Source organism: Lampris incognitus, chromosome 2 (assembly GCF_029633865.1).
Source record: "Lampris incognitus isolate fLamInc1 chromosome 2, fLamInc1.hap2, whole genome shotgun sequence".
Taxonomy (NCBI): Eukaryota; Metazoa; Chordata; class Actinopteri; order Lampriformes; family Lampridae; genus Lampris; species Lampris incognitus.
Window position 1 is genome coordinate 15,381,215 of NC_079212.1, and position 65,070 is coordinate 15,446,284.

General features: G+C 43.5%; 3 protein-coding genes and 1 long non-coding RNA gene across 4 annotated transcripts; 2 read left to right on the plus strand and 2 right to left on the minus strand.

Annotated features, from left to right (window-relative positions):
• Positions 1-5,453: 5,453 nt before the first annotated feature.
• Positions 5,454-17,946, plus strand: LOC130107114 (uncharacterized). Its single transcript, XR_008809797.1, has 3 exons — positions 5,454-5,476; positions 17,634-17,700; positions 17,793-17,946. It is a non-coding gene; the product is annotated as an uncharacterized LOC130107114 (long non-coding RNA).
• Positions 17,009-19,064, minus strand: LOC130107113 (cytosolic sulfotransferase 2-like). The gene is made up of 7 exons (XM_056273530.1): positions 18,923-19,064; positions 18,615-18,743; positions 18,249-18,349; positions 17,768-17,894; positions 17,570-17,667; positions 17,287-17,461; positions 17,009-17,121 (listed from the first exon to the last, which is right to left on the minus strand). The coding sequence occupies exons 1-7, from the start codon at positions 19,059-19,061 to the stop codon at positions 17,009-17,011; spliced, it is 882 nt and encodes a 293-aa protein (XP_056129505.1). The 5' UTR covers positions 19,062-19,064.
• An 8,647-nt stretch (positions 19,065-27,711) lies between these two features.
• On the plus strand, positions 27,712-45,870 carry wdr46 (WD repeat domain 46). The gene is made up of 14 exons (XM_056274603.1): positions 27,712-27,779; positions 28,071-28,244; positions 28,448-28,528; positions 28,684-28,799; positions 28,924-29,011; positions 29,124-29,185; positions 29,433-29,537; positions 29,668-29,818; positions 30,280-30,515; positions 32,702-32,855; positions 33,655-33,802; positions 44,789-44,979; positions 45,126-45,239; positions 45,333-45,870. The coding sequence occupies exons 1-14, from the start codon at positions 27,726-27,728 to the stop codon at positions 45,450-45,452; spliced, it is 1,794 nt and encodes a 597-aa protein (XP_056130578.1). The 5' UTR covers positions 27,712-27,725; the 3' UTR covers positions 45,453-45,870.
• A 9,127-nt stretch (positions 45,871-54,997) lies between these two features.
• Positions 54,998-56,986, minus strand: b3galt4 (UDP-Gal:betaGlcNAc beta 1,3-galactosyltransferase, polypeptide 4). The gene has a single exon (XM_056275156.1). The coding sequence runs from the start codon at positions 56,885-56,887 to the stop codon at positions 55,772-55,774; it is 1,116 nt and encodes a 371-aa protein (XP_056131131.1). The 5' UTR covers positions 56,888-56,986; the 3' UTR covers positions 54,998-55,771.
• Positions 56,987-65,070: the final 8,084 nt, after the last annotated feature.

The following is a 65,070-nucleotide window of genomic DNA, read 5'->3' on the forward strand; positions in this document are numbered from 1 at the left end:
CTCCTCTGGTCGGTCGGGGCGCCTGTTCGAGGGGAAACTGGGGGGAATAGGGTGATCCTCCCACGTGCTACATCCCCCTGGTGAAACTCCTCACTGTCAGGTGAAAAGAAGCCGCTGGCGACTCCACATGTATCGGAGGAGGCATGTGGTAGTCTGTGGCCCTCCCTGGCATGGCAGAGAGAGCGGAGCAGTGACCGGGACAGCTCGGAAGATTGGGGCCGTTGGCCGGATACAATTGGGGGGGGGGGTAAAGAGTATGAAAATGGAGAAAATAGAAATATATCCAGCTTAGGAAAAGCAATTCCACTCTTCCCTACACCGTCCTTTATTATAGGTGTGGGTGATAAGTGAATTTGTGTACAAATGTCTGCTTTTGTTTTGTGGGTCCTCGATAATGTTTGCTGTGCTTGGTCCTTGTCTCCTCACCTTCAGGGCGCCAGAAGTTATCTTGGGCCTCCCAATTTCAGAGGCAATAGACATGTGGTCCCTTGGCTGTGTAATGGCAAAAATGTTCCTGGGAGGACCCCTCTACCCCTGGTGGGATGAATATGCTATGGTAAGTCACATAATATCCCTCACCGGCTGCTTCATTACGCGGACAGACATCTCAGAAACCCATTTTTGAAGTTGAATGTCGGTAAATGTGATGTTTTGTTGTCTCTCCAGGTGAGAGCCATTGTGTCCACACAAGGCATGCCAGCAGATCACCTGTTGGAGGCTGGTTTGAGGACCAAGTGTCATTTCACCAAGAACTCAAAGCAGCAAACCTGGAGGCTCAAGGTACTGTTATCATAAAAACTTCCGGCTTTGGCCGGTCAGAAAACACATTAAATTAGTAACGAGTATTATTGAAAAGGTTTCAAAGACTTGTCGCATGTTTATTATTTCTTTTAGCGCCCATGGGAATATTTCTTGAAGACAGGACAAATGCCCAGCCGCAACAGAATATATGAGTTTGGCTCTCTAGATGTCCTGCTGAGGGTAAGTGGTACCTGTTTATTCTGCAAGTGATGACTCAGCTGCAAAACAGTCACTCTGCTCCTTTAACATGAGCCATGCATGCAGCTGACTTGTGGTTTATGTTGTCACTAAATCCAGCGTCGTCCGGTGGCTGATGAAGATGAGAAAGACTTCCTGGCATTCGCTGATTTGCTCAAAAGAATGCTCGAGCTGGATGCCGAGCAGAGAATCACACCCAGCGAAGCTCTGAGACACCGATTCCTCAGCCCGAGCCACCTTCAAGAGAGCGATAACAACAGCTCCTAGTAAGTAGTTAGTTGTGTGTGTGTGTGTGTGTGTGTGTGTGTGTGTGTGTGTGTGTGTGTGTGTGTGTGTGTGTGTGTGTGGTTTAGCGTGTGAATGCATGTCCAACTTAAAGGATAACTCAATTTTTTTTAATAACATGGGTCTTATTTTTGTAGTTTTTGCCATCATTCATATCAGTTGTGATAGATCTTTGAATAGGAGACCACCGCTGGCCTCAGCTTTACAACGGCGTCTTACAGAGCAAGTGAATATGAGCGCCAGACATGTTTTAACAATTCCAGTTAAACCCAATTATCTAGCCACATATTCCGAAGTTAAAACGACGACTGTGAAAGTCAAAACATTACTCAAAATGTCCAATAGTACCAATAGTCCATGATATTTCTGAGCTACTCCCTGGTTCAGCTTTCAGAAATGAGCAGCCTATATTTACCATAGGTAGTTGTAACCACCAACTAACTACCCTGCCAGGGCAAATGAACAGCCATAGATAATGGGAACTCATGAACACAGTGTAACTCAGGCACTAGGGTTTTTAGCTGAAAGGACGGGTTCAAGGTTTGTGTTGAGTTGTACCATAAGAGGCTGTTTTATTAAAGCTGCACCTCGCTGTGGTCCTGTGTCCAAATTCTCCAAAATAAAGGTAGTAATCAAAATTATATTATAACCGATATGCACAATGGCAAAAATTATGAACATAAGACAATTCATCCTTTAAGGTGATTCATTCATACAGACATGCTGATGTGGATTGATTGATTCATTCACTGATTTATTCACCAATTGATTAATTCATTCATTGATACATTAATTGTTTTGCATCCAGTGTGAAGGACTCCCTATCAGATGCTGATAGAGGAGAACAGGATGAAAAGGAGAGGGACATTGAAGAAGATGATGAAGAGGAGGGGGACATCTTAAGAGAAAATGATGAAGAGGAGGGAGCCATTAAAGGAGAAGATTATGAAGGGGAGTTAGACATCGTAAGAGAAAATGATGAAGAGGAAGGAGATATCAGTGGAGAAGGCGACGAAGAGGAGGGATACATCATAAGAGAAAATGATGAAGAGGAGGGAGCCATTAAAGGAGAAGATTATGAAGAGGAGTTAGACATCTTAAGAGAAAATGATGAAGAGGAAGGAGATATCAGTGGAGAAGGCGATGAAGAGGAGGGATACATCGTAAGAGAAAATGATAAAGAGGAGGGACACATCAGTGGAGAAGGTGATGAAGAGGAGGGATACATCATAAAAGAAAATGATGAAGAGGAGGGAGCCATTAAAGAAGATTATGAAGAGGAGTTCGACATCTTAAGAGAAAATGATGAAGATGAAGGAGACATCAGTGGAGAAGGTGATGAAGAGGAGGGATACATCATTAGAGAAAATGATGAAGAGGAGGGAGCCATTAAAGGAGAAGATTATGAAGAGGAGGTAGACATAAGAGAAAAGGATGAAGAAGAGGGATACATTGGAGAAGGTGATAAAGAGGGGATGATAATCAAAAGCGAATATGACGAAGAGAAGGGAGAAAATGATGGAAAGGATGGGAAGAGAAGTAAAGCAGCAGGATGGACAGACAAAATTGGTGGAGGACAGGAAGGAAGGTTGAAAAGAGAAAGAAAAAGAAAAGGAGGAGGCAATTTGAGGAGGCTCTGCAGGGAGGCATGGATAAGGGTTAGGAATGCTGTTGTTTCCCTGAGGTGTCTTCATATGTCTTCTCCCGCTTAAAGGTTTTTTTTAGGGAGTTGCTCCTTATCAGATGCCAGGGTCTAAGGACAGGATGTTGTGTTGCTGTACAGCCCCTTGAGGCAAATTTGCAATTTGTGATATTGGGATAAAATTGACTACAGCTCACAATGTCCTCTGCAAACATCATAGTCCACTCCTGCCTGATCTTGTCTGTCAGCCAGCGACGCTGGCGCCACGCTCCTTTGCGACGTCTCCACAGGTCAGACTAGACCCATGGTTCCCACCAGGTAGTGCCAGCGCATCTCTCTCGGTCTCTCGCACCTGGGAGTCTACGAAGTTGGTAGCTGCCAAGTTCGTCTGGCCTGGGCTGAAGAAGAACTTGAGGGACTGGGCGAGGCCCTGCACGGCATGCCAGCGTGCCAAAGTCCACCGTCACACCAGAGCCCCATTGGCCCCTTTCCTGGTTCCAGAGAGATGCTTTGACCATGTCAGTGTGGACCTGGTGGGGCCCCTTCCCCCTCCCGGATTTTCACCCACCTCCTCACTATGGTGGACAGAACCACCAGGTGGCCTGATGTAGTCCCACTGTTGTCGACCTCGTCGGCGGAGGTGGCCCTGGCATTCATCGGATCCTGGGTCCGGTTTGGCACTCCGTCCGACCTCTCCTCAGACCAGGGCTCTCAGTTCACATCTGAACTCTGGACAGCTGTCACAGAGGGCCTGGGAATACAACTCCATCGCACCACGGTGCACCACCCACAGAGCAACGGGTTGTGTGAGCGTTTCCATCGCTTCATGAAAAACGCTTTGCGGGCTGGCCTCACTGACGCCAGCTGGGTCGGCCGGCTTCCTTGGGTCATGCTATGCCTGCAGACCGCCCCAAAGGAGGATCTCCAGTCTTCATTTGCTAAGCTGGTCTATGGCTAGCCGCTACAGGTCCCGGGGGACTTCATTCCAATCACCACAACTCCCTGGTCCACCGCCTGCCAGGGGACCGCACCACTGGAGGATGCCGGCGCCTTTGCTCCTGTCCCCGCGTCAAGACATGGCCTGCCTTATGCCCATGTACCTAAGGACCTACTGTCGGCTGAGTACATATTTATGATGTACATGATGCACATCGGTCGTCCCTGCAGCCCCCTTATGATGAGCCCTTCTGCGTCCTGGTGGTGGGGACCAAATACTTTATAGTGGACATCGAGGCGGGGGGGGGGGGGGGTCGGAGCATGTCTTGGTGGACTGCCTCAAGCCAGCCCATCTTGACTTGGACAGGCCAGTGGAGCCAGCATTTCCTCCACAGCGGGGACGTACCCCTCCCCCTGCCACCACCCCCACCCCGCTTCCCGGCTCCTGACTTGGCTACTCATCACCCCACTGTCCCTGTTTCCTCCCCGTTCCTGTTAGGCGGAGCCACTATGGGCGCCCTGTTTGCCCCCAACAACGTAGACTGTTGTCTCTTTTTTGTTTTGTTTTGTTAAGGTGAATGGGGGGGGGGCAAGTATGGTGGCTGCACATGAGAACCTGAGACATTCACCTTAATGTTCTGCGGGCCCTTTAAGAGTTGAGGGTTGACGGGCCTCGTGAGATGAGAGTTCCGAGGGGTGTGTTTCGTTTTGTTTTGTTTTTTTGGGGGGGGGGTTAGCTGGTAGCTGGTTAACGCGCTACATGCTGGTGTGTCCTGTGTTTAAGTGGGCGAAATAAAACGACCCGGCAATGGTCTTAAAAGAGAAACTGTCTCGTTGTCTCTTCATTCCTGCGCTCCCACAAGCTGCGCTCCACACTGACCAAGCTCACTGACAGAGACTCAAACCTGCACCTCGACTTCACTTCCCGAGTAACAGCCTCATGTCGGTGGTTTCCGTTTCAGATGCCCTGGACAGATAAATTACTGCGTTCTCAATACCCAGCTGTATTGTATATCTTGTCGACTTTGGTCAGTGTGAGCAGCCACTAAACCTTGTCAACAGGATATGGAGGGCAAATCTCCCAGACAAACCTTTGTTTAGTGGTTTGCTGATAAGACAATTTACAAAAACAGTATGGACTTTTTCCTTTCACCTATCACGACTGTTACGCTCCCTGTTAAAGGTCCTGGAGGTGAGGGGAAGTAACAAAGGAAAGTGTCCCGGGGGAATAAGAAAGGTGGGAGGCGGAACCAGGTGTAAAAACAAAGATTTATTAACAAAAACTAACCCTAAGTCAATATATACACCCAAAAAAGACAACTAAAAACGCTGGCTCTTAACTAGCCAGGCTTAACTAACAAAAACTCAGATCAGACCAAAAAGAAAGAAAGAAGAATACTAACACAGGTTTCACCTCCTTCTCAGGGAGTATAGAGTACTGCCACAAGAGCTCGCTCTCTGGTTGACAACATTGGCCCATTGGCCGTCTCTCTCTCTCTCTCTCTCTCTCTCTCTCTCTCTCTCTCTCTCTCTCTCTCTCTCTCTCTCTCTCTCTCTCTCTCTCTCGTGGAAGTGCGAGTGAGTGAACGGAGCGACGGCGTTTTTTGCTTCGGTGTGAGTGAAAATTTCCATGCTTTCTCTTTCTTTTCTCTATCTATTTTCGTGATTAGTTTGTTGTTAGGTGGTCAATTTTTTGGGGTGTAGTTTGGTGGTGCGGTTGGCAGCCGGGCACTATGCCCGTTGTCAGTAGTAGTGCGGAGCTGGAGAAGCTGACACGCCGTCATGCGGTTAAGATATTGCCGAGTGTCGGCTGTTCAATGGAGGAGGCCAGCTATGCTGTTCAGTGGAGGAGGCCAGCTATGCTGTTAGGGTGGAGGAGGCCAGCTATGCTGTTGGAGAGGTTGTCGGGTTTGAAAGTGTGAAGTCTGCTTCGCGTATGAACAAAGCTGTTGTCATTTTCTTAGATGACGTGGCCAAAGTTGGACAAGTTGTGGAAAATGGCGTCGTGATTCGCGACTCTTTCACCCCTGTTCTCCCGCTGGTGAACCTGGCAAAGAAGGTCACTATTTCAAACGCGCCTCCGTTCATTAAGAACGAAGTGTTGGCCACGGAGCTGTCGCGTTTCGGGCAGCTGGTGTCCCCCATTAAATTGGTTCTGCTGGGGTCCAAGTCGCCAAAACTAAGACACGTTGTGTGTCACAGAAGACAGGCGTTCATGATCCTTAAGGACAACACGGGCGATTTAAACCTGACTTTCACGTTCAAAGTGGACGGTTTTAGTTATACCGTGTTTGCCACCTCTGAGACGATGAAATGCTTCGGTTGCGGTGCAGAAGGACATGTGGTTCGGTCTTGCCCTGAGGCCGGACAGCAGACCAGCTCGAACCCGCCTGAAGCGCCGCAGCCCGACGCGCCGCAGCCCGACACGCCGAGTCTGACTCGCCCGGTGCACAGCAGTCCGCAGAGAAAGTAGAGGAGACCGAGGCAGACACGCAGGACAGGGAGCAGAGTGAGGAACAGGACCAAGCTACGAGTCGAAATGATGCCGATAATGCCCAGACCAGAGAGAAACCGGAAAAATGTAAGCTGGCAGAGGAAAGGAAATGTGATAAAGGTAAAATGAACTGTGGTCAGAGTGTGGAAAGTGTGGTCAGTGAGGAACTGGTAGATGGCACCATGTTTACGGAGGAGACTGGTTTAACAGCTAAACGCAGTAAAAACAAATGTCTGACAAAGAGCAGGGTAGTGCCAAGGCCAAGAAAGTGTTGGATGATTCATCGGATGAGGAAAGTGAGTGGACACCATCACAAGAGGATGAAACCATTTTTTATCCCCTCGAGACAATTAGGAAATTTTTAACTGACACTAAAGGGCAAAGGGCGGTTGAAACCGAACAGTTCTTCCCCGATTTGAGATCTTTCGTCAGGTCTGTGGCACGACTGAGGAAGGAAGAGGGGGCTTTCACTGACCAAGAGGTTTACCGGCTCAAGAAAATCACGACAAAAGTCAAGGCACAATTAATCAGTGATGATTAAGACAAAGTTTGTTCTCCTCATATTGTTTGTATGTGTTTTTCTTGTTGCAGAGACAACTTCTTTCCCTTTCATGGCTGATTTGAAGATAGGGTCTTTAAACCTAAATGGCGCCAGGAGCGATGTGAAGAGAGCTTCTCTCTTCAAGTTGGTAGAATTGAAAGGGTTGGATGTGGTCTTTATTCAAGAAACTCACAGTGACGCTGTGAATGAAAGTGACTGGAAGAAGGAGTGGCCTGGGGAGGTCTTCCTAAGCCACAAATTAACTAACAGTGGCGGCGTTGGTGTGCTTTTCTCTAAGGGTTTCAGTCCCTCTTCTTCTGAGGTAGAAGAGATAGTGTGTGGTCACATTCTAAAAGTCACAGTACAATATGAGGGTGCGAAATTGATTTTTGGGAATGTTTATGCCCCAGTTTCGGGCGTTGAGAGATTGAGACTGCTGAACACCTTATGTGATGTAATTCACCATTGTACCGATTTCTTTTTGTTTCTGGGAGGTGATTTCAATTGCACGGAAAATGCCAAACTAGACAGGAACCATCTAGAGCCTCATCCCGCTTCATCTGCTAAACTTAAGCGGTTGATTGAAACCCATGGCCTACAGGATGTTTGGAGAGGTTTTTACAAGAGTGACAGGCAGTACACGTGGAGTCACTCCAAGGATAATTTGTTATCTCTGGCCAGACTTGATCGTTTTTATTGCTTCAAACATAATTTTGGTATCTTTAAATCAAGTCAAATAACTCCTGTTGGTTTTTCTGACCATTGTCTTGTTCAGTGCTCTTTTTTCATTCAGCATGTTAAAGTACGGAGTGCATATTGGCATTTTAACACTGGTCTTCTACATGATAGAACTTTCAGAGAGGCAGTTGAGTTTCTTTGGGCTTTGCATGGAAAAAGCAAGACCACTTTTTCTTCATTACAGCAATGGTGGGATGTAGGAAAGAGCAAGATAAGACAATTATGTCAGGAGTATACTCGCAATGTCACCAAGTACATTACCAGATCTCTTAAAGACCTGGAGATTGAAGTAGTAGAGTTACAGGGTTTAGTGGATTCTACAAGAAATCAAGGGCATATTGAAGCCCTTAAAGCTAAAAAGGCTGCCTTAGCCAACCTGTTGGGCACTACAGCACAGGGAGCTCTGGTCCGTTCACGTTTCATGAATGTGTCTCAAATGGATGCCCCATCACAGTTTTTTTTTTTGTTTGGAGCGAAGGAATGGTCAGAGGAAGATCATTCATTCGTTACGCTCTGGCGATGGAACCACAATAATGGGAACCCCTGAGATCCGCAGATATGCCACCTCCTTCTACAACGACCTGTTTAAAAGTGAATTTGTGGAGGATGCAGAGTTGGCCAGTTCTTTTTATGCTGGGCTTCCTCAGGTGGACGGTGATACCAATGCGGTGTTAGATGCAGAACTGTCTCTGAATGAACTGTACACTGCTCTCATGAGCCTGGGCAATTGTAAAGCACCTGGCATTGATGGCCTGCCCGTTGAATTTTATAAGTCTTTCTGGTCTGTGGTCGGCAAAGATTTGCTGGAGGTGCTTCAGGACAGTTTGTGCAGAGGACAGCTACCGCTGAGCTGTAGAAGGGCAGTTATCACTTTGCTGCCGAAAAAGGGGGATCTACAAGACCTGAAGAACTGGAGACCTGTATCTCTGCTGTGTGGGGACTATAAAATCCTCTCTAAAGTTTTAGCCTCTAGACTTAGAGAGGTGATGAGTAAGGCCATTCATGTTGACCAGACTTACTGTGTGCCCGGCAGGTTAATAAGTGACAATATCACACTAATTGGGCACGTTTTGGAACTCTCTGGGTCATTGGGTGTAGATACTGGTCTCATTTCCATAGACCAGGAAAAGGCTTTTGACCGGGTTGAACACAAGTACCTGTGGCAGACGCTAAATGCCTTTGGGTTCAGCCCAGGTTTCATAGCCAAGATCCAGGTACTGTACCGTGACATTGTGAGTATACTAAAAATTAATGGTGGTTTGGCTGCACCTTTCATTGTACAGAGGGGAGTACGTCAAGGATGCGTACTCTTTGGAATGCTGTACTCCCTTTCCATTGAGCCTTTCCTTCACAAACTCAGGGAAAAACTCTCAGGTGTTTTTTTCCCAGGTTGTACCACAGCTGTGAAGGTCTCAGCATATGCAGATGACGTTATGATAATGATTAACAAACAGAGTGATATTGATACCTTGGAGGGGACTGTATGTCTTTTCAATAGTTTGTCATCTGCTAAGGTAAACTGGGAAAAAAGTGAAGCCGTGATGGTTGGGAAAAGGCCACTTGACAATTTAGTTCTACCGGGAGGGCTGATTTGGAAAAAAGGAGGGATAAAGTACTTGGGAGTTTATTTGGGTGAAGAATCTGTGTTAGAAAAGAACTGGGAGAACATTTTAGAAAAAATAGAAGGCCGGCTTAAAAGGTGGAAGTGGCTCCTGCCAAGCATGTCTTACAGAGGGAGGACGCTTGTAATCAACAATCTAGTATCCTCCTCATTATGGCACAGATTAGTTTGTGTTGACCCCCCTCCAAATTTACTTGCAAGAATTCAAGCTGTTTTAGTTGATTTTTTTTTGGGATAATTTACAATGGATTCCCCAGGCTGTCCTTTTTCTCCCAAAGGAGGAAGGAGGACAAGGACATGCACATTTGGCCAGTAGAGGCGCTGTGTTCCGCCTTCAATTCCTCCAGAGACTGCTTTATGGCCCGAAAGACTTGGTGTGGAGACCACTGGCACACATAGTGTTGCAGAAGTTTGGTGGTTTGGGACTGCATGACTCACTGTTCCTCATGGATTTGAAGACTGTGAAGTTTCAAACCCTGCCACCTTTCTACCGCGGTGTCTTCACAGTGTGGAAGATGGTGGTGAAAGAGAGGACAAAGCAATGCGACTCCCTGTACTGGTTGTTGAGGGAGCCTGTGGCGCATGGAGGACGTCTGAACACACCCTGCTGGGCAGGATCGGCAGTCACAGAAGGGTTTTGCAGAGCAGGTTTTCTAACCCTTGAATCGGTGGTGAACACTGCTGGACCTGACTTGTGCAATGCAGCTGCTCTTGCGGCTGGTCTGGGAGTGCGTTCTGTGAGGATCATCAACAGGCTGCTTGACCACTGGAGACGCTGTCTGACGAGACATGAATCCGTCCTGTTAAATGAATACAGCAATGGTTTGATCGTGCCTAATGTAGATGATCCTTTTCCTTGTTTAAGTATTCGTCCCAGCTTTGATGACTGTTCAGGTTTTTTTTTACTGAGAAGAGAAGTACTTTTCTAAATTTAGAAGAAGCAAAAGGCAAATTACTGTATGGAATGATGGTTAAATGTCTAAACAAGGGTAAACTACACGACCGAGTCGACACACCTTGGCGAAGTCATCTGGGCTTGGGAGTCGATGTCAGACCTGCTTGGAGGGGTTTATATAAACCGCCATTAACAAAGAAGGTTGCTGACTTGCAGTGGAGGATTGTGCATGGGATAGTAGCAGTTAATGTTTTTCTCTCTGTTATTGGTCAGGGTGTGAGTGATAAATGTATTTTTTGCCCTTACAAAGAAACTGTTTTCCACTGTTACCTGGAGTGCGTGCGCCTGGTACCACTGTTCATGTTGTTGGAGAGTTTATTCAGAAAGGTAGGGGAGGTTTTCTCCAAGCACACTTTCATTCTGGGGTTTGTGTATAAACGTACTGTGAAAGACAAATGTCAACTGATGAATTTCATCCTGGGACAAGCGAAACTGGCCATATATGTAAGCAGAAAAAGAAAGATAGAAGACTCAGTAGACACTGATGTAAAGCTGCTGTTTACTAGAATGGTAAAAGCCAGGATGATTCTTGATTTCAATTATTACAAAGAAATGAAAGATACCCAGCAATTCAGTGCTATCTGGGCTTACAGGGAAGTGTTGTGCTCAGTAAAAGATGACCAACTTGTTTTTTCTGGAGAATTGATGTGATTTACCTTTTATTTTCTACGCAATTTATTTCTTGGCTCGTGGTTTGAATATGATTGTATTTTTCTAAAATAAAAGTCACTTTTTAAAAATCAAATCTCTCTCTCTCTCTCTCTCTCTCTCTCTCTCTCTCTCTCTCTCTCTCTCTCTCTCTCTCTCTCTCTCTCTCTCTCTCTCTCTCTCTCTCTCTCTCTCTCTCTCTCTCTCTCTCTCTCTCTCTCTCTCTCTCTCTCTCTCTCTCTCTCTCTCTCCCTCCCTCCCTCTCGGCTGCCAACAATGGCCCACTGGCACTGTTGGGCATCTCTCTCCAAGGCTTATACGCAGCTGATGAGGATTGATGGCTTTGTAATGGCTGAAAAGTAACCTGGCCACTGACGACTTCTTGGAAAGAAGCCTTCAGAGGCCAGGTAAATGTCTATGACTTCTGGAAGGAAGTTAAGGTTATTAATAATAGTAAGATGCCCTTGCCACCCAGTATTGATGGGATCACTGGGCCTGAAAATATTGCTGAACTGTGGAGAAAACACTATAGAGACATTTTTAATTGTGTAAAGAGTGATGGATTTAATGTTGGCGATGTCTCTAAAAACGATGATGTGGTTATTAGACCCGATGAAGTGTGCTATGCCATTGAGAAATTGTCAGTGAACAAAGCGTGTGGCCTTGACCAAATAACAGCAGGGCATCTGAAGTATGCTAGCCACAGAATCTCAGCATTACTGGCTGTGTGTTTTTCTGGATTGTTAATGCATGGCATCCTACCTGACTCTATGTTGTCTGTCTTACTAGTGCCAGTAATCAAAGACAAAACCGGTACAATATCCAGCATAGAAAATTATAGGCCAATTGCTCTGGCTGGCATACTATCCAAAGTATTGGAATGAATTCTCTTGGATAGGCTTCAAGAATATATATCAACTACTGACAATCAATTTGGCTTTAAAAATAAACACGGCACAGATTTGTGCATAGTATATGCACGGAAGGAAGTTGTTAGTAAATATAGAAGACGTAATACTACAGTATTTATGTGGGGGTTTTTTTATGCATCAAACGCTTTTGACTGTGTTAATCATGGTAAATTATTTGTTAAACTACAAGAGCAAGGGGTCCCTTCTTATTTGATAAGGATCTTGCATTTTTGGTATTCATATCAAACCATGCAAGTCAGATGGGGTAAGAGTGTATCTGCACCCTTCCCAGTGACCAATGGGGTCTGACAAGGTGGAATACTGTCACCTGTTCTCTTCAATGTGTATATGGATGATCTCTCCAAAAAGTTAAAAGAGTGTAAGACGGGCTGTATGGTGGGGGATAGTCTTATTAACCATCTGATGTACGCTGATGAGTTAGTCATACTGTCCCCTTATAGTGCTGGCTTACAGCAACTGCTCAGAGTCTGCTCAAGCTATGGTGTGCAGCATGACGTTAAATTTGACTCTAAAAAGGGTGTTGTCATGATTGCTAAAACCAAGCAGGATAAAAAGCAAAATTTTCCCTCATTCTTCTTGGCAGACCAAGCACTAAATGTGCTGAACAAAATGAGATATCTGGGTCACATCATCAGGAAGGATCTATGTGATGACGATGATGTGCAGCGCCAGTGTTGCAAACTGTATGCACAAGCCAATATGCTGACACACAAATTTCATATGTGTACAGACGAGGTTAAAACTGCTCTTTTTAGGGCCTACTGTGCTCCACTCTATACAGCCCACTTGTGGTGCACTTTTAGCCAAGCAAAAATTAAAAAGCTGCAGGTAGCATATAATGATGCATTCAGAAGCTTGCTCAAGCTTCCAAGATGGACAAGTGCCAGTCATGTGTTTGTGACTAGTAATGTTCCCACTTTTCATGCTGTGTTGAGGAATTTTATGTACAAATTTATGTGTCGATTAATTGCGTCTAAGAATGTAATTATAATGCTGTTAACGGAGCCTACACAAATAGACACCAGGTACTCCTCTTGTTTCTGGAAACATTGGAACAAATGTCTGTATAGCTTTTAATCATTGTGGACTTGTGAGCTGCTGTTTTTAGCTATATTTTGTGTTCTTGTCTTGTGTTGTATTTCTTTGTTGTTGTCTTTAACATGGACCTACCTTTGTGTCTGAATAAAGTAATATTTGATTAATTGGAATTACCTGGGCTCAACCAGCAGCTCCACAGGAGTTTGACTCCCACATAAGACTTTACATTTGTCTTACACTCTTAATAATCCACTGATTCTTTTAGAGTGAATATGATTGGGGGCTGAGAAATGAGTTGATATTATCGTTTATTGTCTTTCTATGATGATGCATCATGATGAAATTCCGATATTGTCATATCGTGATACACAATTTGGTTGTCTGAATTAATGACAATGAGAATCTAATACCCAGTATAAGGTCTGAAATATTTGAGGGAGCATTTTTTGAAAACCACAGTTTTGATTGACAGTACTAAACAATTAGATGTGATGTACATCACTTGGATTCTTAAATATGGTATTTTTGCATATGCGAGCAGATATTGTGATATATCATGCAAACTTCCCAATGGCTATCATAAAAATGAGATTTTCTATATCTTCCAGCACTAAATATGATTAACGCTGTGTTACAGATAGACATCCATCGCAATAAGCCAATGCAGCATGAATATTGGGTAATGCTCTACATTAATTGCATGTAATATGTGTTAGTTAATAGGTAACAAGGCCCTTATAAGGCCTTATAAAATGCTTATTAACATTACCATGTGTTCATAAGATTATATGAAGCATTAGTAAATGGGTAATAAGGTCTTTATAAGTCATAACTGATGCATTTTGTGGACTAATAAAATTCTTTTAATAACTTTTAATTGGGACGTCTTACAACCAAAGATGTGTGGGAAAAGTAGGTTTTGCATATTTCGCAAGCACCACCTCGTGCCGAAGACATGTTTAAGATGCTATTATTAACACTCATATAGTCTTATTAACACATAATAATGTTAATAAGCATTTTATAAGGACTTGTAAGGGTCTCAATGCCTATTAACTCACACTTATTATATGCACTTAATTTAAAATGTTACCAAATATGTTTCCGTTTTTATTATTTTTGTTTGTGTTTTTTCACCTTTTCTTGCATTCCTTATCAAAGTCTTGACTTTGGCACACAGTAGTTGACGGCTTCCCCCAGAGACCATGAAGAATAAGCAAAGCATCCTGGGAATTATGCTCATTTCATAGTAAATGGGGTGAACGGTGAACTTTTGAGTACTGGGACACATTGCAGCCGTAGCTGTGTGTACACTGTTCAGCATGAAGAGCCAAGTAGCAGGGTGGAGAGGTACTAGATCAACTGGTATACGCCGTCTTTGGGGTGTGCATTTTATATTCATAGTGTTTATAATAATATTTTAACTATATCTGTAGAAAAGTGCTATATAAATAAAAGTTATTATTGTTATTAGTAGTAGTTGTATTCATTTGTCAGCAATTCCACCTTGCACCTTTGCTTTTCCCTTACTTGACCAAAGTTGGCGTTATGCTGTGAGCATCCAATTCCATGTTTGGTTGTTCTTGAGCCATGTCAAAGTTGAGTTGAGTTGAACTGAAATTGATTAAACTGGATGTAAATACGAAGATGGGGTCTACTTGGGTGGTAGGAAGCGGGGCTGTCATCACAATCCCCCCCCCTCTCTCTCACTCTCTCTCTCTCACACACACACACACACACACACACACACACACACACACACACACACAGACTCCATCTCATTTTGTTTTTCTCTGGTCATGTATTTCAGGATGTCTCTTCTCCCACTGACATGCTCATAAAAAAACAATAATAATAATAATAATTTACCAGCAATGAAAGGGCACAGATCAGAAACTGCACATTCTACTTGTGCACAAGGAAATACTGGTGATTGAGATTAAGATGTACTTTATTTTTAAAACAATATATTTATTAATTTTTCAGTAATAACAAAAACATTGCAAAGTATGATAATACAGTGCACATCTGGCGACAAGGGAAAAGGGGAAAAATAATAAGTATACATAGTCATATATAACATCAAGCATAGTTCCCGAAAAGTACAGTCAGAAGGTAAAGAAGTAAATACACAGACAACTAAAAAAAGTATTAAGTTAGTGTAAGTATTAAGTATAAGTATTAAGATGCACTTTATTAATACCCATGGGGAAATTCATCCTCTGCATTTAACCCATCCTATGGTATAGGAGCGGTGGGCAGCTGCAGCGCCCAGGGACCAACTCCAGTTCTTCTTTCCACTGCCTTGCTCAGGGGCACAGACAGGAGTATTAACCCTAACATGCATGTTTCTTTTTGATGGTGGGAGGAAACCGTAGCACCAGGAGGAAACCCACAGGGAGAACATGCAAACTCCACACAGAAAGGACCTGGGACGGCCTGGGGTTCGAACCCAGGACCTTCTTGCTGTGAGGCAACAGTGCTAACCACTGGGCCACCATGCTGTAAACCATAGCTTATTTTTTGGGCCCCTGATATCTCAAGGAGCAATAACAAACAGAGAAATCCCCCCACTTTTTCAAATAAATCCCATTATTGTTGCACCTTTCGGGTTGCGTAACCCCAGAGGAGTGCTCCCACCTTCTCCCAAAGAGGGCACTCCTGCCCCACCCGCCTCGGTGCTTCATAAGAGACTGTACGCTCAAACAGACTTCAGCATGGTTATCTAGCAGTCACACACACAGTATTTCAGAATTCAGGTCCAGTTGAAAAGCTCCTAGACCCAACATATCAACGGAAGAAAGTGAACTGTGACTTTCCCTACAATAATTACCTATTAACTGCCCTCTGAGAGAGAACGCTGGAGGTGTTTATGTGTTTTTCAATAGACGTGTTCAATGAGAGAGAAAAAAGAGCATGTTAGACTCTCTTCATTTGATGTTTAACACTGACCAACAGTCGGCCATTGAAGAAAATGACCATTTAAACATTTAAAAAGTCCTATTTTCAAGAAATAAAACCCCATGAAAATCAACATGATTGGATCAAGGCCTTTCTGCATTCATGTCCGCTTCATTTGGACAAAGGCATTACTTGGTCGGGCTGTTATATCTTTGCCCTGTGATGGCCTGGCGGTCTGTCCAGGGTGTCTCCCCGCCTGCCGCCCAATGACTGCTGGGATAGGCTCCAGCATCCCCGCGACCCTGAGAGCAGGATAAGCGGCTCGGATAATGGATGGATGGATGGATGGATAATTACATTACATATTGCCTCTGTTTGAGATCCAGTTTTATGCTTTGGAAAGTGCTGCATGTGACCCCCCCCCCCCCCATCCCATGCAAAATATGAAACAATGCATGGACTGGCCAATGCATGAAGCACATTAGAGGGTTTGGTTTATCATGTAGAGATTATGCATACAATGGGATTGCAAATTATTTGGAACACATGCCTGATTAAAATATGAATAAAATAGTTTTTTTTGGGGGGGGGGATTTTCTCCCCCTTTTTCTCCTCAATTGTAGCCAATTACCCCACTCTTCCGAGCCGACCCGGTCGCTGCTCCACCCCCTCTGCCGAACCGGGGAGGGCTGCAGACAAGCCTTCTCCGATACATGTGGAGTCACCAGCCACTTCTTTTCACCTGACAGTGAGGAGTTTCACCAGGGGGACATAGCGCGTGGGAGGATCACCTTATTCCCTCCAGTTCCCCCTCCTCCTCCCTGAACAGGCGCCCCGACCGACCAGAGGAGGCGCTAGTGCAGCGACCTGGACACATGCCCACATCCGGCTTCCCACCCAACCAAGCCGGATATAACGCGGGGATTCGAACCGGTGATCCCCGTGTTGGTAGGCAACGGAGTAGACCGCCACGCCACCCGGACGCCCCAAATATGAATAAAATCTTAACAACATGTTTCATGTTGAGAATGAATGAATCAACGCATGAATCAAATAATAAAGGAATGCAAGAGAGAATGTTGTCACTTAACTGTTTGAAGGACGTACATCACTCGTCACTGTTCCCTCGTGGAGAAAACTCAACTAAGCACAATGTCTCTGCCCAATTCAAAAGTAAGGAGGAGAAAAAAAAGATGGGGGGGGGGAGAGAGAGAGAGAGAGAGAGAGAGAGAGAGAGAGAGACCCTTCATCTTGCTTGTCCACCCTGACCAGAAGTCTTCAAATTTCCGTACGGAACTGAAGTGTGGACTTCATCATCTTTTTCTTGTAGTGTTCATCGAACTGCTCATTTTGGGCTACGGTGAAATGGTTCTTCCAGTCACCAACCTTTCCTGGAGGAACCAGAGAGAATCGGTCAGATGGTTTAGAGACGTTTTCAGCACACACACACGATTCAAGCAGATAGAGGCGCGACCAATGGGAGTCTGAGCACATCGTAAACCGCAAGAGCGGGTGAACATTTCTTTAGTGTCCACGCGTATTTCAGTTGGCTGCACCTTTTCTCATGAAGGGAGAGATCTTGAAGTCCATGATTTTGACCGATGAGAAGTTGTTCATGTGGTCATTTTTCATTTTGTCGAAATGCACTTTTTCTCTGACTCTGTCCTTCTCGTCAGCTGAGAGGGACAGGCCGAGAAACGAGCACAGCCGGTCTATTTCTCGTCCAGTGTCCTGCAGAAACACACAACGGTAACATGCAATGTCCCCTGCATGCCACTGCAGTGCTGCTGGCTCTCTGTAAGCACCCCCCCCCCAACCAGGCTAACGCATGCAACGTACCTCAGCCAGATCTTCATATAACATGTAATGAAGTTTTGAATGACTTTGTTTCTTCTCCCACCAGCCAGTTACATGGTCATACCAGGATCCAAACACCACTGAAGCCGTAGGGACAGGGACCAAAAAGCCAAGTAAATACCAAAATAAGTCAAATCAAGGGTCATTTGCACTTCGACGCTTTCATGGCTTTGAACTCACTCTTTCCCTCCATGAACCTCTGCAGGTAGCTGCTCCAGTCTCCCGGCTCCGGTTCGATCTTGTTCATGCGGTCAAAGTGGAAAAATGACACCGCTTCGTCTTTGGCATTACGGGCCACATAGACTATCTGAGAGACACACCGAAGCAGTTGAAGCACAGAGCAAAGACAAGCTGGAAATAAAAAGCAAATGTATTTTTGGAAATTTATTTGTTTTTTTTGTTGTTAGAGAAACCAGTCAGGGATTTGAGTTGCACATCCAGAGATGTTCTAGGTTTAATTTTGAACTCTTAATGAGCAACAATATGCTATTTTTAATAGGCATCCTGTGTTAAACCTCATTTTTCTCAAGGTTAATAATGGTAATTCATCAGAGCATTTTTACATCAGTAATAGGAGTCATAAGTCATATAATTCAAAAAAAGAAATAGTAACGGTTAAACACAAATCAAACAAACAAGCATAAAGATTCATATAGCGTACCCGGCTGTTCTGCTCCCAGAAGGACTTGGGCACAAACTGGACTGGAAGATGAGTTTTAATGAGGCGAGGAGAAGTTGGTAGTGTATCTGCCAGCTCTTTTCCTACATAGGAAGGTGAAGTTAGTCAAGACCAAGTGTTTTGATTCATCACTTATTATGCTGCGATGGAAGTGAAGAATGCATCTTTTAAACATTAATGGACACCACGGCGGCAGTGCATCATTCAGGTCTGCTGCAGATGATGAAGACGCCACCAAAACAAGAGTGCACCAATAACGACTGCCTACCAGGGGGGGCAAACTGAAGGCCGCATTCAAAGCATTTTTGCATTTGTAATACTGGTTAATATGTGATTACGTGATACAACCTGATTTGACAAAAGGGGCCGTGATCTCAAGGAAGGGAACTCTTTCATTGAGCGGGACGGTTGCCTGACGCTCCGGCAATGTCTGACCAAAATACATGAGGTCAAGTATGTAAGACACCCATGTGGTTCCTGAGAGAGAAAGAAATGTGTTTTTTTTCTTTATTTTTTTTATTGATTGTCTTAAAACGTGAAACATGCAAAGTCAGCTCATCTATGGACACACAGGAAACCATATCAGCACATATGTGATGCCAAATACAAGGGTGTTAGAAGTGAAATCTCTGAGCCACACACGTAAGTACACGTACCTGCTTTGGGGTAAGTAGCTATAAGGATGTCGTCTGGTCTCGCTTTAAAGTTCTGCACATTTTCCCAGTTTCCAGTGAAGTATTTTGTCATAGAGACACCATGGAAGTCGAATAGTTCAGGCCGTGGTGGCACCTCCATCTACAAGAGGGGAATATTTTGAATTTGCATGACAAATATTAGAAATATTGGCCATAGGGCGTCAGGGTGGCGTAGCAGTCTGTTCCGTTGGCCTACCAACATGGGAATCACCGGTTCGACTCCCCGTGTTACCTCCGGTTTGGTCAGGTGACCCTACAGAAACAATTGGCCATGTCTGCGGGTGAAAAGTCGGATGTGGGTATGTGTCCTGGTTGCTGCACTAGCGCCTCCTCTGGTTGGTTGGTGCACGCATTCGGGGGGGGGGAACTAGCGTGATCCTTCAACACGCCAGGGGACAGCAAAGAGGATGGAGCAGCGACTGGAAATATCGGCCATGCTGCTAAGATTATGGACTCTAAACCCGTTCACCATCTAAATGTAAAGGCCTACATAAGTTGTTCTAATTATGTGAACAAATGTCTGTTTGGTCAAATGTGATCATGAAAGCCACTTTATTTGGCATAGTATTCTTACAACAAATTGTATTCTTGCAGTGAATTTCTTCTCTGCATTTAACCCATCCCATTGTATAGGAGCAGTGGGCAGCTGCAGCGCCCGGGGAGTGAAACAATACAGACTTTCTAATCGCCTCTTTTTGCATATACTTACCTAGAAAGAAAATTTATTGTATTGCAATGAAGCAAAAAAAATATATGTACTTATAAAGCACTAACTGCAACAACACTTAATGATGTTTGACGATGTAGACAAAAAAAATGCAAAATATTATTTCCATTATTTCCAATTCAGGTAAAAGCATTTTACGAATAGCACTAAAAAAATCTGAAAACACGCGCAACCAAAATCAAAAATTCCCCTCCTGAACACTGTGCTGTACTATACAAGAAGGTGCCTTGAATAACTCCCAGAGTATGTCTGGTATTTTCCTTTTCCAACTCATTTCCTTCCCTGTAGAAGTTACTAATAGAAGGATGACTGAAACGCCTCCCCTTTTGTGCTTAATATAAACTTACTTGATATTTTCCACTGAGACAAATTTGTAATTTGTGATATTGGGCTATACAAATAAAATTGACTTGACTTGACTTTTCTTCTTACAGTTGCACAGAGGCAGGTAATAAGGAGGTAAGTGCTCCTGCAATTTGGCCACTCACAGTAGTATTCTCCTGCACAGCATGACAATGGGTTGCCATAATGTTAGGGAGCAGGTGGACTAACTCAACAACTGTCAATAAACTGTCAAAGTGGAATTTTTCACTGTAGTCAATTTGCTGTATAAAAACCATACTTTAAATCCTTCCCCTGTCCTATGTTGAACCAAATGACTGTAATTTTATTCATTCATAAAGTCACTCACCTCAATGAGTACGTATTGTCCAAAACAAAGAGAGTCAACCTACTCCAGATCAACAGCCGACTGTCGGCTGATTTTGAAATGCACACACAAATTACTTCCTTATGTAAGCCCGAGCATGCATTTCCTGTGCCCCACCTATAGCGTGAGTTGCTGAAATACCAACTTTGACCAACTGGTCAGTACACTTGTCTCTGTTTACAGGTTACATGAATCTGGTATTGTAAATATGAGGGCAGATTGGTGCCAGATCCTGTAAGATCCCGATCAGGTGCTGAAAGACCACAGCAGAGGTGTGAATGGCTGAAACTCAGTTTTTAATGTTTGAACTGGAAAGTGTTTGAATGTTTTTGAATGGTTGAGAGCTTGAAGTATAGTTATGAATATTTACCTGCTGCACCCGTGATTGAAGTTCTTTGTTCAAAATAAAGTTTTGTGTAATTGCGTGGACAACAACCAGTTCTTGTATTTTTGGTTTGAATGCTTAGTTGTTACCATTATAAAGGTTTACAAACTTTTATAATTGTTGCTCCTACTTTACTCTTCCGCTCATGCCATACTACTACTACTACTACTACTACTACTACTACTACTACTACTGTTGCTATTGCTACTGCTACCACTACTACTACTGTTGCTACTACTACTACTGCTGCTGATACTAACATTTCTACTACCAATACTACTACCACTACTACTACTACTACTACTTCTACTACTACTACTACTACTGCTGTTGCTGCTGCTGCTATTGCTACTGATACCACTACTACTATGGTTGCTACCACTACTACTGCTGCTGATACTAAAATTTCTACTACCACTACTACCAATACTACTACTACTGCTACTGCTGCCGCTGATACTACTACTTCTACTACCACTACTACTACTGCTACCGCTACTACTATTACTACTGCTGCTGCTGCTACTACTATTACTACTACTACTACTACTGCTGCTGCTGCTGCTGCTGCTGTGACTATTACTACTACTACTACTACTGCTACTACTACTATGACTACTACTGCCGCCACCACTACTACTACTACTACTTTTGCTACTGCTACCGCTACTACTTCTATTACTACTACTGCTACCACTACTACTTCTACTACTACTACTAGTACTACTACTGCTACTACTACTACTACTGCTACTCTTATTCTCTACTGTGATTACTCATACACTTCTTACTCTTTAGGTATTTGCTGCCAGTTCTCATCTTACTACCTCTCTTACACCTCACACTCCTGGATATTGACAGGTGGGAAATTAAACCAGTGAAAACTGTTACAGATGGAGTGAGGAGTAAGGGGTTTGAGATGTAAGTAAGCAACTATCAATAATAATATGCTACAGACAAAGTGTAAAAATTATTAGAACCAAAATTACAAAAAGTGCTTGTTTTCCACACATTACACTTTTTTTAATTAAGCACTTACCACGCAGGTATGTAAAAATACTCCAAATTAAACTTCAACCTTTCAGACCCGAGTTGCTTTGACCTTTCCAAACTTGATTATGAAGATGTTGCACCGGTCTGACTCTTATTGGCTATGAATAGAGACAAACGCAAGTGTTTGACCAGTAGGTTAAAGTTGGCATTTCGCCACCTCGCACTGTATATGTGCAGCACAGGCATTACATGCTAAGACCATTTGGTTAGAAAATATTCATATCGACACCTGGTGACATCATGAGCCCTAACCGAGGATTTAATGTTGATCATGATTTCCTTTTCTTTACACTGGAGGAGAACAAGTGGAAATGTGTGACATAATAGATCAGCATTGCAGTAACTTGTTGTGGGGGAAGTGTGTGTGTGTGTGGGGGGGGGGTCCATTCTGCCCTTTTTCACAGAAAGAGCTAGAGTACAATTATAGTAAGGGAGTAAAACAGTATATTTTTGAAACTACTTGTTTTTGTTTTGTTTTGTTTTTGCTGTTTTTTCCCCCCTTGTTCTCCTCTTCAGGCTTCTTTCCACTCGGCCAGCACTTCAACAATCTTTTATCTTGAAAATCTCCCATACGTCTCTCTCTATTTCGGAGACAGATTTTATCACAAACCAGTGCTGCTGTTTCAGGTTCGCAAATATGTATGACATTCAAACAAAACCAGTCGCTCCGAAGTTGCCTGGGGAGTGGGTTCCTCCTCTTCGATAACCCTGATGACACGTGCATACTGATAAACACAGGTAAATGATGTGTATAAACTGGGAGGAATGGTTTTATTCATCCTCTGTGTCATGTTCTTTTCACTGTTCACCCACAGCACCAGTCACCCTTCACCCTGACCACTGTCCTCCACATGGACGGATGAGGACTGTAGGCGCCTTGCAAAAACAGAAGCTCATATCTCGGTATCAGACATTAGCATATAGAGCAAATACATGCACACCATGAACACATTTTTTTTTTCCAGTTTGTCTGCTACTGTTGACAGATAAGACCAAGACTTCAAGTAGAGAATGGGGCTATCATGTGTCCAATATTGAAGTGTAAGCAGGACTTTCACGCACCAAAGGGAGCACATGACAGGAGCAAAAGGCGAAGCCTTGCGTGAGAAGTAAGAATATTACTCTCACGCAAGGATGACGGGTAACTTGACTCTTGACTTTCAGACAAGAAATATGTCTCAAGCTCTCTCAGCACTGGAAAAGTTTGCACGAGAGGGTGAAATATTCAAAAAATAAAATCCAAAAAAAAAAGAGAAAAAAAGGCTGAAAGACACTTTTCTATTTTAACTTCTACACTTCTGTCCCTAATTGCTTAACTGGAACAAATGTGTGCAATTTCAATTTTTCATGCACAAAATAAGTTGTCCCTTAATCAGCTCACTTAAGATGAGTTATGATAGGAGATGCAAAGGCAAGAAATATTGCCCTGAGTAACTTACAGTGCAGCTCAATTGCTCCTTTTGCAACAACTCCTCCCTGGCTATTCACAATGCCAAGCATAGACCTGGATATTCAGCAAAAATTGAGAGAAAAACTCAATTTTGTACCACATAGTAATGTTATACAAACCTATATTGACTAGCACTACTCAGAATGGATATTTATACTTACAGATGGTTCTCAAGGCCCGGTTACAGGGCGTACAGGAACTGCAATATTTGTTCCTGAAAACAATACAGCCATTAAGAAAACGTCATCAGACCAACTATCAGTGTATACAGTCGAACTTTTAGCAATAATTTTAGCCTTGCAATGGATTGAGGACAGTGGATTATGTGATGCGGGGATTGCGTCTGACAAGCCTGTTGGCATCGACTAGTCGCAGCTCCGGTAGGTCCTCGTGTAGACAGGACATTTTATTTGAAACTTTTCAAATCCTGCATAGGCTGCAAAATAATGAAATGAAGGAACAATTTCTTTGGATTCCTGCTCATGTAGGTGCAGAGGGCAATGAAAATGTGGATGGACTCACCAAACATACACTCAAGCCGCACAGTATAGAATTAAGTAGGGCCCGAGGCTAAAGTTCACATAAAGTCCCATATGCAAAAAAATCTGGCAAGAATAATGGGATGACAGCGAAACAGGCAGAAGCTTATATGGTATACAAAAGCAGGTTGGTGCTGGGAGAATTGGGGGCAGGAATAGGCAGGAAGGAATCACAATAACTCTAGTAAGAACGGGGCACACAGGGCGCAGTTTTACACTATAAAACTGGGAGACATTCACGCAGTTTATAGTGAGGAGCAGAATAAATTGTTTGCATCACTGATGGACACAAAACACAAAAACCTTTCACTAGAGGGTCTCCTTGGAAAATCAGTCAGCAAAACGTGGACATTTTTAAAAGAAACATGCCTTGTTGAGAGAATTTAGTAATAAAAAAGGCACTTTTTTTGCCCCCTTCCTCTCTCTCTCTCTCTCTCTGCCCTCTCTTTCTTTCCCTCTCTCTCTCTCTCACAAAATGCACACTTCACTTTATTAATAATAATAATACATTGTATTTGTGGTTGCCTTTCAGAGCACTCAAGGACACAACATTTTTTTTTAAAAGACCCCATGGTTGTCAAGCGGGCCAATGGTGTAGTGAGTTGGAGAGCAGAAGAGGATCTGAAAGTGCCGGAGGGCGTGTCGATAAGAAGGAGCTCAGAAAGATATGAAGGAGCTTGGTTATTAAGGGCCTTAAAAGTGAAAAGCAGGATCCTGAAGTCAATACGGTATTTAACAGGGAGCCAATGGAGTTGCTGAAGAACAGCAGTGACATGATCTATGGAAGGAGTTCTGGTAATGATACGAGCAGCTGAATTCTGGACCAACTGAAGTTTATGAAGACACTGGGGGGGGGGGCAAAGAGGATAGAATAGCAGTAGTCAGTACGGGATGCAACCAGGGTGTGAATGAATATGGCGGTACTGTTAGGTGTAAGTGAAGGGCAAAGATGATTAAAATTGCATAGGTGGGGCCGCTCTGATGGCCGAGCGGAATAAACCGCCCTTCTTGCAGTCCGCTCGTCATGTGGCTGGGAGGTTCGTATCCCAGACTCGCCGTAACCGGTCACGGCCAGAGCGTCCACGGGGTAAGGCATTCATTACGCCACCCTTACCCGAGGGATAGTGGGTGTGGATCGGCGTAGTGTTCGGGGACTCGTCGTTCTCCAGCGACCCCTCTGGCCCATCCGGGCGCCTGCAGCCAAGCAACCGAAAGCGTTCCCCCTACGTGTCCTTCGCGGCCTGAAGGTGATGCAATCCATGCGAGGAGGCTTCAGCGTGTAAAACAGCGAGAGCAGGCAACACGCGTTTGAAGGAAGCTGGTGTTACGACTCTCTCCTTCCTGTGGAAACGTGAGCCAGGGGAGTTATTCGACAAGAATTCCGGCCATATGTCATTGGGTTAATCGGGTGGGATAAGGGGAAAAACTAGAAACAATTTTTTTTTAATTGTGCATAGGTGGGAAGTATGCAGACCGAGTAACATTGCTGATGACAGCTTCAAAAGATAATGTGCTGGGGGGCACGAGAAGGCAATGGAAGAGGTGTGTCTTGAGACGAGAGTGGAAGAGTGAGAGGGATTCTGAATTTCTAATGATTTGGGGGAGTTAGTTCCAGAGCCTGGGAACTGCCTTGGAGAAGCCTCAGTCACCAAAGTCACGGAGGTTGGACCTGGGGGTAGAGAGAAGGGAGGCTGAGGTGGATCTGAGGGACCGAGGGGGTTGATAGGGAGAGAGGAGGTCGGTGAGGTATGGGGGGGGGCAGTTTGTGAAGGGCTTTATAAGTAAGAACTAGGATTTTGTAATTGATCCGGGGAGAGATGGGTAGCCAGTGGAGGTCTTTTAGGACTGGGATGATGTGGTGCCAGGATTTGGTGAAAGTTAAAAGTCGGGCGGATGCGTTCTAGACCAATTGGAGTCTCTTGATAGAGCTGACACTGATGCCATAGAGGAGTGAGTTGCAGAAATCAAGGCCAGAGGAGATGAAGGCATGGATCAGTGTCTCAGCAGCAGGGCGTGTGAGCAAGTGTCTTATTTTCGCAATGTTGCGAAGGTGGTAGAAGGAGGATTTGACAATTTGGTGGATATGGGGCTCAAGGGAGAGGGTGAGATCAAGGATCACACCAAGGTTGCATGCCTGGGAGGAAGGGGGGACAATAGTGCCATCGATTGTGAGTGCGATGTTGTTGATTTGGCTGAGTGTGGACTTAGAGCCAATGAAGAGGAGTTCAGTTTTGTCACTGTTGAGTTTGAGGAGGTTTTGCTGCATCAAGACTTGATGACAAGATGACACCCGGACTCAACCTGAGGCAATGGAAGAACTATAGAATTGTCCATAGTTAGGGAAAAACTATCAGGTTTAGCCAAAGCTGATTTAGTACCTACTAAGAGGACATCGGTTTTATCACTATTAAGTTTGAGGAAGTAATATGAAAACCAGGATTTAATTTCTAGTAAGCAGTCAGAAAGGGAATCAGAATCAGAATACGTTATCTATCCCTGAGGGGAAATTGAGTTCTAGTACAGTCACTCACGCTGTAATAACGAAAAACTAACAAGATACAAGATAAGAAAAGAGAAACAGAAACAAGCAGAAATAAAAGATAAATAAGAAATTGAAAGAAAGGGGAGTTATTCGAAAAGAGCTCCACTCTTCCAAGTGGGTGGAAGAGTGGAGGCAGGCTTGGTGGATAGATAAAGCTGTGTGTCATCCGCATAGCAGTGAATTTTAATGCCAAATTTCCTAAAAATGTGGGCAAGAGGTAATAAGTAAATAATAAATAGGAGCGGCCCCAATACAGAGCCCCGGGAACACCAGTAGTAACAGGAAATGGCTGTGATCTCAAATGTTTAAGTTGGACAAACTGAGTGCGGCCAGGGAGATATGATCTAAACCAGTCAAGGGGGGGGGGCAGTTATTCAAATGGGAGCTAATCTCTCTAGGAGGATGTTATGTGAGATGGTATCAAAGGCTGCACTCGGGTCAAGAAGGACAAGTGTGGTTAAGAGCCCAGAGTCAGCTGCCATCAACAGATCATTAGTGATTTTCACCAAGGCTGTCTCCGTACTGTGCATGTATTGAAAACCAGACTGGAATTGTTCAAACAGATTGTTGTGCTTCAAGTGAGCGTGTACCTGAGATGCGACTGCTCTTTCAACTGTTTTATTCTGCACAGTTCACTTTCCGCCATACCACTCCTTCACTATGTACAGTTACAGTTAACATATTAATTACAACTACATACCTCTGTATATACTGTTACATTTCAATGTCAACTGTTAATTTTAGATTGAATGTGTGACTTTACTTTAGTTTAGTTTAAATTTAAGTTTATTCTTCTCCGGCCTGTATACACTGTGAACTTTTAGCTTTTTTTAAATTATTTTTAGTTGTTTTTAGCTATAGTTTTTAATTTCTCATGCTGGATTGTAAATACTGTAATCTATATATTTCTTTATTTTTTGTTAATTTTTAGCTTTTTGTTTTTAATTTTAACTTAATCTGTTATGTCATATTCTTAAGCTTTTTTGAGGTTGAACTGATACCTAAGCATTTCATTGCCAGCAATGCCTGCCACGTTATATTGCGGGGCATTTGACAAACAATTTGAGACTTGAAATTGTTTTTTGTTTTTTTTCCTGCCCGTTTGATCTGCACTCAAGTCCAGTAGGTGGCGATAATCTAACAAAAGCTGGTTCTCCAGGCGCCGATAGACAAGAGAAGGGGGAGGAAGAAGAAACAGGAGCCGTGTGGTTAAATTAACGCAAATTCAGTGGATTTGGTCGGAAGCCTTGAATGCCCTGAAGCTTTCTGGCAGAAAGCCCTGAAGGCAAACTCCTCCCGCGTGCAAAGTGCTACACGCGAATCGGCTCTGTGACGTACACCGGAAAGTACACAACCAAGATGGCGTCCTCCGAGGGAGCAACGTTGAATGAGACACATGTGGGGAAAAAGAAGGTAAATATGAATAATTGCTAAATGGTTATATCTAAGACGCCTTTAGTGTTACGGTTACACTAAAGGGGATGTCTTAATGTCAACTTAAGTATGGACCAGTAAGGGTTACATAGCTTTGTAGCGTGCTCCTGAAACAACCAGCCAACGAAGTCTCGCATTAGCTGAATGTTTGCTAATGTTAGCATTAATTCGTTCAGCCTAAAAAAGCATTCTTATAACTAATGTCGATTTTCTTGACTCAACTAATCCATTATTTACATGCAACATGACACATTGTCCCTCTTCTTACAGACTTCAGTGCGTTACTGGGAAGAGCCTAAGGAAGAAAATAAGGCTACAGCTAAAAATAAGTATCATGGAAAAAAGAGTAAACGGCATTTGCAAGGAAAAGAGCCAAGAATACACGGAGCCAAGAAAAGCAATCAACAAAGAAATAAAAGCGGGAAACAGAAAGTCTTATCAAGGGTAAGTAACTACCGACTGTGATTCAAGTTATGTCTAACTTGCTTGAAGATGCTACTTTCGTTAATTTGTGTCTACCAGCGCTGGACAGCAGTTGGTGAAATCTTGTGCCTGTTAAGTCTATCCTGCCATTTGCTGCGCTTAACTTGACTTTTTGAGGACTCAATTCATATTATCTCTTCTGGTGATTCCTCGTGCTCCTTTAGAAAACGGACACATTTCCTGGAGCTGTACCAGTTCCAGAAGAGAAACTGCGGAAGTTCCGGAGGAAAGAGAAGAGTAAACTGGTAATGTCCTCAACTGTCTCTCTGTCTGTCTGTCTGTCTCTCCACTATTCAGATGCAATAAGTACTTTTTTTCTTTATTCATGATTGCTATTAACCAAGTAGATTAAATCATTGCTAGAAGTTAACCTTGTAGTCTTTCATTCTGCCTTCTCTAGCCTCCTCGTCGGCATATCAAGCTGAGAGCAGCTGTGGCTCACTCACAGGCCATCACAAATCTGTCCCAGAAACAAGCCGCACGCTGGGACCAACTGCTTCTCCCAGAGGATGCAGGGTAGTTCAATTCTGATGTCGCCAAGTCTTTCATATAAGTTTTTTACAAGCCATGAAAAGAGACAGACATTTAAGACTATCAAAAGACAGCGCCTGCATGTGACACCTCTTCCATTTTCAATTAGTTTCCTTGAAGGAGATGAGGATGAGGACACATGTACTATATCCCAAGAGGACATTGCAGATGCAGTTGACATAGCGTCTGGGGCAAAAGTGAGACACTAATGGGTGCTGCACGATTTTACTTCCTGATTTGTAAATAATGATCTGTCAGTGATGCTTAAACTTTGCCCTTTAATTCTTTTTTTTCTCTCCCATTTGACAGTATTTTAATCTTAATTTGTCCCAGTTTGGACCATATCGACTGGATTACAGCAAAACTGGACGGTCAGTATCTGTCTGTCTTTCTAGAAATGAGTCTTCCCTACATATGACAAGTGATTAAATTCAAGGGACTGATACTAGCAGATCACTGACATATTGGTTGGAAATGCAAAAAATGTTATGAGAATGCTATGCCTTTTTGAGATTTTGTGCTTTTTTTGTTTTTTGTTTTTTTTACTCATGGCAAATGCGTTTTATATATTCATATGTTTTGAGAACTTATTTTTGTCATGTGTTCTCTTTTGTTCAGCCAGCTGCTACTTGCCGGGAAGAGAGGTCATGTGGCATGCCTGGACTGGCAGACCAAACAGCTTATGTGTGAGATAAATGTGATGGAGACTGTCAATGATGTAAAGTAAGTTGGCCAACTATATTTCAAGTAGCATCACACAAGCCACAAAAATAAAATTTTTAACATTCTGTACCATTCAAACCTCTTGACATCCTTCCTTGTCTAAATCATATTGAATTACTGCCTCATTTAGGTGGCTCCATACTGAGAATATGTATGCAGTTGCTCAGAAGAAGTGGCTGTATATCTATGACTCCAAGGGAATTGAGCTTCATTGCATACGCAAGTTCAACGATGTCCTCCGTATGCAGTTCCTCCCCTACCACTTTCTGCTGGCCACAGCGGTGGGTTCACTAAAATGTCTCCACTGGGCTTTGTTCAAAATGTGTTTTACATTTATGTTAATGATTTGAGTGCTGTAGATTTGACTGCATAGTGATGCTGTTACTTAAAACAAAAGCTTAAATATTGCCTTGCAGTCAAGATAAACAAAAGATAGAAAACTATTATACTCAAAAGGACAATGACAGAAATAGACATGGCTGGCAGGGTTGAGGTAGGTTGCCAACCCAGGTTAGGGAGTGAAGTTGGGGTTGAACCCTATACAGTATTTTGGTCACGATGGTTCCACCCTTGTCACTTTGGTATGGGCTCTCTTTAGGATAAGGGACAGAGAAATGTTTTCATGTAAATATCAGTGCTAGGTGTTCGTGTTGTCAAAATATATGAATCTGATGAGTGGCAGCTCTGATGTGTGGATATTACTTTTGTCAACTGCTCTTGTGGTTTTTTTTCCCATGGTCAGAGTGCCACTGGTTTCCTGCAATACCTGGATGTGTCTGTGGGGAAAGAAGTGGTGGCCATCCCCACCAAGGCTGGTAGGCTAGACGTGATGTGCCAGAATCCTCAGAATGCTATCATCCACCTAGGACATTCCAATGGCACCGTCACTCTTTGGTCCCCCAACCAGAAAGAAGCTCTTGTCAAGATGCTGTGTCACCAGGGGGGCGTACGTTCCATCGCAGTTGACAAGAGTGGCATGTGAGTTTCTACTAAAATTATATAATTCCAGTGCAGTGTAGAATGTGTGTTTTTGATACTGTAAATTCTCAAATAAAAGCTGGGTTTCAAACAATGGCTGGTCACAAATAATAGATGGTTGTTTGGCTTGTATGGGCAATAAGGGCCAGTCCCAAATGAAGGCTGGATTATAAAAAAGGATTTTACAGGAAGTTTGGGTGGTCTATTCAGCATATTTCCACAATATTAATGACATGATTACAGTGTCATTGGCGTCCCATACTAAGCTCTGAGTTTCACTTTTTAAAGTTGAAATTCACTAATGATCCATTAATAAATTGTTATTTTATCCACCTGGACCATTGAGTCGGGTTACGTAATACTAAATGGCATTTTTATCACATGAGTCACGTGGATCACGGACTCGTTCTGAATGGGTCGCGGAGTGTGGTTAAAAAAAACCAACAACTTCTATTTAAACAATAGAAAAGCTAACCCATTAATGCGATATCAATGCCCAGGCAAAGGTGAATATGCGCTACCAGCGGGGGGCGGTGTTGCAGCAAATAATTGCGGACAAAATAATATCTCCTACCTACTTTTAAGGAAAATATATTAGGCAGCATGCTTTTAAGCTGTAATCTATAAATCCTGTTGTTGTTTTTTTTGAAGCACAAAAAAATACAACCAAATCAGTTTTCAATACTTTTTTTTCAAAGATATTTTTACTGGATTTTAAACAACAAGCAATACTTAGAAAGCTTTTAAAACAAGTGCATGATATGTCAGATTTACATGATATTAAAATGATATAGGAACATGACACACTTATCCCCAATCTTTATCATTGTCATCACACTATTGTTCTAAGGGCATATAAATTATAATTTGTATGAAGTTTGTTTCAATGGCTTGTGATTTAAAACCACTGACACAGTTAGAATGAGGAGACCATTCAGCTTTTCAATAGCACGCTGAAGAAGGATTGTGGACACATTCACAATTGGGTACCAGCACACACTCACGAATAGTCTGGCTGAAGTGGTTGTCAATAGTCCAAGACAATCTATCATAATTTTAAGAACATGCATTTAGAGCATCCGGGTAGCATGGCGGTCTATTCCGTTGACTACCAACACGGGGATCGCCGGATCGAATCCCCGTGTTACCGCCGGCTTGGTTGGGCATCCCTACAGACACAATTGGCCGTGCTGCGGGTGGGAAGCCGGGTGTGGGTATGTGTCCTGGTCACTGCACTAACGCCTCCTCTGGTCGGTCGGGGCGCCTATTCGGGAGGGAGGGGGGAACTGGGGGGAGTGGCGTGATCCTCCCATGGATTATGTCCCCCTGGCGAAACTCCTCTCTTTCAGGTGAAAAGAAGCAGTTGGCGACTCCACATGTATTAGAGGAGACGTGGTAGTCTGCAGCCCTCCCTGGATCGGCAGAGGGGGCGGCGCAGCGACTGGGACAGCTCAGAAGGGTGGGGTAATAGGCCGGATATAATTGGGGAGAAAAAGGGGGAAACCCCCCCCCCACTCCCAAAAAAACCCCCCAAAACAACATGCATTTAAATCACAAATATTTTGGAAAAGTCATGGAAGATCCAGTCTCTTGCATTTTTAGTCTTGGATAAATATATTTTCTAAGGGCCTGTGTATATTACCGTGTGCTTTGGTAACAGTCAAAGCAAAGGAACAGGTTGGACCCTGAGCATGATCACTCCAGACTTTGAAACTATTATCAGGAGTAAAGCAGATCCCCAGCTATCTCATTAGCTTCCCCAAATGCTACGTTTAGTAGAACTACTCGGAGTGATTATCATATTATGTGTATAAACACAGTATACAGTTATGATGTTCATATTATTCATATTCACCAGGATCAGCAACATGTTCATACTCGTCAGTTTATTAAGCAGGAACAGTTTGTTATGGCTAGAGTAATGTGCTTTGAGTGCAGGAATAAAAATATGTATTTTATGTTTAAAAACAGTCATGACATTGTGTATATGCGGTTACTAACCCATTTTTGAGAAATAAATTTGCTTGGTTTGAATTCCATAAAAGTGAGTCGTGACCTAATGACCATGGGAAAATGTGGGTCCCAAGGCCAGACCAGTTGAGAACTGCTGCCTTAGTGTATTCCGTATCTTTCAGTGGCTGTCATAATGTAGTCTCCAAGGATGCTTTCCTCTGATTTCTTGGTAGGTATATGGTGACATCAGGCATGGACAAGAAGTTGAAGGTTTATGACATCAGAGCCTTCAAGCCCTTGCAGTCGTACTTCCTGCCTGCTGGAGCTTCCTGTCTGTCGTTGAGCCAGAGGGGACTTCTGTCAGCAACCACGGGAGACATTGTCCAGGTCACCATGTATTCAGCACTAGATGATTAATTTTTCATTGGTGAACTTGTAAGATAAACATTCATTTTAAATGACACAAACATGTACATCTTGGTTCAAAATCTTAGTGACATGTTGGTTTAAACCTGCAGTCCGGAAGTTTTTCCTCCCCCTTTACCAGTGAAAGATATTCTCTTCTTTCAGCGCTCTCCAATGAGAAACGCTACATGAAATTGTCCATTTTTGTCCTCACCGTCAATCGCTTTCTTTTCTGTTTTTGATTTTAAACCTTCCTCTGAACACTGAGTTTCTTTTTTCTCTGAAGCATCAGAAACTTTTCTTGGACCCATCTTGGGTTTTTCCGCCATAGCTTCCAAGCCCGGAAGCTTTCTGACAGAAAGCCCTGAAGGCAAGCCAGTCAGAGGCATACAAATGCTTTTGTGACATGAAAGATCAGCTTTGGCAAAGCAATCATTGCTTGCTGGCGTAAAACGCATCACTACACATAACTTTACCCGGTGGTGATGGGTTTAAACAGCATTGCGTGAACTCCGTTGGTAAGGGCTTCAATGTCACGCACATTCATTTATATGTTAAAGTCCCACATTCTAGCTTTAAGTCCATAGGTGAAGTGTTCTTTAAAATACAACGTATTCATTTTTGGAAGAATCATTACCTAAGCGCCATTGTTTGTTTTATTTTTTGTTATAAATTATTTTGACAGAGATCATTTTGTTATTTTCAGAGGTGATTATCAATAGGGGGGTCAAACTTTCCTGTTTGTCTGGTATTTATAAAGGCATTGATTTTCTCTGTGCAGGTGTACAGGAATGTATGGAGTACTCCAGTGAACAAGCCTTACATGGCACATAAAGTGCGGGGAGCAGTGTGGGGGCTGCACTTCTGTCCATTTGAAGATGTCCTTGGAGTTGGCCATGGTGAAGGCTTCACCAGTATACTAGTTCCAGGTTAGTTATGATGAGACACAATACTTGTGTAGTTTCTCATCTTGGAGGGGATTGTGCGTTTGGTCGGGTGTGTGCGTGTTTGTGCAGCTATTCTCACATACTACTGGACCTATCAGCCTAATATTTTTTGTGCACAGTTATGACTGTATCATCAAAAACCTCATGTGGTTATTAGAAATTTTGAAAAACCAGTTTTATACCGAAATTGAGTAATATTCATTCACTCTCTAGCTCACTCGACCATCGCTGCGCCCTCTCTGGCTCATGCTCTCAGCTCGCTTGCGATCTGTGTTTGAAAGTGCGTGTCCTCAGCTAATCCCAAATACTACTGGACCTATCAGCCTAATATTTTTTGTGCACAATTATGACTGTATGATCAAGAACCTCTCGTGGTTGCGGTGATTCAAAACTTTTGAAAAACCTGTTTTATACAGCAATTGAGCGCTAACTCCTCAGCCGTTTTTTGTTTGGTTTTTTTTTTTTTTTGCCTAAGTCCACACACCGAAGGGGAGATAACGCAGGCAGTGCCTCTGTATTTTCCCTTCTCCTGGTAGGTGAAAAAAGAGGCGGTTTGTCAAGCACCTGGGAAGGGGGGGATACGCCAAATCTTTGCAAGATCTTTTTAAAAGGAAAGCCAAACACGAAATTTGACTACAGTGAGGAGTTCTGCACCAGCCACCCAAGCCAGTCTAATCTCTGGGCTTGTTGACATTACATATCATCAAGTGGTTCAAAATAGAAGTGCCGCTTCTCTGCATTATATTTGATTTTAAAACAACCAGAACAGGCCATTTTGGTTTCTGCGGTGTCCATGGAAATCGAACTGCATTGTAAAATATATGACTTAATTTTCCTTGTTGTTTCCAGTATACTATAAGGACCAGCTCACAGATCTTGCTGGTAGCTTGGTAGCCATCAGTGTAATGCAACACGTGATAGTGATGTCTTTATGCATGCTCAGTAATCCAGGAAAGAAAATCAAAGAAGGTTGAATCAGTTCATCTGGATACAGTGTTTATTGACAGATCCAAAGGAATTGAATCAAGTGCAACTGGACTTGGTATATCCGTGAAGACGTTTCGCCTCTCATCCAAGAGGCTTCCTCAGTTCGTGCCTTTCTGATTAGACCAAGCTAGTCTATCTCTAACCATGACCTGGATGAATGAGAACATTCACAGACATTTATTGACAGATATGTTTAATTACTCATCTAAGTGACATCTTCAGTCATTTAGATGAGTGATAAAACGTATCTATCGATAAACAGTGTATCCAGATGAACTGACTCAACCCTCTTTGACATGATAGTGATATTTGTATGTGACTTGCACCTTATCAACAGTATTCCCCTAGATATTCTCTAGATACGCAGATGAGCGCATAATCCAACATCCATTATCCAGATACCAATATTCCAGACAACTAGAAACAATTTATTAACATCTATGGACAATGAATGAAGTAATTAACACAATCTTTACAGTTTTGTCAGAGCCAAACCTGTGGTCCACCTGTCTGCTTTGTGCCTAGGCCTGCCTGACTGATATTGCTCTCAGTGAGAGAGGATGCCATATACATGTCAGCAGAGTGTAATCAATATGTTCACCTTTACTGTCTTGCAAGGGTACTTAAATGATATGGCTGGTGAATTTTTATTTTTTTGGTATTGTTGTGATGGTCTACAAGACGATCGAAACCAACAATGATTTTCTCCTACTCACCAGCGTCTGGGTTATGGCCAGTGTCAAAGATAGTGACAATATGCAAGCCATTTAACTCCATTGCATTCCAAAAAACGGGTTTACTAGGTCACAGAGCTGTATCCTTGTTTTGGCCTGTACAACTCACCTTTACGAACAATGTGAGCATTGTAGCTTTCTCTGGATGTGTTCAGACAACTATGGCAACAAGTTTCTTTTCTATGTAAAGAAGACACTGCGCTTGCATCGCAGGCAGGATTTTCAAACTGAAACAGTAACTTAAGCTTTTCTGTGCAACTTCCACTTTTTCATTACCATCTCTGTGTGAGACAACGAACTGAACAGTTATAGAAAGGTATGGACAACATGATTGTCAACAGAGCATAACTTCCACTTTTTCCGCTCTGGCCCAGTGTTATGCTGGGAGTGAGTGGAAGCTATCAGAAATCCTCAATTCAATCCGAAAATAACAACGGGGCTGTTGAGTCCAGGATCATTTCACAAGTAATGACTACAAAGGGATGGGGGCATCTGGGTGGCGTAGCATTCTATTCCGTTGCCTGAAGGGTGAAAACTTACTACATAACCATAAAACAAGATGTTGTGCCAGTAATTGCATCACTTGATACAATAGGGCTAATGTCACTGCAGGTTATTTCTACCATAGTATGTGGAGAAAAGGTAGTCCAGTTAAACTCATTTTCATAAGTTATTACTGGAAAAGTTATGATCAAATTAACATTTGTGAGCCTAAAGAAGTAAATGTTGTCTGCCGATTCAATATTAAATTGCAGACAACCGCTGGGACATTGTTATTTTGTCTACTCGTTAAAGTCAGGGTGTTGTTACACAAGTGGGTTCACCATGTTCGTCATCTTAGAGCTCTCATAATATCGGGTCCAGGATGTCCCATTCTGTGCAGCATCTGCATTCTTCCTCAGTTGGCATTGCTGAGAAATGACCTCAGCTGCACCACTAATCTCTGGTAGTTCTGTCTTGTTCCTGTATATGAATTGCTGTTTTAGTATCTACAATCCTTGCATTTAGTCTTTCCCTTTCTGTGCTTTGTCATCGTATTTCCTCTTGGGAATACTCGGGCTCATATAAATATAGTTGAATGGGTCCACCAAATCTGACCTATCCATCTACTCCATTGACACTTTTTTCTTCAAAATCAGCCAATTTGTTTAAAGAATTTTGTGAAGAGTGAGAATTAGGAATAAAATGAGTGTGTGATACGCCTAGCCTGTCAATCCTGCCTGTGTTACTGTTGGCCCTCATATTGGCACGAAATTTCATGAGCATGCACCGTGTCTTGTTTACATAGAATATAAACTTGTTGTTGTGGCCGTCTGTGAACACATTTCGAGAAAACCACAATACCCACGTTGTTTGTAATGATGAGTTGTGTCGGTCAAAATGAGGATGCAGCTCTGACCTGGTTAAACCAGTTTTTGGAATATAATGGAGCTCAATGGGTTGCATATGTCGCCGTCTCTGATGTTGACCATTACTCGGCTGCTGATGAGTAGGAGAAAATCCTTGTCTGTTTCAGCTTTCTCATAGACCATGTTGATAATACAAAAAACAAAAATGCACAGCCATGTCCTTTAAGACCTGGCATGGTGTGCAATTCCTTTTTTTTTCTTCAGTATTTTTATTGGCGATGTAGATACAAATACAGTATCCGGTAGTAACAAATATCTCCACATTTTATATTTTTAGAAGAAATGCAAAACAAATAGAACAGACAAAACAACAGATGACCCCCCCCCCATGCCTTAGGAGTATTGGAAAATAAAATGACAATACCATATCTCAGTCTCACCTGTTCATAATAGGTTCACGGATTTACATTGATTAAGTCTCAGAGGCAAGAGCATTAAACAATGTGCATTTGTAAAATACATGTAAAAAGTAAGCGAGCCAGCCAAAGCTGCAAGGGTATAGATGAATAATGACAAATTCAGTATAGTTTTGATAGAATCAGGACAGATGTCTCATCACCATCTGGTCTCTACTGTGAGGGTAATACAGACAGGTTGGCAAAATAGGAAAGGAAAGGCTGCCATTTGGAGTAAAAACGTTCTTTTGATCCCCTCAAAGTATATTTAATTTTCTCTATGGTTAAATCTGACATTATATCTTCTAACCACCCAGATGGTGATGAGGGAGATTTCCAGGCCAAAAGAATCCTTTGGTGAGCCAGAAGAGATATGAATGCAATAATATCACTTTGTTTAGTGTTCAAGGATAAGAACAAATTATTTGTTGGTACTCCAGAGATGGCGATTTGTGGATTTGGTTCAATGGGGACTCCTATGACATCCTAGGGTGTTGAAAACTAAAGACCAATAATTTTGAAGTGCAGCGCATGACCAAAACATATGGGTCAGATTTGTGGGTGAGTGAGAGAAATGGCCACACTGTGGATCTAAGCCTGGATATATCTCAGCTAGCCTGGATTTACTAAAATGGATTCTATATAAAACCTTAAATTGAATAAGTGTTAGGCTGGCACACGATGAGGAGTTAACCCATTTTAACACTCCCTCCCAATAGTCATATGTTAGCTCAATATCTAGTTCCTTCTGCCAGTGTGCTTTGATTTTTTGAGTTGAATGATTTTCTAAACTTACGAGGCTGTCATACAAGAAATATATTAGCCCTTTTTGAGCAGAGAGAATAGAATAGAATAGAATACACTTTATTTGTCATTTGTACATACTACATACAATGAAATTCCCTGTCTGCGTTTAACCCATCCTAGCTGTGTAGCTAGGAGCAGTGGGCAGCCACTGTGCAGCGCCCAGGGAAATATGTTAGGGTTTAACATATTTTCCCAAGTGAGTTGGGGTGGAAGAGAAGAAAATGAGGGAAATTGTTTATGTATAAAGTTACGCACTTGGGGGAAAAAAAACCTAAACATATTGGAGTGAGGTAAATTGTATTTTTTATGTAGATCATAAAAACAGGGAAATGTGTCATTGGGAAATACATCTTTAAAACATTGTAGACCTACAGCTTTCCACTTACAAAAAGTAGAGTCAAGGGTTGAGGGAGGGAAAAGATGATTGTTGGTGATAGGTCCTAATACAGATGATGTTATTAGGATCACCAACAATCACAACAACAACAAAGACAAAGGAACTGGTTGTTGATCTAAAGAGGGAAATGACACCAGTGACCCCTGTCTATATCCAGGGGGTCAGTGTGGACACTGCAGAATACTACAAGTACCTGGGGGTGTATATAGACAATAAATTGGACTGGGCTAAGAACACTGATGCCCTCTACAAGAAGGGACAGAGACGTCTCTACTTTTTGAGGAGGCTGAGGTCCTTCAACATCTGCCAGACAATGCTCAGGATGTGGTATGAGTTTGCGGCGGCCAGTGCTCTCCTGTTTGATGTTGTGTGTTGGGGGAGCAGGTTGAGGGTGGTGGATGCAAACAGGCTCAATAAACTGATCCGCAAGGCCGGTGACGTTGTGGGGGTGGAACTGGATTCTCTGGTGGTGGTTTCTGAGAGGCGGATGCTGTTGAAATTACGTGCCATCATGGACAATGTCTCCCACCCACTACATGATATTGTCAAGTACTGTGAATAAATAGCCCCATTCATTTCGGTCAAAGGCCTTATCCACATCTAGGGCTATGACTACTTCTGGAGAAGAGTTGTTGCTGAGAGAGTAAATAATATTCAAACGTTTATGACTATTTAGGAATTAATGCTGATTTTTTTTTTTTATTATTTATTTTTTTATTTTTTTATGAAGCCCGTTTGGTCTTCAGAGATGATATTTGGAAGAATTGATTCTAAGTGGAGAGCAAACACCTTTGCAATGATCTTGACATCTACATTAAGAAGTGAGATAGTGACGAAAGGATCCACAGTTAGTGGGATCCTTGTCTTTCTTAAGTAGAAGGATATGGATGCTTGACAGAGTGTCGAAGGTAACTGGCCTTTTTCAGTTGAGTCTTAGAATAGATAGACTTTGTCATTTGTACATACATGCAATTAAATTCACTCTCTGCGTTTAACCCATCCTAGCTGTGTAGCTAGGAGCAGTGGGCAGCTGCCGTGCAGCGCCCCGGGAATGATTTACCCTTGGTTTACCCTTTCAAGGTACTGACATAGACTGTGCCCGGGGATTTGAATTCAGAGTTACCTTCTCCTAGCCTTTGCCTAAACAGGCATCAACCTACAAGGCAGTAGGTGTTTTTGTTGTCAGAGTGTTTCCTTCTCCTAGCCTTTGCCTAAAGAGGCATCAACCCACCAGGCAGTGGGTGGATTTGAAATCAGAGTTCCCTTCTCCTATCCCAATTTTTTTGGCTAGACTGGGCACTATGGGAAGTACATTACAGGCATGCAGGAGGACCAGATCTGTCAGTAGGGATATCATCCTTAGCCAAAGGGCCCTTGCTGAGGTAAGGTGCTACCCCTCTACAGACTGCAGTTGCAGTTTAGCGACCAATGTGGAGGATGTAAGAAAGGAGACGAGACCACTTCTCCTTTTGACCACACAGCTGTGGGGTCATTTATTTCCTCCAACCAACTTTCTGTCAGCAGTTCAGAATGCTAAAAACCTCAGCCTTGTGTCTACCCACAATACCCCTTGCTAACCCCCGCCCACTATCTTAAAGGGACCATCTCTGGCCCACATGGTGAATATCTAACCTGCAAGTAAGTCACTACACACGCCCCCCCAGAATTCACCATGACAAAACGGAAAAAAAAATCATCGTGGCGGGGGACGAATAATGCAGCCAAAACGGCTCCTCTTGACGGGTGTGGGGGCAGGGGGGCGTCCACGCCGAAGGGGCTGGGCCAGTTGAACCGGCCTGTCCCAAGTCCAGGTGAGACAGCTTGAGGCGGTCCAACGAAACCCACTCCTGCTTACCACCGACATCCACAACAAAGTTATTAGCCCCCGCCGCCAGGACACAGAAGGGGCCATCATAGGGGTGCGGCAGGGGGGTACGGTGGGCGTCATGCCATATGAAGATGCACCAAGCCGACTGCAGGTCCTTGGGGATGTAAGACTGAGGGAGGCCGTGCTGCAAAGTTGGGACTGGAGGGAAAACGCCGGCAGCGTCCTGGAAAACAGCCCGTTGGCGGGCAGCAGACCAGGGTGCCGCACCTGACTCTTTTGCATAATATGTTCTTGGAACATATGCAAAAGAGGAGAGAGCTTGTCAGCAAACTTCTTTAGAAATCGGTAGAATAACCATCTGGACCCGGCATCTTCCCACTCTGCATTTATCTTATAGATGTAACAATTTCTGCCAAACCTACTGGCCTCTCCAAATCTGAGGCAAGATCCTCACTAATTGTTGGAGTATTTGAATTATTTAAAAGATTTATCATTTTGGAATTGTCTACTGGTGCTTCAGAATTGTATAAAGTGGAGTAAAATTATGTAACATTTTTGTTAATCTCTTTATGATCTGTCACCAGGTTATTACCAGGGACCTTCCCCTGAGGTATAAGCCGAGATGCAGATTGTTGTTTTAATTGATGAGCAAGAAGGCTACTCCCTTTTTCTCCATACTCATAATAAAAACCACGAGAATGGAGTAATGAGCGCTCTGCCTTATTTCTAGATAGCAAATTGAATTGTGATTGTAGATCTAATCTTTTTTTTAAGGAGTTTTGGTATAGGATTTATGGAACATTGGCAATCTATGTTTAATAGTGATTCTGTTAATTCTTGGAAGTTGTTTTTTGCATTGTTTACCTACATGAGAGGAATAGGAAATTATTTGCCCCCTTAGGAATGCTTTCAAAGTTTCCCATAGTAATGGGGGGCAGATGGATTCAACTATATTTGTATCTAGGAATGGGCATATATATTTTGATAGGTAGTCATAGAATTTCTTATCAGATAGCAATAGTGAGGTAAATCTTCAAGGAGGACAATCTGTCAAGTGATTGTTAATTAGTTAATTTCAAGTCAATGGGGCATGATCCAATATGACAATTACCAAAGATTCCACAGATTTGACTTCACTAAGAAGGGATGAGTCTAAAAAGAAGTAGTCTATCCTGGAAAATGTATGATGGATATTTGGGAAAAAAGGAAAAGTCTTTGGCTGAAGGGTTATAAAAACTCCACGGGTCCACACATCCATTCTCCTCCATAAACGTGGCCTATGCTTTTGCCATTCCTGTTGGGGGGACTACTGTCAAACTCGAACGATCCAATCTTGGATTGATTGCACAATTTATACCACCTGCTAATATCAGTCGGTGTGTATTTAAACAGTTGAGAGAAGATAAGGGTTTGTTAACAAATTGGGCGTCGTCCCAGTTGAGACAATATACAATGACTAAAAGAACTTGCATGTGAAATAAAGAACCCATAACAATAACATAATGACCATTGGGGTCAGAAACAGTTTTAGAGGGGATCAACTGAATTTTTTTACTGATTAATATTGCTACACCTCTAGCTTTACTGTTAAAGTTAGAATGGAAGGTTTAATTAATCCAACTTTTTCGCAACTTTTCCGCCACTTTCATATGTGTCTCCTCTAAAAACACGATCTCAGCATTGAGATGTTTAAGGTGAAAAAAAAACCGTTGAGCGTTTGATCGGGCCATTCATTCCTTTAACATTCCATGATGTAAATTTGATTGACTGACCTCCTTTATTACCCTTGGTATTTGACGCCATTTACCAAAAGAAACAAAACTAAAAACTTCAGACCTATGTTTGATATAGCAGAATGCATTTGCGAGATTGATTTTTGATATTTGACAGATAAGAGAGCATAAATACATCCTAAGGCTAACCTCTTTCATTCCCCAATGTTTCCAATGTTTAAGAACAACAAAAGAACAAAAGTCCTAGGTCTTGTTTCATAAACAGAAAAACATATTCTCAGTTTCGAGTGCATCTTAAACTTCTTCTTTTCCTTTCTCACATGAAAGTGGCTGTATTTGTAGAATAGCACTAAATGTAAGCCCCCCCCCTTTACCAAATGTAAGGGATCGTCTGAAAAGTACAAGAGTGCCCAAGTCCTGAACTATTAGAAAAATAAATAAATTTTGGCAAACAGGTGAAAGTACTTAAATACACTCAAGTACTTTGATAATTAAATTATATTGCTTGAAATGACATTTAAATTGTCTACCTACAAATGATTTATTCATTTATCAAGATATTTAGCTGTCACTTACATTTTACTTTGTCAGTAATTTTGTGACTGTCCCTAATTTGCCACTAAATTAAGCGTAGTTTGGTTTCAGCAGTGAGTGAGTAGGGGGGTTGCAACACATCTATGTAATCTTTTCCTCTTTACAGTGGATCAAGAACGTAAAAGGTATTTGAGCAATCTAATGGAGTGTCAACAGACAGAATATTAGTTGTAATCAATTTTGACCAGCTCACCCCGCCCTATTAGACATGTTTTCTAGTTCTCCCAGTGTTGGTCATAAAAGACTTGTGTATCCGCGGGACTGTCAAAGATATGAGTCTGTCCTTGGAAGTAAACTCGTAGGCAGGGGGATAAAGCAGACTGAAATGGACAGTCTTCTTGTACAGGTCCGCCTTCAACTTGTTGAAAGCTGCACGCTTCTTCACTAGGCTGGCGCTGATATCTGGGTAGATATAAATCTTGTGCCCTCAATAGAACAGATGTTCCCTTTTCCTGTGAGTGATGCATTCCTTATCTTGGAAGTGGTGAAAAAACACAATAAAAGGTCTTGCCATCCTGTTTTCGGATGTCGGTGGTTGCCCAAGACCGTGTGCACGGTCAAGGATGGGCGGAGTGGGAAAAATGTCTTTTCCAAACATGTCTGTGAATGTTCTCATTCATCCAGGTCATGGTTATCCAAAGGAATTGAATCAAGTGCAACTGGACTTGGTATATATCCGTGAAGACGTGTTGCCTCTCATCCAAGAGGCTTCATCAGTTCGTGCCTTTCTGACGAACTAGACTAGCTTGGTCTAGTCTGAAAGGCACGAACTGATGAAGCCTCTTGGATGAGAGACGAAACGTCTTCACGGATATATACCAAGTCCAGTTGTACTCAATTCAATTCCTTTGGATCTTTTCCAAACACTTCCACGAGAAACTCTGATATGAATTTCACCAGGTGGGCTCCTCCCATTTTTTTTAAGGAAATCCAATAATTTGCAGGTTTGATCGGCGAGACCTATTTTCAAGGTCATCGATCTTAGCTTTAAGCTGGGTGTTCTCCAACTCAAGAGCAGCACATTTTGTTTCCAGTGCCACCAGTCTGTCGCTGTAGTCTGATAGTGTGTGCTCAACCTTGTTTAATATTTGGCATGAGAGTCGGTTGTAGCTCAAATCTTTTCCAAAGATGCTGAGATGGGCAAAAGTGCACTTTCAAATGCTTCTTTTATCAGTGAGGTCATTGTTGTAGTTAGTTCTTTCAGTAGAACAGTACGAAGTTTGTCTAGCTCGGCGGGTATCTCAACATTAGCTTCCATATCAGGCGCCATTACAGGACTCGTGGTTTCTTGTGGGGTTAGTCGCTTCACTTCTGTCTTTTATATCTTTCCTTGTCATTTTGTGGGCCATTGCGGGTGTTTTAATATTGTAGTCCAATGTAAAAGTCAAAAATAGGAGTAAAAATTACCAACAGAACTTGAAGGCTTAAAGAAATAAAAGTTGTTTGTAGGAGCGTCCCTCACATGCGTCTTGCTCATTACATGTTTAACTGGAAGTCCATGGTGTGCAGTTCCGTGCATGGAATATATCCAGTAAGCCTACAAGGAAAATTCAAACCAGAACTGTTATAACAATTAAGGAGCATCTCTTTATTTGTAATTTGCATAAATTTCTTTCTTGACAGGTAAAGAAGGCATTCTACCAGCAATGCCTTAAACGCAGTGATTTATTTATTGACTTGAGGCCTTCAAAGTCAACACATGTATAATTGTGTGATAGTTGGTGGTTTCTGAAGGCAGCTTTTTTCTAATCAATCCGTCCCCCATCACATAGCTCAAAACACAAGATAAGACATAGAAAAGCGCCCCCAGAACGGGTAGGGATTTAATGTCTTGCACAAGGGTACTTTGGCAAGGCAGATCTTAACTGAGTATTTATGGGATATTCTGAAATGGTGTTTGGCTTAATCAGATATTTGGTTGATGCTGTAGAACATTGATCAACCTTGTCAGGAAATGGCCAGGCCAAAACATGGCTCAAAAAACCGTTTCATGTTTCACCATCCCACCAAACCATTCTTCCATCACTTCACTTTATATGCAGGTCTTGTTTCCCTTTGTTTATCTCCTTTCTTTCCTCTGATAGGTGCTGGTGAGCCTAACTTTGACGGTTTGGATGCAAATCCATACCGCAGTACAAAACAGAGGCAGGAGTGGGAGGTCAAGGCCCTTCTAGAGAAAATTCAGCCAGAGTTAATAACTCTGGACCCAAGCCAGCTAGGTCAGGTTGACCATGCCAGCTATCAACAAAGGCACCAAGACAGAGTCCAAGCTCTGGTCAGTATCTGGAATTTGGAAAGCATCTTGTCGGCAGATATCAAATTTTGTTACAGAGATCTGTGTGTATTAATAAAGTCAAACTTCCCCAAAGTTATCACATCCGCCTTTCTCTAAAATAAGTGATGTTTTTGTTGTCTTTTCAGGGATATGACCCACTTGCTGTGGAAAAATTCAAGCCAAGGTTTAAGAAAAAAGGCCGGAGCTCTAGTGGAAATATAGAAAAACGCAAGAAACAAGTGGCTCACATAGACCAGAGAGTAAGTTACCCATCATGTCAGATGCGTAAACATGTTGTTTGATTCATATCTGCAGTGAATGCCTCATTTCAACACTTACTGTTCTTCCTACAGGATGTGATCAGAAAGTCAGTGGAGGACAAAGCAAAGATGGATAGGGAAAAGAAGGAGAGGGAGAAGAGGAAAGAGAAGACATTTGGCCAGAAGTCAGCTTTGGATAGATTCCACAAATAGAAAAAAGGAAGTATTGTGCTGACCAAAATCCAGTGACATTCTGTGGGAGTGACGTTTGGACATGATTCAAAAGGCGCACTGTAACTGTCTGTCTCACTGATAAATCAGACAGTGCAGAAATGCAAATGCCGATTGCTTACCAACATTGATTTGGTCGTTTTTATTATGAGTGATCAAGTACTTGGTCGGGCTGTTTGATTTATTGCCTGTTGTGAAAAAGTATTGCTCATCTACCTGGCCAGAACAGTGAGTGTGGAGGTGTTACATGGCTGCTGGGACTTCCAGTGGAGCTGTATTTGCTCTTTTTCCACTTAATTTTGACTTTGTCGAAATTTAATGATTTGCTGGCAGAACGGAGAGCGTAACACTTTTCAAATGTTTTATATCTATGTAAATTCTGAAAATAAAATTGATAACACAGTGATGGTGAACTTTTCTGAAAAGGTCTGGTTTCAAGGATATATTGGTTAAAAATGGTATCACAACAGAGCTTGCGGCTATGGTATGACCGTCAGAAGTACTGCAAGCCTTACACATAAACTTGTAAATTCATCCTGAATGAAATGTCAAGTTGATTTGCCCTTGAAAGTCTGTTTTCCAAGGTAGAGTTATGGAACATGTCTGAGTGCAAAACAAAGGTGACTGCACCGTTAAGAAAGAGAGTTGAGTGTTATAAGTCTGCCAGTGTTCTCCATTATGGGACCTAAAATTGGTCGTATGGAAGGTAGAGCTGCAAAGTGATTGAGTGGTTGAATTTGAAATCCGTGCAACTGCTATTGAGACAGCTGAATGTGTCAACAGGATCCGGATCTCTGATAAGGGGATGTGGTTTACGCAACCTACTTTGCCACTAGGGTACATTTCCCTTCGACAGTTTCACTTTAATGTTGTGCACGCTAACATGGACCCTAATAGTCCACTAATAATTGGAATAATAACCCAATCGGAATGAAAATGCCTCATGCGACCACCTCACCGGAAGAAACTGGCCCTTTCTGTATTAATTTTCAATCGGGTTGAGAGGGGTGGTGTAAACCTTTGACGATCCGTTCAGTGGGGAAATATTAGCGCCTACAAAAATGTAAACGTTTACCTCATCCGATGGCTTCTCTGGTTGGAATAAATATCCTTTCTGCGCATGTGGGCCCCACGTGAGGATAACAGGTGACGTAATTAGCTTGTGCCTGTAGAAGCGACAGAGGACACAGCTGCTTAACTGACCGGCTCGTTCACTGCCAAATATCGCTGTTTAATGATAGTTTTGTGACTCAAACTGTCCATTTTTCTTTTCTAATCACATGTTGAGATGAAAACGTGTCGACGGAAACTTGTTTTGCACGCTGTCAGACACGACTACTACTACTACTACTACTTTCGGCTGCTCCCGTTAGGGGTCGCCACAGCGGATCATCCGTTTCCATTTCTTCCTGTCCTCTGCGTCCTCCTCTGTCACACCAGCCACCTGCATGTCCTCCCTCACCACATCCATAAACCTCCTCTTTGGCCTTCCTCTTTTCCTCTTCCCTGGCAGCTCCATATTCAGTATCCTTCTCCCAATATACCCAGCATCTCTCCTCCACACATGTCCAAGCCATCTCAATCTTGCCTCTCTTGCTTTGTCTCCAAACCGTCCAACCTGAGCGGTCCCTCTAATATACTCGTTCCTAATCCTGTCCTCCTTCGTCACTCCCAGTGAAAATCTTAGCATCTTCAACTCTGCCACCTCCAGCTCCGCCTCCTGTCTTTTCATCAGTGCCACTGTCTCCAAACCATATAACATAGCTGGTCTCACGACCATCTTGTAAACCTTCCCTTTAACTCTTGCTGGTACCCTTCTGTCGCAAATCACTCCTGACACTCTTCTCCACCCACTCCACCCTGCCTGCACTCTCTTCTTCACCTCTCTACTGCACTCCCCGTTACTTTGGACAGTTGACCTCAAGTATTTAAACTCAAATACCTTTGTCACCTCCACTCCTTGCATCCTGACCATTCCACTGTCCTCCCTCTCATTCACGCATAGGTATTCTGTCTTGATCCTACTGACTTTCATTCCTCTACTCTCCAGTGCATACCTCCACCTCTCCAGGCTCTCCTCAACCTGCACCCTACTCTCGCTACAGATCACAATGTCATCCGCGAACATCATCGTCCATGGAGACTCCTGCCTTATCTTGTCCGTCTTGCAAACAAGAAAGGGCTCAGAGCTGATCCTTGATGTAATCCCACCTCCACCTTGAACCCATCTGTCATTCCAACTGCACACCTCACCATTGTCACACTTCCCTCATACGTATCCTGCACCACTCCTACATACTTCTCTGCAACTCCTGACTTCCTCATACAATACTACACCTCCTCTCTCGGCACCCTGTTGTATGCTTTCTCTAAATCTACAAAGACACAATGCAACTCTTTCTGGCCTTCTCTATACTTCTCAATCAACATTCTCAAAGCAAACATCACATCTGTGGTGCTCTTTCGTGGCATGAAACCATACTGCTGCTCGCTAATCATCACCTCTCCTCTTAACCTAGCTTCTATTACTCTTTCCCAAATCTTCATGCTGTGGCTGATCAACTTTATACCTCTGTAGTTGCTACAGTTCTGCACATCACCCTCGTTCTTGAAAATCGGTACCAGTATGCTTCTTCTCCACTCCTCAGGCATCCTCTCACTTTCCACATTGCCACATTGGTGACCCCGACGTGATCCAATGTGGCAGGATGAGGAAAAACACAGCAGACGAAGGCGAGTTTGATGTTTATTCCTCAACTCCAAAAACCAAAACTACAGCAGGAACAACCCTGCACCAGCAAGCCCGGGAACGTACAACCCGCCCCCAAGTTCACAGTCCTGCTGGGTGAGAGGCATAGCCCCTAGTGTGGCCCTAGTGTCGCCACAGTACCTACATAAATAGTCAATACACTAGTAACCAATTCCTATTTAGGTCTAACACGCTAATCTGCACCTGTCAGATGCTGACATGGAGTGAGTACAGCGTCTGTGTTGTGGGCAGGCCTTGGGGTCCAGGCCCGTCCAATAAGGTCACTGTGCTCCATCAGCTGAATTCTCTCCCTGACCAAAAAAAAACAAAAAACAAAACTGAAATACTTTTACAACTGTAAGTCAAATTAAGTCATACAATTCGGTAATGGAAGATTTAAAACTGTAATGCAAAATAAAGCACGAAACAGTGATAGTTTGCTTTTAGCCAATTAAAAACAACTACCATATCCGCACTGTCTGACCAGCCATTCTACAAGGTTGAACTTATAGTTACGTACAGACGTTAGTTGGGCGGCACTAATGTCGACATTTTCTTGGTGATAAACAAAACTAAATCTGCGATGTCCAAAATTTAGACTCCAGTTGTTCTAGCGGTGAGTTCATAAATTCACTTCAGGGGTCCGCGGTGGTGTAGCGGTCTAAGCATCGGCTTTGTGTCGATGCAGTTACCCACTGGGAACCGGGTTCGTGCCCCGGTCTCGTCAGATCCGACTATGGCCGGACTCGATGGAGCAGCAATAATTGGCAACGCTATCGGGAGGGGGGTGGAGTCGGCTTGTGTTCGTCACATGAATGCGTCTCTGGGTGTGTCGGAAAAAGCAGTAGTTCGGCCTGGATTCGCCTTGTCACGAAAGTGGGGAGGCCGAAGAAATGCAGTTGGCGAATGCATGGGGGGGAGGGGGTTTGAACTAAAATAGGGATCGATTGGGGGGAAAATCAGAAATAAATGTTAAAAAATAAGATAAATCCATTTAAACACCTTGGGAAAATGTCTCCTCTGCTTTGCACTCTGTGCTATTTATGAGTGGTATTGTTTGTACTTTTATAATTGTGGCTACGTGTCTGATATGAGCGCGCACATGGTTGTATGATTATGCCTACCGGTTGTTGATGCCCCTGGTCAAAGTTGATTGCCCGTCTTTTGCCTGCGCTCTGGCTTCGACCCCTGAGTAAATCCAAAATACTACAAGTCTGCTGCTTCAGTCTGGTAACCAGCCATCACATCCTCTTGCTGCGCACTGAGGGCGTTTTGACTGCTGTGATGGCGACGGACCTTCCCCTGCCTCAACTCATCTGATGCACATTTCAATATGTCAAGTTAAGTTTATTTATGGAGCACATTTAAAACAACCGCAGTTGAACCAAAGTGCTGCACAAGCTTAAAATACAATATAAAATAGGTGACACATATGAATATAAAATATTTATAAAGAAAACATAATAAAATAAAGAATATAAAATATAAGCAATAAGACATAAGAGTAAAAGTATATTTGCACAATAAAATCACGGTGTCGAGCTCAACTTGAATTGAAAGCCAGCTAGAGGAGGTGGGTCTTTAACAGAGATTTAAAAGTCTCTAGGGTGTGAGCAGATCTCATGTGTACTGGTGAGTTCCAGAGATCAGGGGCAGCAGCAGCCACTGCAGAGGCTCTGTCGCCCCTATTCTTAAGCCTGGATCTGGGAACATGTAGGAGCATCTGGTTTGTCGACATGAGTGCTCTGACAAGAGTATGATTAGGTATTAGCTCGGATAAATAAAGTGGTGCCAGCCCATTTAAAGACTTAAAAACAAGTAATGCAATCTGAAGCTGGATCCTAAAACAGACAGGAAGCGGATGAAAGGGGGCCAGCACAGGGGTTATGCGATCATGTCGTTTTATTTCCTGTCAGAAGGCGAGCAGCTGCATTTTGTACAAGCTGTATGCGAGGAAGCGACGACTGAATCACACCAACATACAATGAATTACAACAATCCAAACGAGAGGTAATAAATGCATGAATTCCCCTTTATTTTTCGGTGTGCAGGCACAGCCATATCAGTTTGTTTTTTTTCTCACTGACTGTTTTGGCATGCAGAAACAGTAGGATAGAGAAAATGTTGTCAGTTGTGACACTTTTTTAAAAGGTGTTACACCTACCCCCCACACCCACCCCTGCCAGCCCTTGTTCAGCTAGCGGTAGCAGCATGGTGGTTTGAAATTAGCATAGATGAAATGCCTCACATTTTACCTAAGAGACTCCTCTCTCTTGTCTCTCATCTCTCATCTCTCATCTTCAGCCACTTCTCCGGGGTCGGGTCGCGGTGGCAGCAAGCTAAGTAGGGCCCTCCAGACGTCCCTCTCCCCAGCAACGCCCTCCAGCTCCTCCTGGGGGATCTCAAGGCGTTCCCAGGCCAGATTGGACATGTACACATGTCCAATCTGGCCTGGGACTCCTCTCCAATCTAATGCAAGTCACATAAGTCAAATTTCAACTGTATCAGCACTAAACAAAAATGTTAAAAAAAATACTTCGTGTTAACTGTGATACTTTTATTAGTGTACTACTATTGTACTACTACATTGTTGTACTACCACTACATCTCACTCACCTTACTATATTACTATTATATTCCATACTATTTATACTCTGCAATATTTTTACTATTTTTCACCATTTCATGTAAATATTGTAGCGAATTTGGGGGACAACGCAACCACAGGATCTGCCGCGGCCGGGAAGCGAACCCGTATCGCCCGCACCGCAGGAGGCATCGCTAACCGCTCGACTAATGGGTCAGACCCGCCAGCCAGCGGCCAGCGTGTCTTCTTATCCATGTACGTTACAATACCCCCCTCCTTCGGGAAGCGCGTCCCCGCGCTTAAGCATATCAGCTCCTTCACACCTCAGGGCTCATACGCTTCCGATGGCCTTACGGTCGCTCCATCCCACTTCTGACACCAATGTAGCGAATTCGGGGGACAACGCAACCGCAGGATCTGCCGCGGCCGGGAAGCGAACCCGTATCGCCCGCACCGCAGGAGGCATCGCTAACCGCTCGACTAAAGGGTCAGACCCACTAGCCAGCGGCCAGCGTGTCTTCTTATCCATGCACGTTACAATGTTATACCGCTCTAACACTCGAATTGTCCCTCTGGGGATCAATAAAGGTTTATCTTATTTTATCTTGTAATTGTCTCTGTAATTGTCTGGAGTATATCTTTATCCTTTCACTGCTATGAAAATATAGAAAGCAGACTGACTGCAGTGTCTAACTATTTGATTTGTATTTGCTGATTTTGTTCATTTTTTTGCAGTGATGGTCAATGATGGCTGAATAATAATAATTATCAGTACTTAAAGATGCACGAGATACACGAGATAGTTAACAAACAAAAAAATCGCCCATGTCCCCTTAGGGGCTCCGTAGGATGCACCATTTCAATTTTTTTTCTTTTTGCAGTGTTTCAAAATGACCTGAGTTCTGAGCACAAGAAAAGCTCAAATGACGGGGACGTAGGAGCCCTTTTTCACAATGTCCAAAAAAAAAGCCTGTTTCATGTCCATTACATGTTACATAGGGGCCTCTCTTTCAGTACTAATCAAGAAAAATAAGCCAGATCCATGCCTGGAAAACCTGAGTTTTTACAATACACACGCCTCTTTGGAGCCAAAACTTTTTTTTTCGTACTCCACATAGATTATAAACCTTTGAATCTAAAAACTACTCATTGAAGTCGGTTGAGAAATGTAAACGTCATTGTGTTTGTTTTTTTATCCAGAAAAAGCGCAGTTGCTTGTGTTCGTTTGCAGTCTTGCCCGGTCCAATATGGCGGCGACGTTGACGTATCGTAGCAACGGGCCGAAGCGGCCAATTCAGCTTTTATGTATAGTGCTTTTCACACATAGCTCCTGGGATAACCTCTCAGGCACTGTGGTGGCCAGTGATACAGAGAAATTGCAACAACAAAAAAAGTAAATGAGACAGGATCCTTCAGAATAAGACTTTTATTGACGAATCAACAAAGTCTGAGTCAGGTCTGCAGAGTGACTGAAAATCAGACAAAAGCCTCCCTGTCTTTATACCATTTACAGTCAATGTCCTGCTGTTAATCAGGGACATTGTTGATCAGGACATGTTGGCAGAGCAGGAGCCTCTCTATCGATGCAAGGATGACGTTAGGATGTCTTCAGTCATCGCCCTTTGACAGTCTAATGGTTGTCTTGATATGCTACAACTACTGCTACTACTGTTTTCTGCGTAATAATGCTTACACTTACATGATGGAATGTCACTTATCATACTTTTTGGGCATAAACTAGTTTATCTTCTACTGACGTTATGTCCTGGTTATATGGCCTTGTGCTACTTGCCACACTTGTTTGTCACTGTAGTCACATGAAATAACAGATACCCACTTGTGCCCTTACGTAATACCATAGCACCGCTAGTGAGTTTCACTATTCACACATGCAGCTGGGTTCAGGGACATTTCATTTCCTTTTTGCATATTTTCACACATGCCATGGCAATGCCAGAATAGATGGGGCAAGGGACAGTTCAGCAGATAATAATGTAACCGGTTGTTTTTTTGCCCGGTGCGGGATTCGATACGGGCGTACTACACCACAAGGCGACATCGCTAACCGCTCGGCTAAAGGATCAGACCCGTTAACGAGGGATTAACGTGTCTTATTAGTAGTTTACAATAATAATAATAAATGAGGGTTTTTGTGTAGTACTTCACAGATATAAAAACAGAAAATACGCAATGAAATCAAGAAACATAGATAAAAGACAATGAGATAAAAAAAAATCTCAAAAAAAATAAATGAAAATTAGAATAATACAAAAAGACAAACTCGATTTAAAAGCCCTTTGGTATGATTGAGCTTTTAAACGAGATGGCGCGGCCTGACAGGAGCTCCCTTATTTCTGAATCTGTCCAGTTTTTAGTCGTTCTTGGAAGAAAAAAAAAGAAAACTTGTATCGCAGTTGTCAATTCACCCGCGACGCAAAGGCAACCGTCGCGGATTCAAATACGTCATCGGCGCGGATTCAAATACGTCATCGGCGGAGTCAAAGAATTTATTTTTTTTTGAGTCAAAGAAATTTGAATCAACTCATCTGTAACAGATACGCGTCATCACTCATCAGAGTGACCTCTTCAGCTGGCTGCAGGTAACCCCGCCCTTATCAGTGCAACGACCGAAACCAACGGCCAGTTTCATATGCAAATATGGGCATGACCTATATCTACTAGGGCCATGTGTACTACTATTCACAGAGGAGTGTGAATAGTTTTCCCTGGAATGATACGTGGTCTTGAGGTGGGAAATTGGGCAGTGCATATTTCTCTGAATATCGGTCCCTGCTGCCATTCACACATGACCCCCATGCAGGAAGTGTGGACGCTGCATGTGTGAAAGGCCTTCATTGGTTACAACCATCCCCGGTCTCCCCTACTGGTGATGTCTGACACCTTCTGTTGCTGCTGTTTGTGAGTATGCGAGTGCACGCTTGTTTGTGTGTCTTGTTTCGTAAACCCACACCTTACCGGATCACTTTATCCAGCGTCCGCGTAGTGAATCAGAAGGATTTCCGGTCGGGTTGCGGAAATATTGCGCATGTAAACGCAGCTTAAATGTAAACGCAGTGGGTGGGTATTGTAAATCTATTATGGCTCGTCTACTTTGTCCACTCAGCACTCTTATCGCATGGCTGTGCATCCTGGAAAAGGGATCCCTCTTGTATTGCTTTTCCCCCCCTTCATATTCTATGAAGGATTTCCTCCACTGAACGGAGAGTCTCATGATAGTGGGTATTGTGCGGTGTTTGTGTTTGTAATAAAGCCCCTCTTGGACTTCGCTGTGATTTAGGGCTATACCAATAAATGTGACTTTTCTACAAAATACATTTCTTTATCCATTATGAAGAAGGGTAAGTGACAGACTAGCCAGGAAGTTGCTTACCAGCGGCACACGTTTTGTTGCGCAACTCTTTTGGAAGCAAAAAAAAAAAGAAAAAGAAAAAAGAAACGTTTCCGCGTCGTTCTCAGCTGTTAATGATGTAATTGACCTACTTTATGCATTAGGCCACTGCTCCCATCGGGCGCGTGTAGGATTTAGACTACACCTGTGCACATTTGCATAATACTAAACATGTGCAGACAAGACGTTTATAACATGCTCGAGTTGCAACATCTGTTTATCTGCAATGACGTACGTCACACATCCTTGTCTGTGGGGCTATTATGGGCACAAAGAGGGCAGATAAAAAGTGCCAAAATGCAAGGAGGAGGAGGCGGGGGAGGGAAGTAAGCGCATAAACAACAACTTAAAAGACAAGTGGGAAGCGTTTAAAGACGCGGAGGGGTTTATTGGTGATGGTCTTCCATTCATACAGTTTTCCTGAGTGTACAACACACACCAAGAGTCAGTGCTGCTCGTTCATGGCAGCGATGGGAAACGCAGAAGCTCTCCCGAGGCTTTAATCAACGTCAGCTTCCTTCATTTTCCGAGAGAGAGAGAGAGAGAGAGAGAGAGAGAGAGAGAGAGAGAGAGAGAGAGAGAGAGAGAGAGAGAGAGAGAGAGAGAGAGAAAGAGAAAGAGCGAAATCCTTCCAGACAGACCAATGCAAACCTATCACGGCCGCTCCACTTATCTTGCACCACAGTTACATAAGTTTGATGCCGCCAGGTTAAAAACACAACACACCGGCCAAAAAGACATCCCACTCTTACCAGCCCCCCCCCCCCCCAAAAAAAGGCCTGGCTAACAATGGCTGGCACACGTTGTATCCTATCTTACAGAATGAGGAATCCTGTCCAATACACTGCTGTCTTGCTTAATATTCCACATGTGGTAAAAATATTTTTTTTTATAAATATCTACTGTTTTGTTGGCTGGTTCTATTAAAAGGCTACAAAGATGTTATAATAGAGACAAATAAGAGACCGGTTATTCAACGTGGAACAAAAGGAAAGGTTTGGTTAATAAATCCCGGCTGGTTTAAACGTCAGTGAGGCATATGCCCCCCGGTGGGTGTGCCTATTTATCCCATTATAATCTCCCCTTTTGGGGGACGTCATGCTCTTATGGTGGCGTTACGGTGGCAGGAGACTACGTATAGCTTTCAAGCTGTGTCAACGTAAAGATTTGCTCCTTATTGCATTGATCCTTATAATAAGCTGCTCCTTTTCACCATGTGCACTACCAGCATGCAAATGTTGTGTATTTGCTTGTTTTTGTTCTTTTAAATATGCTGTATCTACAGTTGTTGTCATTGTGGTAGTAATGTGGCATACTGTAACAGTCTTCATAGTTTCATCCTACCTCCTCCACCGACAGGTTATTTCTTTTGGCAAAACGTGTAATAAAATAAGCATAAATACATTCGAGTGTTTACAAAAAAATCAAGCTATAAAAATAAAATTACATTTTCTTAGTGCACACAGTGTTGCCTCACAGCCAGGGGAGCGCCTATGCTATGGACAGTATTGAAGTGCGGCCCAGCCTTCTCTTCTTGCTTCACATTATACACACCCTCACAACCCCAGTTCCAGCCCCAGGGCCAACCCAAGCATGGCCCTGACTTTGCAGACCCCTAAAGAAGCACGGAGGCCAAGCCAGGAGCAGGGAGCAGAGGAGTGGACGTCAGCCCAGTAGCGTAACATATCCCTGGGTGAAATGTGATGGATGGACACCATTGCCTGATAGCAGCAGCGTCCGTACGGCACAGCCGGTCCACCGGAGAACAGTGGACAATGCGAGGGTAGCACCCCGGCAGTACGGGCACACAGACCAACAAATACATCCTCAGGGGGCAGGGGTGTGGACAGAGGTGAGGCAGCGGCAGCAAGAGATATTTTAAGCAGAGCAGAGCGGGAGAGGACGTAGGCTGTGCCGCTGCAGTAGTCTGGAAAGACAGAGGGCGGGTAAGCTCCAGCGGGGAGATAGTGCTTACTCTCCGGGTCACGGTCGGGAGCCACGCGGAGATGCACGCGGCCAAGGTACAGGTCACCTTGTTCGTAGGGGTTACGGCTCCTATTAAGGAAGTGCAGGAGAGAACTTGGGTTGAATAGGACATCGTCATCCACTTTGGCCATGAAGTGGGCCTGAGGGCAGAACCGGCGGGCCCAGCCCAGCATGGACAGGGTCTTCAGAGTCAGGTTGGAATAGGTGTCTACAAAACGACCCTGGATCAGGTCTCCCCTCTCACGGGCTTCCTCTATCAACAGCTTGGCCAGTCCCGGGTCCGACGCCACGCCCACCATGAACAGTGTCATGACCCGGAGGCCCTTGACCCTGTCCTCGCCACCCCAGGTGTCCCTGATGGCCTGACGCGCTCGCTGGTTGGCAGGAGCGGAGGTGACCATGGTGATGAGATAAGGCTTGGCGCGTTGGCAAACGAGAGGGCTGGGCATGAGTAAGAACTCCTCCGGTCTGGTGGGAGGTACACTCTGTGGAGGAATGATCCCAGCATGCGCTTCCACCGCTGCGTTCATACTCATAGAGGTGACCCACGATTCAATGGAGTCCACAAAGAGCAGAGAGAACAGAGCAGCGGTCACTATCGCCGCACAGAGCAAAGGCAAAACGCCAAACCTGCTGCCTCGCTTGCCAAACCGGGGCTTGCACACCCACAGCCCCCGTCCCACCATGACCGCCTCCCAGCCTCCACACTGACAGCCTGCCAAGCTTTTTAAAACGTGACAAACGAGACCTCACCCCTTCCTCTGCTCTCTGCGATCTCCCGTCTCGCTTCGCCTCTCGGCTGTTTAGTTTCCTCTGTCATCGGCGGTCTCCGACGCGTCTCCCTTTTGTAATTCGTTCCGGTTTTTGTTTTTGTTTTGTTTTGTTTTTACCCTCGATCGAAGGTCTCACTCGTAAGCAGCAGCAGCAGCAGCCTTGTGGACAGCGATCGGCGTGGACACGGCGAGTGGTACCCTCGTGCTGCAGCCGCATCCCTCGAACAGCGGGACACGCAGCTGCGCAAAGCGAAGGGTCGATTTGGTAGGATGCTGCCCGGAGCTGTATCTGTCCTCATTTTACGCCATCTCAAAATGGATCAACACGCTAAGGGCGCGATGAAAGGACCAATACTCGTGCTATAAAATGATGCACCATGCGTATTAGGCTACGTTGCAATATCGCGTGATATAACAAACATATAGCAATCGTTTGCTGATTTTCAAAGTGCACTGGCAACATTGTCAAAAAAATTTTTTGTCAAAGTATACCGAAATGGGAGTGGTTATATGACAGCAAAGGTATGCAATGGCACTGACACAACGTTGCCCTTCAGTCCCGGATCTAGACTGCTTTGATTAGGGGGGGGCAATAAGAGATGTTGGTTGGTCAACAACTATTATGAGTGTTCTTTGGGACTGTAAACAATAACGTACACTGTTTTATGTTTCTATCTAAAGCTAAAACCACAATAATTAATACATAAGCCTCTGTTGCTCTCCCTGAGGTTTCTTCCTATTTTTTTTTCTTTTCTAGGGGGTTGTTCCTATCTGATGCGAAGGTTTAAGGACAGGATGTTGTGTTGCTGTAAAGCCCCTTGAGGCAAATTTGTGATATTGGGCTATACAAATAAAATTGACTTGACTATAATTTCTTTAGTTTTAAGCCCACCTCCACCCTCCTTATAGGAGGACAACTTTATTTATGCCCAATTATATCTAATTATTATCTTTTCTTGCCTGGACTGGTATATTAAAGATTATATCCGCCTTCATCCAGTATAGTTTTCCAGTCTACTAAGAGCAGAAGGGACCCCTCTGGGACTTCGAGGTATTCAGTGAAGGGCTAAGAAAAAAATATTGAAAGAATTTTTGTATGCTGATAAATATTTTTAATCATTTTATTCGTTGAAATAATTGCAATAATTTCTAGATAATCATTATAAACGTGGACTAATATGTGTTGGCGAACAGCGGGTTAATAAAACGGGGAAATGGACCAATCACAGTTTTCCTTCCGACGGCATCTGGCTGAATCAGCGACTCCCTCCTGCCAGGACCATCGGTAGTTGTAATGAATGCACGTGTAATTCAAGTCAATGTGGGTGTAAATGACATTTAATGTAGCTCAGCATACTCCCAGTATCTATTACAGTTCATGTTTACTCGTTGGTAAATGTTTTCGTAAGTTTAAGTCATTAATTATGTCATTAGTTTATATAGTAAGGACGACGCTCTTATTTTGAAAGGTTAATGTCGCGCAGTGCCAAAAACCTGTTAAATGAGCCGTAAAGGGGTGGAAAAGACGTAAACAAAAGAAAGGTGTACATATCGCCATGTGTCTGCATAAACCACAGTTGCCTGCTAATTGTGAAATAGCTTAAACGTTTAGCACCTGGCTGACAAGGGCAAAAGGTTGTGTAATGTTCTTGTTTTTTATATTAACAGAGACCGAGTGTTTGGAACTTCTTGCGAGCTCGGTTACCTGCTTTATTCTCCCCCTCGGTTCCGGTTTACCCGCATTATCTTCTTCTTACTTTCTGTCTACACATATCATCTGCATACTGACACCAACAGGTCACCCATATGTATTGTTAACATAAACATCATTACATATTGCATAACCATAACTCTTATAGCACTTCAAGTGTAAACATTCTTAGCATTCAAAATGTCTCAATGAGGGGCGTCCGGGTAGCGTAGCGGTCTATTCCGTAGTCTACCAACACAGGGCCAGCGGATTGCTGGTTCGAATCCCTGTGTTACCCCCGGCTTGGTCTGGTCTGTTGAGAGAAGAGATGGTGTTTCAGCTCAACGTTTTTTATTGAAACAACCCAGAATTCCCCACATACCGGATAAATCGTCATGGCAACCTGGTTAACACACTTAACATGCCTGTAACATCTCCTTTCCTTTAGCTTTGGAACATAAATGTGACCAAATGCGTGTAATATAACTATTTCCTCCAACTTCTCCGAGGTGCATATAAACACCCTGCCAATTATATTGCATTTCACACTGTAATAATTGACAAGGCAAGGCAATTCTGTGAATAAACTTTGAACTTGAACTTTGAACTTACACATTTAGCATAATGGCATAGCATTACATAATGCATTGTCTCCACAGTCACGTTTGTTTTTTTTTAAACAATGAACACGGAGCAGTCCAACAGTCTTTTGTGAACAGTTTCTTTGTGTATGTACTGTAAATATGTATGTGTGTGCGTGCGTGTGTGAGTGGGCTTTTATAAGGGCAGCGATCCACCTACACCCTAGTGCCCATGTTCTCTCAATGCCACCTCAAAGTCACAAGTTCAGTCTTTGTGGTGGCCATGACAGGCGGCCACTGCGTGAGTAGACAGCCTGGCCTGTTGTGCAACTGGGTTTTCCCGGTGTCGAGCACCGTCCTTGCGCTGGTGCACTTGGTGTGGGAGGAGGTACCCCCTCACTTGGTTCACCCTGACCTGAGACATTCCTTGTATCGGCTGAGGCGGTCTTTCCGGTGACATGTCCCTGTTCAGGACTGCTTTGCTCAGGCATTCCCAAGTGCTATGTTTGGGCTGAGTGCTCTGCTACACGCAGATCTATCTACACGGTTGCGTCTGTAGTGTGCCGTCAACATCCACCACGAATGAATGAGGGGCGACTTTCTGGAGGCACTGTCCCAGAGGCCATCGTCCCGTGCGATCACCAGGTAGAGGCCTCATTCTTATAGACCCTTTTACAGTTGGTAAACAGTGATCATGTGATTTTGTATGCGCGCACATTTTGGCAGCAAAAAATGGTGGAGGTACAGTCGTACCTACTATGCGTGATGTAGGTCATAAAAGGGTCTATATATGATCTCCCACATCCAGCGCTGGGAGGTCCCTGGCAGATCTGTCGAAGGTTGATTTTGCCATCCACCGTTTCCAACGCAACTTCTCTGTCACTCCGACCACTACATGTGGTAGAAGCAAGCTGTCCGCGACTGGCAGAGAAGTTTTGAGCCTACGTGACATTAAGCGTTGGGCTGGGCTGCCGTCTAAGCCCTCTGTGGGTGAGTTGCACCAGTGGAGGATGGCCATTCATGCATCTGTACCATCCAGTTTTGCTCGCTTGCAGAGAAACTTTACTATTCTCACGGCCGACTCAGCCTTACCATTCGATTTTGGATGTTGGGGTGAGGATGTGACATGGGTAAAACCCCAGCTCTCTGCAAACCTCCTGAATTGCTTGTGGTGTTCCCAACACAGAATATTAACCAGTGTGGGTTGGTTGGTTTTGAATGGGCACATTCAAATGTGATTGGTGCTGAATGAGGTGGAGGTCAGCTATTGGTTGTTCCTGAAGAGTATATAAGGCAGAATCGCCACCAGCGCGTTCTCTTGGTACTCCGCTCTACTCGGGATAGCTAGGTTGTTACAGTGTAAGAATAAATATACTACGTTACTTTCATAAGTCTGCCGTGTGCACTTTCCAGTTATCTACTTAAACAGTTTAGAACAATATTAGTGTTTCATACACCACATTGCTCACAAGCAATAATGCGCAAACTGGGCTTTGCAGCACGTGATGAGTGTGTTGGCTGATAGATCTGGCAGCTGGTCGATTTCCCAGTAATCTGAGTAATGGTCTACAAGGATAAGAAAGTCTTTGCCGGCATATGAGTAAGATATCCATGCTCACCGTTTGCCATGGACGTGCTGGTATCTCATGTGACATCATAGATTCCTTCTGCTGGGTCCGTGCACATTCATTGCATGCGGAGCAGTTCGCCACAAAGTCCTTTATTTCAGCTTTCATATTTGGCCAGAAGAGCGTATCCCTGGCCCGTCTGTAACAGGCCTCACCACCAATGTGGCTAGTGTGTATGCAATTGAGCAGTTCGGCTCTCAAGCCCTTTGGAGTAACGACGCACTGCCCTCTGTACACCACCCCATTTTGCACATTCAACTCATCCCTAATGGGCCAGTATTCCCGCAATGCCAATGGAGTGTCCTCCTTGAAGTCAGGCCACCCACCAAGGATCACTGATTTCAGCTCTTGAGGTACATCATCCGTTTCTGTGTGCTGTGCTATTTGGCAAAATCTGAAGGCAGTAACATCCAGGTGCTGTGCTTGATCTAGCTGTGAGTACTCTATCTGAGTGCAGTCCATGGTACACAATGCATGTCGCACGTATGGGGTGTCCGACCCGCAGCACAGCGATGTAGCCCTGCTTAAAGCATCGCTGATGTAGATTTCAGGCCCAGGCTTGTACACAACACTGAGGTTGTAACATTGCAGCTGCATCAACATGCCCTGGAGACATTTCGGTGCACTCACGAGGGGCTTTTTGAAGATGTTGATCAATGGTTTGTGGGCCGTTTCCGCAGGTACTGTTTCTCTGCCATGTAAGTATTGGTGGAATCTCTGGCAAGTGAAAACTGCTCAAGCACTCTTTCTCTATTTGAGTGTAGTTTTGCTCCATCTGCGTCAGTGCTCTCGAGGCAAAGGCCACAGGCAGCCCCCCTTGCAACAAGCAGCACCCCAGTCCAGTCATGCTAGCGTCGCTCTGGATCGTAAAAGGTTTTGTGACGTCATAGCATTTGAGAACAGGAGTGCTAGAGACCATCCGCTTTATTTTACGCACTGCATCCTCATGTTTGCGCCATTCAATGTCCTTCCTTATCCAGGAGCCTGCAGAGTGGCTCACAGACCTCTTGAGAGCTTTGGCAGGAATTTGGCAAGGCAGAACAGCCCCCTGCCCCCACTCCCGTAGGCTCGCCCCCCCCCCCCCCAGAAGGGCCCCCCCTGCAGAGGATTGCGCATGCGCTCTGAATCGCAGAATTTCTTGGATATCTACAATTTGGACATCACTTTTTGTACGATATCATACGAAACGCTCATGAGAATACATTGCGTGGATTTATTAGTTTATTTGGTAGCTAAACCGCCCCTGATGTTTCAGCTCAAAGTTTTTTATTGAAAAAAACCAAGAACTCCCCCACATACCGGATATATCTACTACTACTTCCGGCTGCTCCCGTTAGGGGTCGCCACAGCGGATCATCCATTTCCATTTCTTTATGTCTTCTGCATCTTCCTCTGTCACACCAGCCATCTGCATGTCTTCCCTCGCCACATCTATAAACCTCCTGGCCTTCCTCTTTTCCTCTTCCCTTGCAGCTCCATATTCAATATCCTTCTCCCAATATACCCATCATCTCTCCTCCACACATGTCCAAGCCATCTCAGTCTTGTCTCTCTTGCTTTGTCTCTAAACAGTCCAACTTGAGCGGTCCCTCTAATATACTCGTTCCTAATCATGTCCTTCTTCGTCACTCCCAATGAAACTCTTAGCATCTTCAACTCTGCCACCTCCAGCTGTGCCTCCTGTCTTCTTGTCAGTGCCACTGTCTCCAAACCATATAACATAGCTGCTCTCACAACCATCTTGTAAACCTTCCCTTTAACTCTTGCTGATACCCTTCTGTTGCAAATCACTCCTGACACTCTTCTACACCTTCCCCATCCTGCCTGCACTCTCTTCTTCACCTCTCTACTACACTCCCCGTTACTTTGGACAGTTGACCCCAAGTATTAGAGGCAGGGTGGACCCTAACCCGAACCACAATGTCTCAAGAGAGGACACCTCTCTTGAGACATTGTTGCCCTTAATTAATTTTTAATTATTTGGAGTCTTGAAAAAGACCTCTCTCCTGAGCAGTTAGTGACCACTAAGCTAAGAAATAGCTGCAATATTGCTTCCACATTAGGCTAGGCCATCTGAAAATTGTCCTTGTATATAATTTGATAAAGGTCTGTATGAGACAGAGAGTGCATTTCTGTGGGCCTGTGGCTTTGTCTCACGTACAAGTGAAAGGGCAAAAGTTCATCAGTAAGTTTCAGGTCAACATCTTCTGGGTATGCTCCCATCCACAGTTCAACACCTTGCACCTTTCTTGCTTAGATGCTGTCAGACTAGCAAGAAAGGAAAACATTTATGCAACATCACTGTACACAGTAGCTCTTTTTCTTAAATTGGCTTCAAGTGCATCAAGCATAGGAATAAAGGATTTTATCCTAAACTTATCTCTTGAAGAGAGTTCATCTAAGGCATCAGGATCAGGTGCACTTCCATCATTTCCATGCCGTTTCCTTACTCTTTGTCTCCTTGTGATAGTTCTGTAGTTAACATTTGGCAAGGTGGCTTTTGCTTGTTGCTCAAGCTCATCAAAATCTCGAATTTTGCTTAAAAAAATCCTGAAGTGAACTGTACAAACTTGTACAAGTACTCAATAACAGTTCTGATTTCTGAATGGCTTTGCTGACCTTGTGAAAATGACCTAGCACACGGGTCCAAAAATGCAGCATAAGCACAAATTCCAGTTCCTCCATTTTCTGTAAAAGATTCTTAGCTTGACGCCTGGTGTCACCCTTCCCATTAACATCAGAGTACAAATTAATGAGGGCATCAGTGATGGCATCGTAACTGCCAAAAATAGCTTCTGTGGCTCTTGCATGTGCCTCCCACCTAGTGTCTGACAAATATTGAGGCAGTTTTGACTGAGGTTGCAAAAATGATTTTAGAATTTCCCATCTCTCTGTGGAGGATGAAAAGAAGGTAAACATTTCATTGATAATGCCAACACAGTTCACTGCATCAAGGCAGCAATCAACAGCTGAACAGCCCACCGAATTTAAAGAGTGACCAGCGCATGGAGCAAATCTTGCAAATTGTTTTTTTTCGATGCTTTTTTGCTGTTGTACCTACCAGCCATGTTGGCAGCATTGTCGTAAGACTGCCCTTGGCATTTCCTAAAGTCAATTTCAAGCTCAGTAGTTAAAGACTAAGTCAACCATGCTTTTTTCTGTGTGGTCTTTTAGCGCAAGGAAAGTTAAAAATCTCACTTGGTAAACCGTCTTCAGGTGATACATATCTGATAATTAAAGTCAACTGATCAGTATGTGAAATGTCAGGAGTGGAATCTACTGACCAGCTGAAATATCCAGCCTTTTTCACATCAGCCAGAATTGTGTCCTTAACTTTTTGCCATAGTCGAACCATATCCTCACACACCGTTTTTGACAAATTTGAGGGATTTCCTGATCTGAAATTTCCATACCAATTGATATGAGCCAGTAAAAACGGATCAACATTTGCTACTAGTTCTGAAAGACCAAGATAATTGCCATTATTTGGAGATCCAAATTGTACGTTGCCTCCTCTGAATGGTAAGCCTCATTCTGCAAGACAGCGATAATGCTCTCCATGACGTGCCGCCAGCACTGCTGTTCTGCGTTTATTTGTTCCTCTAGCTTTGAAGTTAACGTTTGCCCTCTCTTCCGTGTTACATAGGCCAACATGGCATTCCTGCGTATTGTTTTGATTTTAGTGGAACTTGAGGCAATGAGTTGATGGCGGTGAGCGCACTTTGTGTGTGTGTGTGTGTGTGTGTGTGTGTGTGTGTGTGTGTGTGTGTGTGTGTGTGTGAATGAATGCCTTTATTTGTCATTGCACAGCTATACAACGAAATTAAGTGCAACTCCCCAGCGGTACAAACAAGATTAAAAAAAAAAGAAGAAGAAATAACATAGAATAGCAACGCTACAACACACCAATCTTCAGATACATACACGAGGATTGACTATACAGGTGAAATAAGAGGCGATAAGATGAAATGGTGATGAGAATATATCAGAGATGCTGAAATAGATGTTAGCGGTGTGTGTGTGTGTGTGTGTGTGTGTGTGTGTGTGTGTGTGTGTGTGTGTGTGTGTGTGTGTATGTATGTATGCGGGGTCATAAATCTGACCATTGAAGGCCCAGTGCAAGACACCATGGTCCGCTACTGACTAACAGTGCTATTTTCTGTCTACATGTGAAGCTATACTGTAATTGGTTCATCA

Bases quoted from the DNA above. Each gene is read 5' to 3' on its own strand.
- LOC130107113 (XM_056273530.1), bottom strand. From the start codon at position 19,061: ATGGAGGTGCCACCACGGCCTGAACTATTCGACTTCCATGGTGTCTCT. The intron at 17,668-17,767 runs GTGAGTTCAAAG...CTACGGCTTCAG, and splicing joins GAGGTTCATGGAGGGAAAGA to TGGTGTTTGGATCCTGGTAT. The intron at 17,122-17,286 runs GTGCAGCCAACT...TGGTTCCTCCAG, and splicing joins CTCTCCCTTCATGAGAAAAG to GAAAGGTTGGTGACTGGAAG.
- wdr46 (XM_056274603.1), top strand. From the start codon at position 27,726: ATGGCGTCCTCCGAGGGAGCAACGTTGAATGAGACACATGTGGGGAAA. The intron at 29,538-29,667 runs GTAAGTTGGCCA...TGCCTCATTTAG, and splicing joins GAGACTGTCAATGATGTAAA to GTGGCTCCATACTGAGAATA. The intron at 29,819-30,279 runs GTGGGTTCACTA...TCCCATGGTCAG, and splicing joins ACTTTCTGCTGGCCACAGCG to AGTGCCACTGGTTTCCTGCA.
- b3galt4 (XM_056275156.1), bottom strand. From the start codon at position 56,887: ATGGTGGGACGGGGGCTGTGGGTGTGCAAGCCCCGGTTTGGCAAGCGA.